At 38.8% G+C, this 72,089-nt stretch overlaps 3 protein-coding genes across 3 annotated transcripts in view; 1 reads left to right on the plus strand and 2 right to left on the minus strand.

Moving 5' to 3' along the window:
- The first annotated feature begins 3,266 nt into the window (after positions 1-3,266).
- Positions 3,267-14,444, plus strand: JCHAIN (joining chain of multimeric IgA and IgM). Its single transcript, XM_056111443.1, has 4 exons — positions 3,267-3,352; positions 9,144-9,270; positions 12,578-12,658; positions 13,799-14,444. The coding sequence occupies exons 1-4, from the start codon at positions 3,289-3,291 to the stop codon at positions 14,007-14,009; spliced, it is 483 nt and encodes a 160-aa protein (XP_055967418.1). The 5' UTR covers positions 3,267-3,288; the 3' UTR covers positions 14,010-14,444.
- Positions 14,445-30,086: 15,642 nt separating this feature from the next.
- On the minus strand, positions 30,087-46,494 carry ENAM (enamelin). Its single transcript, XM_056111495.1, has 8 exons — positions 46,441-46,494; positions 43,700-43,768; positions 43,517-43,561; positions 42,795-42,833; positions 40,322-40,576; positions 39,359-39,409; positions 37,031-37,081; positions 30,087-32,909 (listed from the first exon to the last, which is right to left on the minus strand). The coding sequence occupies exons 1-8, from the start codon at positions 46,492-46,494 to the stop codon at positions 30,087-30,089; spliced, it is 3,387 nt and encodes a 1,128-aa protein (XP_055967470.1).
- A 25,299-nt stretch (positions 46,495-71,793) lies between these two features.
- Positions 71,794-72,089, minus strand: part of AMBN (ameloblastin) — a 14,163-nt gene continuing 13,867 nt past the window's right edge. The window contains exon 11 of the mRNA XM_056111452.1: positions 71,794-72,089. This exon is cut by the window's right edge and continues 504 nt beyond it. Coding sequence (XP_055967427.1) covers positions 72,033-72,089 — 57 coding nt within the window. The 3' untranslated portion in view covers positions 71,794-72,032.

The raw sequence follows: 72,089 nt of genomic DNA on the forward strand, positions 1-72,089 counted from the left end.
TGAGCAATAATGCTATTCAAACCCAAAAACCATAATCACAATATAGAAAGAATATTAGGGAGAGATATCTCCAGACTCCATGCCAGGCTGAGTCTTATCTGGGACACCCCGGAGCAGGATGGGTGAGCCCACTGCCCAGCCAAACAGTGCCCCTGCAGTTCAAAACCTCCAGAACCCTATTACCGCCATGCTCATGACTGATCTCCACAGGCTCGGAATGAGTCTCATTCATGAGTGAATCTGCTGAAAAACTCAGGTAGGTATGTGGGTTTTGTGGTTGAAATCTCCAGGCTCTCACAAAGTTGGAAATGGGCGACCTCCCCCCATTTCCCTGTTCTTCCAGCAGCCTGACAGTCATACCCGTGAAACTGCCTCTGGCGCCAGATCAGCTCATTAACAGCCATGATCCAGAGACTCACAAATAAATCTCAGAAGAGAGCAACAAGCTGCAGAGATGCCTCTGGACCCCAAAGTCATCATCCAGTTAAAAATTTAACTCCAGCTGTATCACCCTAGTTAAAATTGTAGAATTCCTGAAGCACAGGGCCATGAATGTGACATTTCATACTCTACAACACTGATGTACCAGGAGTAGCAAACCACCTTGAATGGGATGTAACGTAGAAGGTAACCCATCTTAATAAAAAATATATTATCACACTAGGCTCAACCTGTAATAACATATTAGTAATCTCTTCTATAACAGCTTAATGGCTACAGGGTGAGGTGTAACAATCTTCACACACTTTCTTCTAAGGAAACTTTTTTGGATCATTTTTAGTGGATTATTTATATTAAGCAGTACAAAATAAATAATTTAGGATTGCTATTAGGGCAGCCTTGGATGGTGGTTGAGAAAATTCAAAATAATGGTGGTGAGAAGGCGGAATGGTGGTGGGATTGGTGTTGGAATATTGAATGTAACAAATTATTGTGAACAGCTTTATGAAAATAAAATTAAAAAGAAAAGAGTATTAGGTAGGTGACTAGGTAAGTGAAGGAGGAATGGAAGTTCATTTCAGGTAATAGCCGTGTGTGTTTGTGGGGGGGAGGGGGAATCTGAATCAGGGACAGGAAGCATAAATGAGTGACCAGGATTACAAATGGGTATTGATGAGTTAAGAGAAAGGTAGAAGATGAAGCCTGACAAATAGGAAAGCTGGATCACAAGATACAATGTTAGTGACGAGAATGAACTTAATCCTGAGAACTTTCCAAATAGTAGTGGAGTTAGACAAGGAAAGTGCTATTAAAACATAAATATTTTTTGTTTTGCTTTGTCTTATTTTGGGGCCACACACTGCGCTGCTCAAGGCTGACTGCTGGCTCTACACTCAGGGATCAAACCTGAGGGGCTGAGGAACCATATATGGTGTTAGGGATTAAACTAGAATTGGCTACATGCAAGTCAAGTGCCCCCCCCCCCCCCCACACACAATAAGATGAATCCCAACCCCACTTGACAAAACATTGTTCTTTGATACTAAATTGTAGGTATTGACTCTTTATTTGGTAACAAATGTGCCCCTTGGATCTCCACACCTTATTTTTATTAGAATAACTTATTTTAGTTGCCTTATGCAAATGCTCTAGGTAAATGCAAAATGGTTAACTGAAATTATAGAAACTCCAATTATAAAGCTTTTGTTTAGTTTAATAATTATGAATCAGATCATTCTGCTTTTATTAGAAATTAGCTTTTCTAACTTTAATTTAAATTTTAATTTTTTCCCCAAGGACTTATCCAACTTACTTTCAAGGAGACAATCTAGCCTTGAGTTTATTTTCAAGGAAATTATGACTAAAATAAAAAGTATCCAACAGCTAGCTTCTGATTATTTTTTTTCAGAGTGATAATTTGAATTGATTATTTAGAAACCATGAGGTACTAGGTTCTTTTAAAGTAGTAGTTAGTTGTTTTGACCTCCTGACCACACACTAAAATACCCTGCTTTCGGTTGTTTTCTGCTTTCCAATAGATATAAATGTTCAGGTGAATCCAGTACATTTTTCTGAACAGAAGTCATTTCTAAGACCTATGACACAGATTAAAATGAGAGGAAAGTTTGATTAGTATAGTAACATTTGTTCTAATACCTGGTACTTTGCTCCTGCTAGACAATCAATATGTATTGATTAAAGGAGTACACATTAGCTGTTAGCTTGTTCATTCTTTTTTCCCCTGCTGTTAGCTATAAAATCAGCTGCTTATTTTTTAAGTAAACATCACTGTTTACTTATGGTTCTGAGATATTTTTCTTCTCAAAATTCCAGGAGACTAAAATTGAGAATGGAGAACCAAAGTACCATAGATTTGATGTTGTTGCATATAAACACAACCAACATGTTGTTATAACTAATTCTGTCTACTTAGAAAGAAAATTCTATCATGTTGGGTATTTTTTTGCTTTTTTAAAAACTGTGACCCTCATTAATGAAAAAAATTACAAGAAATTCCGCAGCGATTTATTCTTCTATTGAAACATTTTAAAAGGAAATCATTTTATTGGCTTTAATTCTGAAAGATGTTACTAACTGAAAAAATAGTCTGCCTTATTGTTGTGACAAAAGATACATCTAATATCTACTTGCCTCTAATTCTAATTAAATATTTGAGTATATGGCATATGTGGAAGCCTGATTATAAATAATCAGATTATGTATAATTGCATATGTCATATGTAGTACATATATTTAAATCTGATAATAGTGATTAAATATAGAAGAAAAATTTGCAGAAGGGAATTCTGCCTAGGAAACATCCTCTCATGATTTGAGAAGCTTCTTCCCTTTTCCCTTCTATTCTCTTAAATAAAATCCTTTACTGGATAATAAAAATAATAAAGAGGAAAATTACATAAAGTATAATCAGGCTGTAAGATCTTTAATTTGTCCTTTCCCTTCTCCTTTCTTCATTTACTGTTCCAGGCACAATACATGTGATATAATTAACTTTATAACTGATAATGAATCTACTCAGGTAATAAAGTTGAGAGCACCTATTTACACTGGATTAATTGTATAGCGGAAACGTAAACAAAAAAGACAATGTCACAAAGCTGTGCTCCTGTGGAATGCTTGGGATAAAAACGCAGAAATGCTACACTTCTTTTCAGTGTAGCATTTAAATTTCAGACCTCAACCGCAGTCTGATCGTTTCTTAGTTTGTTAGCCGCCTGACGTGTTATTTTAAGAAAGCAGAAGCACCGTCATTTGCACACCCCTTATAGACCACTCACCTTAACCCTGACTTCTTAGCTTGAGTTTTTCAAGAGAAGCGAAGTCAAGATGAAGAGCTATTTGCTTTTCTGGGGTGTGTTGGCCATTTTTGCTAAGGCTGTTCTTGTGACAGGTATGTGGTATTTTGAAAATGAATTTAGATAAAAGAAAAAAAATCTAATAGATCTGTGTTTCAGATTTAAACATCTGTTTGTGCTTTACTGGGCCAGTTATCTGGATACTTTTTCTGTCCTTTATATGGGCAATGATATTTATACAGAATAAGATTTAATACAATTATTTTTTCCCTCTTTCTTTTATTTGCCTATTGCAAATAAAAGAATAAGAAAAAGAGAATAAGAAAGTAGATACAATTGGATGAATATAGACAGCTATACGTATAAGTAATCTTCTTGAGGCTCTTAAATTAATTTTCCAAGTAAGTGAGACAATATTTACTATAATTGCAATGTAGAAATATTGTGATTTTATTATTATTATTATTTGATTTTTGGATCCACCTGACGATGCTCAGGGGTTACTCCTGGCTCTGCTCTCAGGAATCACCTCTGGCAGTGCTTGGGGGACTATATGGGATGTTGGGGATGGACTCTGGGTTGGCCGCGTGGCAGGCAAATGCCCTACCTGCTGTACTAGTGCTCTAGTTCCAAAATTGTGCTTTTATTCTCCAGAGTGATTGCTGCTAGGATGTTTCATTTTTTTGAAAGTTTTTTTTTTTTTTTTTGGTGTGGGGGCACACTTGGTGGTGCTTTGGGCTTATTCCTGTGCTCAGAGATCAGTCCTGGTAGGGCCTAGGGGCATCAGGGATATGGGGAATCAGGGATCGAATTTGGGTTGACTGACTGCAAGGCAAGAGCCCTATTCACTGAACTATCACTCTGATCTCTGGTATTAATTTTAAAATCTTCTAGAATACATGGCACCTGAATTATGACGATTTTTATTTTTGGATCACAACCAGCAGTGCTCAGGGCTTACTTCTGGCTCTGTGCTCAGGGATCACTTCTGGCAGACTCGGGGGACCATATGGGGTGCTTGGGATTGAACTTGGGTTGGCCATGAACAAGGCAAATAGACTACCCACTGTGCTATATTTCCAGCCCCATTTTACGACTCTTAGACAATGTTTAATGTTTTTGGTATTGCTTATAACTTGCTTGAACTTTGGTTATCTTGGCTATTGGCCTTTCAATTAACTACATGAAAAGACATGCATTATACATACAGTAGTGCAGTACTAATAATTTTCATCTAGATAGGAGGGAATATGAGTTAAAGGCATGGTGCACTCCAATCCAGAATTGCCAACTTGGGGTTATGTTTTACTTTATGGGACACTCTTTCTCTCCCTCTCTCTTTTGTTTCCTAAATAAGACTATTTACTTCATTGAAAAGAGGTATAATATGGATAGATTGCTTTTAACACAGGACTTACTGTTTTTATTTCAAGACAAAATAAGATATGTAATTCAGAATAATGTAATTAAGAAGCCATTCAACATATTTTGTACTCATTTAGATTAGGGATAATGAATTTGTAATACTATTTAGGATATAATATTAAACATTAACTGTATATTAATATATAGATAAATATGCTTACTAACATATTTACATACCAATAAACATATAAAACATCTATATATCTAGAAATAGATTAAAGTTATAACTTACTTAGCACATTTTATGTGTGTTCTAGGCATTATGCTAAGTACTTTACATACATTATTGTACTTAATTCTTACAATAATCACTTGAAGATAAGTACTGTTATTATTTCTAACATATTGTTGGTCCCATTTAGATTTAGAGAGTTGTTAGAACTTACCTAAAGTCACATGCAAGAGTATGGAAAGGATAACTAGGTAATCTAATCCATACTTACTATTCCAAATGACCATCTTATTCTAATTGTATGTTATCTAATTCTAATTACTTTTTAGTAAATTTATTATGTTACTTTATAGAATAAAGTAAAGCACTTAATCCAGTATGCAGTTATTCCTTCTCTCTCTCCCTTCCTTCTTCCTTCTCTCCTTGTCCTCCTTCCCTTCCTTTCTGCTTTCCCTTTCTTGCTTATGGACCACACCCAATTGTGGTCAGAGCTTACTCCTGGTTCTGTGCTCAGGGATTACTCTTGGCCTTGGCCTTGTTTAGGTGATCATATGTAATGTCATGGTTCAAATCTGGATCTGCTGTGTCCAAAGGCAAGTGACCTACCGGTTGTACTATCTTTTCATCCCTACTTTTCTTATCGTTTGAATGGAATTAAATGAAAGTTTAACAAATACTCATAGTACACCTACTATCTCTCAGGTGCTTTTGGAATAAAGTAAAGCACAATTTTCTGTAATAGATAAATTAGGAAAAAATACTGCCTGGCAGTCAGAGGGAATATCAGGATTCTACTTAAGTCTTGATAAATGTATCTGTACATTTCTGGTAAGTATATTAGGCTATCTAATGTTTTAAAACAATAATACCAGTGCTATTTTTGTCCTTTAGTTGCTAGTATGGAAATAAATTATATGCCATACTGAAATCTGGACATTTTGTATTTAAAACTTAGTAGTCAACTCCTGTCCTCAATTCAATCTGTATTTTTAGTCAAACGTTACAAGTCTATCTGTATTTTTATTTTTGGTGAAAAACATTAAAAAGTCATGAATTCAGCAGTAGGATAGAGAACACCATTTAAGCCATCTTATTCTTTTCAAAACATTAAAAAAGGAAATCATTTTCTTGAACTGACTTCATAATGTTTCATCTCCAATTACATAGACTTTTATCAGAAGTTATTAAGTAGTTACAGAAAATGGGACAATAATGCATTATACAGTACTCCAAACAATTATAAGTACAATAATAATGAGCGTAAAATGGTTTTGTAATTGCTGTTACCATTAGGATGGAAATACTGCAATTAGGTCCTGTCTGCTCTGGGATCATCTCTGGAATAATTAGACACCCAGTTACAATGATGTCTATCCTGATTATTTAACCGTTAGGACTTGAAATCATGTGCTCAATCTTTGTTGTTGCTGTTTTTTTTCCTGTTTGGACTTTGAGGTAATTTATTTAAAACATTTTAATATCACAAAATTATAGAAATAAATATACCTGACATCATTATTTTAATTAGAACAAGTAAAATCATTATTAATTAAATGTTTATTAACTGACCTAAAATTAGATAATAATAAATAGTCTTTGTGTGTTCTTTAAAATACTTGCTAACCCTTTGTTCAATTTCATATTAGAGAGTTGAAGCTTTTTAAAAAGAAGGTGAAAATGGTCTTTGTTTTCTAAATAGCATAATGGCATTTTATCATATGTGACATATTTCCACTATCTCTAAAACTATATTGTACAAGTCTTGGGTGATGAATTTTTTAAAAAAATTTTTTATTAGTGAAACACCATGAGGTACAAGTGGTATTACATGGAAAGTATCATGTTAAGTGAAATGAGTCAGAAAGAGAGGGATAGACATAGAAAGATTGCATTCATCTGGGGAACATAAAGTAGCAAAATAGGAGACTAACACCCAAGAGTAGCTGAGATTAGTACAAGGAGTTTTGCTCCATGGCTTAGAGGCCAGTCACACATTCTAAGGTGATGAATTTTTAAGAGCGTTAATAAAGTTAAGTTTTCACCACAATCAATCACTATCATCCTGTTGTTCATCGATTGCCTCGAGCAGGCACCAGTAACGTCTCCTTCACCCTAGCCCTGAGATATTTTTTTATTTATTTAATTTATTTTTTAATTTTTTTCTAGGTGTTTTTTTTTGCCTTTTTTTTTGTGGGGGGGTCACACCAGCGATGGACAGGGGTTACTCCTGGCTCTGCACTCAGGAATCTCCCCTGGCGGTACTCAGGGGACCATATGGGATGCTGGGAATTGAACCCGAGTATGCCACTTGCAAGGCAAAAGCCCTACCAGCTGTACTATTGCTCCAGCCCCTAGCTCTGAGATTTTAAAAAGTGCCATATTCAAGGCTCTTTCAAGGTTAGGAGAATGAGATCCATCATTGTTACTGGTATTGGGCATATTGGGTACACCACGGGGAGTTTGCCAGACTCTGCTGTGTGGGCAGGTTACATTCGGTAGTCATTATATTTATTGTATAGTTTATTATTTTCCTCCATAGACAGACATATTAAATAATGCTTGTACCTCACAGTATTTTCAAAGTGGTATTGAAAGTTTGTAGCCGTGGGGCTGGAGCAATAGCACAGCGGGTAGGGCATTTGCCTTGCACGTGGCTGATGGGTTCGATTCCCAGCATCCCATATAGTCCCCTGAGCACTGCCAGGAATAATTCCTGAGTGCAGGGCCAGGAGTAACCCTTGTGCATCACCAGGTGTGACCCAAAAAGCAAAAAAAAAAATTTTTTTTGTAGCCCTTTATATCTGTATATGTCCTATTAAAAAGAGAATTCTTTTGGGGGAATTTAGGGCTCCCCCGAAGTGCTTCAGGGGCCCCAATGCCACTTCCAGCCACACTTGCCAAATAGCTGTGTGGTTCAATGTTGGGGAATCACCACGGAGACACCTGGAGGTGCTTGGGGAGGGGTGGGGTGTGTAAAAATAACATATTTTGTTTGCTTTGGGTCACACCCAGCAGTTCTTGGAGGCTACTCCCTGTTCTGTCCCCAGGAGTCTCTGCTGGCAGTATGGGGATGATGCAATGGCAGGGATCAAACCCAGGGTTCCTGCATGCGGAGCATGCGCTGCTCAGTCCTTTGAGCTGTCTTTCAAGTCTATAAGAAAACCTTTTTTCCTATGGGGAGGGGACTTTCAATAGGGCTCAGGAGTCCAGGGGCCTCATGTGAACCTCACCAGATTTTTGGCCCACTATGCTGGTGGTTCAGTATGAGCCTGCGGATGCAGTGCTTCTCTGGCCTTGTAGTACCAATGATGCTCAGGCCACCCGGTGGGACTGGAGGCTTCTAGGCTGCGCCCAGTGACACTTGGGGCCCATGTGGTGCCCGGATCGATTTAATATTCTGACTGGATTGAATCCTGGCCAACTTCTTAAAGGAAATAATAACAAGTGGCTTGGGATATGGCTCAATGGTTGAGGAAGCACCTTGTACGCATAAGGTCCTGGGTTAAACTCTTTAAAGAAAAAAAAAAAAGGAAGCAGGGGCTGGAGCGATAGCACAGCGGGTAGGGCGTTTGCCTTGCACATGGTGGACCAGGGTTCGATTTCTCCATCCCTCTTGGAGAGCCCAGCAAGCTACCTAGAGTATCCTGCCCGCCCTCAGGGCAGAGCCTGGCAAGCTCCCCTGGGAGTACTGGATATGCCAAACACAGTAATAAGTCTCACAATGGAGACGTTACTGGTGCCCGCTGGAGCAAATCAATGAACAGCAGGAGGATTGTGCTACAACAGTGCATTAGTGAAGAGCTGTTCCTTGATTGAAAACACTTGATGAAAAGCAGGATTCTGTTAGCTCAGGATCAATCTGAAGAAAAACAAACAAAAATTTTATTTCATAGCTCATTTGTATTTTTTTTCATTATTATGTGAGTGTCTACTTAACTACTTTAAGTAGAAAAAATAATAGAATTATTTTTAAGTGGAAAAAATAATAGAGAAGGCTGAAACAGATCAGTCATGAGACTTAATTTTTCTGCAAGGGAAGAAGTAACTCCAGGGGCTGGAGCAATAGCACAGCGAGCAGGGCATTTGCCTTGCACGCAGCCAATCTGGGTTCGATTTCCAGCATCCCATATGGTCCCACGAGCACCTCAAGCAGTCATTCCTGAGTGCATGAGCCAGGAGAAACCCCTGTACATCGCAGGGTGTGATCCCCCCCCGAAAAAAAAAGTAACTCCAGGTAAAATGTATAAGTATATATGTTTTCTTTTGTTCTTAATGTTCTATTTTTCAAGCCCAAGATGAAGATGAAAGTGTTGTTCTTGCGGACAACAAATGTCAGTGTACTCGGATAACTTCCAGGATCATCCCAAATCCTCATAATCCTAGTGAAGAGATTGTGGAGAGAAGCATCAGAATTATGTATGTGGCCTTTTATATTTCCTTTGTGTCATATTAAAAGTGAAGTCAGTTTCTGGTAGTAGCCATTGTTTGAATGTTGTGCTTGTTTTTTTATTCTTCTTTTTAATAAGTAGTACCTGACATGAAGTTCAGTCTGGTTAATGGTAGGAGCTAATTATGTAGAAACTAGGACTAGGAGCAAAGATTTCCAAGCGATCTAAAACCAGTCAGAGATATCAAATCATGACACAAGATTTTTATCGAGTCATCAATGTTCTTTGTGTACATGAAGGTTGTTGTTCTTTCACTTTGAATCAGAACATTCAGTTGTCTTTGATAGTTCAAAATCAAACTTGAAGTGAACATTGAAAGTCTTATTTTGAACCAAATATGATGTATAGAATGTTTGATTATTCAAATTTATGCATAAATGTAAGGTATACAGTTCTAACTGGGTAATTTGATTTAACCTCACTTGTAGGTTGGACTTCAAATGTTCATTTTATTTGATAGTTTAGTAGTAATTTAGAGTTATAAACTATGAAATTCTTAAGATTTAAATTGTCAATACTTAAGAATGAAATTCCTTTTGGATCTATAATCAATAATAAGTCTTCTTTATAAACTACTCTAACCTTTAGTAGTGTTCTTAAATCAAGTACCTCTTACTGAAAGGGAATATAGCACCGATTACTATTTTATCAGACTGTTTCAGGTTTGCCTTATTTAAGAACTGTGTTTTGGTATGCAAATTACTTCTTCATTCAGTTTTTTCATCTTTAAATAAGGGGAAAATAGGATGGATCTCTGAGGGTTATTATAAGCTGAAATTGAGAAGATCTATTACTATTAGAAACTGAATATTCCTTTCATAGACTGTGCTAAGCACATTTTCAAAAAACATTGGGGGTATTTAGGGGCTTGAGAGATATTACCGTGAATCCGACTGAGTCCATGTGGTCCTTAAGCAAAGTCGGAAATAGCCCCTGGCCACTGCTCATTGTGGTCTGCAACACTCCCGAAACAAGCAAAAGCACTCTGAAACAACCTCCCTCAACCCTCACCCCCATATTTGCTGTTATTGATTCATTCACCTAATCATATTTATCTTGTGCAAATTATTACTGTGTCCCACTTTTTCTTCACATTGTTTTCATAGGGGGCAGAGCGATAGTACAGGGGGTAGGGCATTTGCCTTGCACTCCACTGACTGGGTTCAATCCTGGTCATTCCATATGGTCTCCCAAGCACTACCAGGAGTAATTTCTGAGTGCAGAGCCAGGAGTAACCCCTGAGCGTTGCTGGATGTGATGCAAAAAACAAAAACAAAAACAAAACTAAACTAAACAAAAACAACATCAGCAAAAACCAAAACAACAAAAAATAAACCCACATTGTTTTAACGTCCTTCTAAACTTCTTTGTTAAAACAATCCTTTTAACATTGTTTTGGAGCTAAATTACAAACACTTCAGCTTAATGCAGAATAATCAGCATGCGTTTAAGCTCTTCCAGTGCTACTCCTTTTTTTCACCTCATTTTTTTTTTAAACTTCATGTTGAAAAATCCAACCACATTATGGTACCTTTACTTTCTCATATTCGCAATTTTTTTTGTTCTTTTGTTTGTGCATATGTTAGTTGTGCCTGAAAAACTCTTTTTTTTTTTTGCCTCTCTCCACCCACTTAACTCCTCTGCAGCGTGCATATCTTAGCTTCCACAGCATTTCCACTAGCAGGTTTTCCTTGACCACTCAGTCTTCACACCGTATAGTCCCTATTAGAAATAGATCATTGGATAATTGGATAATTGGATAATTATAACCTGAAGGGATGGCATTTATGGCATTGGCACCTAACTCACATTGAAAAGGAGTTGAAAATTTTATCATTTCGTTTTATTTATTATAATTTAGGTAGATACAATAGGGTTGAAGTTTATGGTTTCTGTATACAAAATTACTACACCCCGTCCTCCACAAAGTGCCCACGCACAACCTCCACCTGGTGTGTCTTTCTTTTTTTTTAAAACTTACTTATTTTTACACTTGATGCTTATTTTTTGCTTTTGGGGGTGAGACCTGCCAATGCTCAGGGGTTACTCCTGACTCTGCACTCAGAAATTACTCCTGGTGAAGCTCCGGAGATCATATGGGATGCCATGGATGGAACCTGGGTTGGCCGCATGCAAGGCAAATGCCCTACACACTGCACTAACACTCCGGCCTCCACTTGATTTTTTTTTTCTTTTTGAGTCACACCTGGCGATGCACAGGGATTACTCCTGGTTCATGCATTCAGGTATTACTCCTGGAGCTGCTTGGGTACCATATGGGTTGCTGAGAATTGAACCTGGGTTGACCTCGTGCAAGGCAAATGCCTTACCCACTGTGCTATCATTCCAGCCCTTTGATGTGATTTTTTAAGGGGAAGGGGTGCACCTGGTGGGACTTAGGGTCTACTCCTGGCTCTGTGCTTTGGGGTCACTCCTGGTCTTGCTTGGTTGTCTATGCTGTACTAGGATTGAATTCAGAACTCCTGCATGAAGGGCATTCTTTCCAGACTTCTGTGTCATCTCTCAAGCTAAGAAATGCCTATCTTTACATAACATGCTTTTTTTTTCCCCCCTCAGGAGACTACTTTTACTATTACTGTTATTTTTTGTCTACCTAGTGATGCTCAGGGTTTACACCATGCTCTGAGCCCAGGGATCTCTCCTGGTGAGGGTCAGGGACATATGGTATGCTGGGGGTTGAACTAGGTTGGCCTACAAGGCAAGTACCCTATGTGCTAAACTATTTCTCTAATCTGGGCATGTTTTTATTTTTAAATGTATTTTAAAATTTATTTTCAATGCATGTGATGAAACCCAGGGCTTTTCTATATATATATACACACACAAAGTTTGCATATTATTGTACTTGCAATGGTATTTCACCACCTCCACAACCAGTGTATCAATAACTGGGAGGCCCATTTTGAGTAGAAATGTGTGAAATTTATTGAGGGCTGGAGATACTGCACAGTGAATAAGGTGCCTTCCCTTGAAAGCAGCCAACAGGGATTCAATTCCCAGCATCACATATGATCCCCCCAGTTCCTTGCAGGAGAAATCCTTGAGCAAAGAGCCAGGTAAACTTTAAGCAACATCACTTTGGTCCCCAAACCAAAACAAAATTTTATTACTGTGAAATATGAGTCAAATATTATTATATCTTGCTAAATTTAAAAGTCCAAGTTAAATGGTAGATACTGTCCTATAATATATCTGTTAGCACTAATATTAAAATGTTTGCTGGTTTCATTATTTTGCTTTACTTTCTTTTTCAGTGTTCCTGTGGGGAACAGGGAGAATATTACAGATCCTTCCTCTCCAATGAGAACCGAATTTGTGTACCATTTGGCCGACCTGTAAGAGATATTTCTTGTTACTAAAACAAATCTAACAGGAGTTGTTGAGAGTAATTGATAATAAGTAAACTTATTTGTAAGAATGTTTTTCTCAATAGGTTGACACATAAATGTTTACCAATGTATCTGACTTTGACTAACCAATTATTATATTTGCAGATAAAATTTTCCTGTAAGTTTATTCTAGGTGCCAGAAAGATAGTACAGCAAGTAGGGTGCTTACCTTGCATGTGACCAATCCGGGTTTTATTTCTGGTACTTTCATATAGTCCCCCCGAGTCTAGCCAGAAGTAATCCCTGAGCACAGAGCCAGGAGTAGGTCCGTTGTGGCCCCAAGCCAAATTAAAAAATTTTATTCTAGAGAAGAAATCATTGTCATCAAATACAAAAAGTACTAATTTGTCCAAATAGTCCAATAATTGGATTTCAGACTTATTAATATGCAGATAATTCTTTGGAAACTCCAAAACCCTGTACCAAACTACAAAAGGTAACACTATAAGTAACTTCTTTAATTCTGATATACAGTTGGGAATAAACATCACTTAATCACTTAATCACTTAACTTCCCGTTAGTCGTCGATTTGCTCGAGCGGGCGCCAGTAACGTCTCCATTTGTCCCTGTCGCGTGCTAGTGTAGCCCAATGGCATCTCTTCACTCCGGGAACATGGAGGGCCTCAAACCGATCGTTCATGACCTTGACAAAGAAGTCTGACCATCTGGTAGGTGGGCGGCCACGCGGTCTCTTGACATCCCGTGGAATCCAATCAGTAACAGCTCTAGTCCAACGGTCGTCTTTAAATCTCATTACGTGACCAGCCCATCTGATTTTCGACACCTTGGCAAATGAGAATAAACATAAGAATAAAAATTATATGATATAGTCCAAATGATGATAGTAAGGAGCTATAATTCTATAGCCACATATATAATTCTACAGCCATTCTTTCAATAATTTACATTGAGTTCTTCACTACTGTATTTGTATTAGGTTCTTCACTACTAATTTACATTAGGTTCTTCACTACTGTAGAGCAATTGAAGTTAGCTCAGAGTTGCAAGAAATGATTGATTTTGCATGGAAATGTGTAGTTATTCAGATTTTGAGACATGTTTTGATGGATCTCTTTGCTTTTCAGGTGTAAAAAATGTGATCCTATCGAAGTGGAGCTGGATAACAAAGTAGTTACTTCCTCCCAGAGCAATCTGTGTGAAGATAATGAAACTTGCTACACTTATGACAGAAACAAGTGCTACACCAATAGGGTCCCAATTACCTTTGGTGATAAGAGCACTGTGGTGGAAGTAGCATTGACCCCAGATTCCTGCTATCCTGATTATTATTATTAAGTCATTGCTAACTGCACATTTATTTTGAAAGGCCCTCCATTTAGATCTCATGCATTTGTTACTAATCCATTTGAAACCGTGATTTTTTTTTGACAATTAAAAAACTATCCCAGCCCATAACTGAAAGAGTGACATTTTATTTTAACTAGATAATTACTTCTCAATTGTAAGCTCATGTTATAAATATTGAAATCTCTGTTATCATCCTTACCTAAGTGTCTGTCCTGAAGAAAAAAATTTCTAGCAGTAAAATGAAAAAGGAATAATTAAAAAAATAGACAAAATAAAAGTCAGAGTAAAACAGGAAGTTTGGTTAAGTCATCCCTCTCTTTTTGACTTTGCCTTGGAGAACCAAAGCTTTTGCACATTTTATTTCATTTTTAAAAAGCATCACTGTGTAGAGAAAATTTATAAATGTAAACATGTCAATTATAATCATCAAGAAATAATAATTGAAACTTTTGAAAATATTTGTAAAAATTACTTACAATGTGATATCAAATATGTATGAAACCATTTAGTTGAAAGTGATATAATTCAATGCATACTTGAAAAATGTTTTAAAATATAAATTTGATAGCAAATGCTACATACTTTTCTTTCTTAGATAAATTTTTTTTTTTTGATAAACAGGAGATGTAAGAAATACCCATTGGAAATAATCTGTTGTAAGCCAAATATAATGAAATGTGTATGCGTACTCCAAAATATGTATTCTCTAGCACAGCTTGAATAATTAAATAGATTCATAAGCATTCATACCTGTGTGAAATAATTTATTGGAAACATTTGTGTTAACTTCGTTGTTTGAAAATGCAATTTTCAATTGATGAACAGTTTATAAGTATGTTGTAAATATATATTAATAAGTGGATTCAAGTACATATTTGATCTAGTTTTGTCATTTAAATCTAAAATGAGAAAAATAATTTTTATCATGGTATGTAAAACTTAATGGCAAAAGGTGAAGGCCAACAGTCCTTAGTAACTAAGGGTCCTGTAGAAGGTTAATGCTGACTCTGGAATTTAAATAACTGGAGGTCAAACAGTAAAATCAATTTGTTGAAGAGATATTGTTCTGTTTTCTATTTTTAATGATAATTGTAATTATTAATAGCCTCCACTGTGTTCATCCCTATTATTTATACATTTTTAGGGATAAGACTAGGAAATTCTAATACTCAGCTGGAAACATGATGTACCTAAAATATATTACTCTTGATTAATACTTAATTTACTTGGGCTTCAGCTGAGTCTTTGAATTTTATTTAATCAGGAAAATTTTAAATAAAATTAAATTTTATTTAATCAGGAAACATCTGCTGAGTGTTTACCCATGCAACGAACCATGCTAGAGTTTTTCGGTCATTAACTTGTAATAAGTGCCCTCTGCGGGTAGGGTGTTTGTCTTGCACGCCGCTGACCTGGGTTCGATTCTTCTGCCCCTCTTGGAGAGCCCTGCAAGTATCTCGCCTGCATGGCAAAGCCTGGCAAGCTACCCGTGACGTATTTGATATGCCAAAAACAGTAACAAAAAATCTCACAATTTGTTGTGAGACGTTACTGGTGCGCTCTCAAGCAAATCGATAAACAACTGGAGGACAGTGCTACAGTGCTACAAGTGCCCTCTGATAGCTTCCTTTTGGCACTCCTCCCTAAGCATTCTGTTGAGTAGTCGACTTCTCCACCCTGACCATTTTTTTTTTTAAAATAGGAACCATAACTAGTGTGATAGGGAACCTGGAGCCACTCTTGGATGGGCTTGACCTGGAGGTGTGGCCCTGATACTTCTGTGTTTCTATGCTCTGCTTGTTTTGATGCTTATTGATGTCTCGATAGTGATAGGTCTGTTCAGGTATTCCAAATCTTCTTCATTAAGTCTTGGGCTTGGGAGATTATAAGAATCTCTTATTTCATGGCATAAAGTTTCTCAAAGTAATCTCTAATGATCCGTTAAATTTTATAGTCTCTGTTGTGATGTCCCCCACCCCCCTTTCATTTCTGATTCCATTTATTACAGTTCTCTCCCTCTCTTTCTTTGTGAATCTTGCTACTGGTTTATCTATCTTGTTTATTTTCTCAAACAACCAGCTCTTGGGTCCATTGATCTTTTGGATTTTTAAAAAAATTTTAGCTCATTAATTTCTGCTCTAAGTTTTATTATTTCCATCCTCCTGCCTGATTTGGGCTCCTTTTTTGATTACTTTCCAAGATATCAAGCTGTGACGTTATTTATGTGGGCCCTTTCTTCTTGATGATTTTTTGTAGAACTATAAACTTTCCTCTTAATGCTGCTTTTGCTGTGTCCCACAAGATCTGGTGACTTGTGCCCTCATTCTTGTTTGTTTCCAGGGGTCTTGTGATCGATTTCCTCTTTTAGTCACTGGTTGTTCAGTAGTGAGCTGTTTAATTTTCAAGTGTTTGATTTGATTCTCTGTTTCTGTGCCTGATTAACTATTTTATTGATGCGTATCATAGAGCGAGCAGGTCCATTGATGCTTGAGAGCCACTATGGTCATGCCCAATGGTGATCAGGGGCCACGATCGAACTCAAAGCCTCGCAAATCCTAGGTATGTGCTCTGTCACTGGAGCTGTCTCCCTAGTCATCACCCTGAGCATATTCTAAAAAATGCTATCTCTATCCGCTCATCTTGGTTTTTTTTTGTCCCCTTGAACTTATTACTCCCTAGCAGATCATCTATTTACTTATTTACTATGAGTGTGGCCTGACTTCTACTCGTGTGCATGATTCACATGATCAGGCATTTCAATCTTTCCTAGTGATGAACAATATGAGGACAAAAGTTGAGTCAGTTGCATGACTTATTGGAAAATTAAGATATGGATAGCTTACCATAAACAATGCCTGGCACATATAAGTGCTCAGTTAAAAAGAATGCTTGCTGAATAAATAAATGCAGTATAGCTTAATTGAAGAAAGAAGACTTATGCCTAAGTAATTACAGTAATTTGGCAGAATCCCATGGATGCAAACAGATTCCAAAATATTACAAGAATTTGTGAGAGATGTTCTCTCTCTAACTTCAGGTTTATTGTAAAATAATGGAAATAATCACAATACAGATTAAGGCAAAGAAAATGAAATTTGATTAAATATATATTAATATGTTGTTGGCTGATTACAATAAATCATTCAGTTAATATCCATTTTTTCCTAAAGATAGAATTAAAAGGAAGGGAGAAGAAGGAAAAGCTCTTTATGGTAAGATCTTTTAAGATTTTTTCTTTTTACTTTGTTGTACATCATACAGGATTGGTAGCTATAGTCATCATGCATCCCTTAGACCTTATAACTAGACATTGATGAATTTTGACCCTTTCTTCAGTTTCTCTCTCATCATGCCATCTGGTTTTGGTAACAAGTTTATCTCTTTTTATGTTTTTATTTGTGTTTAGAGTTCACAACTAGCGAGATCATATAGTATTATTCTTTCTTTGTTTTACTTAACTCAGCTAATGCCTTTGAAGTCCATCCATATGATAGGGAAAAACTACCTGAAGGGACTTTTCAATTCTCTTCCCATCTATGCCATAGTTTCTTTGCATGATCACGGTGATCACAGTCCTCCCGTTGTTCATCGATTTGCTCGAGCGGGCCCAGTAACGTGTCAATCGTGAGACTTGTTGTTACTGTGTCTGGCATATCGAATACGTCACGGGGAGCTTGCCAGGCTCTGCCGTGTGGGCGAGATACTCTCGGTAGCTTGCCGGGCTCTCCGAGAGGGGTGGAGCAATCGAACTCGGGTTGGCCATATTGGCTGCATGCAAGGCAAACGCCCTACCACTGTGCTTGCATACCAACAGCAAAAGGTTTGACCACACTGCTGATTCATTTAGAAAAGACCCTCTAACCCAGCATCAATACCTCAATATCTAGCTGAAACTTAGCTATAAATTTAGAGTTCTGGCAGTCTTTAATCCATTTTCTTGTATTTACTAAGACACAATTTATCATGGATACACTAAAAAATCTTGGTAGAGGAGGCCACTGTGAAAGAAGCTTTTTGGTTCCTTGCAGGAGTGTAATTGGCCCGTGGCTCTTGTGTCCTTCACTGGGTTTGTGTTTGTGTGTAGTGTGCTCAGTCAGTTATGACTGATAATGGCCAGGACATTAAAAGAGGCAACCCTGGAGGACACAGATTCTTCTAATCGCCTAGGACTTGCCATTGCTTCGCTGAACTTTTCTTATCATCATCAGATAGTGGCTACCTAACTTCCTTCTCTACTCTGTTTCCTCTTCATGGGCTAGACCTGCATTAGAGTTCCATGCTTCTTCCTGCCTTCTTCTTTCCCTATTTTTCCATCCAGGACTTTCCCCTAATTAAAGAAAAATTTTTAGCTTCTTATCCCTATTAGAGTCTGTTTTTGCATGATATGAATATGCATGTGTGATGTGATGATACTTATGATATTGAGCAGTGTTTAGATGGTTGGTGATTCACCCATAGGGAATTTCATGTAAGTCACACAGAATCTCTTTGGTACAGATTCATTATAGATGAGAAAACTGAGTCAGTGGCTAATTCACATGCTCATTAATACATTCATCTTCTAATTGTCAATAAAAACTCAAATACACTTTGCTATAGCCTTGACAGATAACCCATCTGGTTTCTTTTTTTTTTTTCTTTTTTTTGGGTCACACCCGGCGATGCTCAGGGGTTACTCCTGGCTCATGCACTCAGGAATTACTCCTGGCGGTGCTTGGGGGACCATATGGGATGCTGGGAATCGAACCTGGGTCGGCCATGTTGGCTGCGTGCAAGGCAAACGCCCTACCCGCTGCGCTATGGCTCCAGCCCCCCATCTGATTTTTTGACAATCATTTTTTTTATGTGGGAATACTGCAATTTATTCAGCGACTGATTAGCTGATTGAATTGGGCATGAACTCCACCTTACTTTTTTTTTCATTTTTTTGTAATTTTATTTATTGAATCACCATGAAGGCAGTTACAAAGCTTCCGGGTCTAAGTCTTGGTCATACAATGAAACACCCGTACCTTCACCAGTGCCCATTTTCCACCCCCAACAATCTCAGTATACCCTCATCCCAATCCTCCCCCTACCTGTGGGGCATATGATTTCCACATTACTTTCTCTCTACTTTGATCATATTCAATATTTTGACACCAGACCCACCATTTTTTAAAATTAATTTTTATTAGTGAAACACCATGAGGTACAGTTGTAGACTTACAAATTTTTGTGCTTGGGTTTCAATTATACAATGATTAAATACCCATCCCTCCAACAGTGCCCATTTTCCACCACCATGGATCCCAGTATTCCTCCCACTCCCATTCCCCCATCCCACCCTGCCTCTGTGGCAGGGTATTCCCTTTTGTTCTCTCTCTCCTTTTGGGTGTTGTGGTCTGCAAAAGAGGCATTGAGTGGCAATCATGTTCAGTCCAGAGTCTACTTTCAACATGCATTTCCCATCCTGGGAGGATCCTCCAAACACCCTTTATTTGGTGCTCCTTTCTCTATCTGAGCTGCCCTTTCCCCTAGAATGCCCGGCTGGCCTCTAAGCCATGGAGTAATTCTCCTGGTACTGATCTCAGCTATTCTTGGGTATTAATTTCTTATTTTGTTACTTTATGTCCCTCAGATGAATGCAATCTTTCTATGTCTATCCCTCTCTTTCTGACTAATTTCGCTTAACATGATACTTTCCATGTAGTACCACTTGTATGTAAATTTCATGACTTCATCTTTTCTAACAGTTACATAGTACTCCATTGTGTAGATGTACCAAAGTTTCTTTAACCAGTCATCTGTTCTTGGACACTCAGGTTTTTTCCAGATTCTGGCTATTGTAAAGAGTGCTGCAATGAGCAAACAAGTGCAGATGTCACTTCGACTATACATTTTTGCCTCTCTGGGATATATTCCCAGGAGTGGTATTGCTGGGTCAAATGGGAGCTCAATTTCCAATTTTTTGAGAATCGTCCATACTGTTTTCCAAAAGGGCTGAACCAGTTGGCATTCCCACCAACAGTGAAGGAGTGTCCCTTTCTCGCCACATCTGCACCAGCATCGGTTGCTTTTGTTCTTTTGGATGTGGGCCAGTCTTTGAGGTGTGAGATGGTATCTCATTGTTGTTTTGATCTGCATCTCCCTGATGATTAATGATATAGAACATTTTCTCATGTGCTTTTTTGCCATTCGGATTTCTTCTTTGAGAAAGTTTCTGTTCATTTCATTGCCCCATTTTTTGATGGGGTTGGATGTTTTCTTCTTGTGGAGTTCAACCAGTACTTTATATATCTTTGATATCAACCCCTCGTCAGATGTGTATTCGGCGAATATCCTTTCCCATTCTGTAGAGTGTCTTTGTATTTTGGTCACTGTTTCTTTTAAGGTGCAGAAGCTTCTTAGTTTAAGATAGTCCCATTTATCTATCTCTGTTTTCACTTGCTCGGCCAGTGGCATGACATCTTTGAAGATACCATTAGCTTCAATGTCATGGAGGGTTTTGCCAACTTTAGACCCACCATTATTATTTGAGACTTTACCCCAACACTCAGATCTGCTGAAAAGGCAACAGTAGACAATTTGTTTTCTATTGCTGGTTATTAATAACATATGATGTCGCATGGCTGCAGTAGTGGCTGTGCGATTTTGAAATTCCGAAATTCCGAAATTTTAACACTTAAATCTGGAGGGATTTCTGCCAAAACCTGCTGGGTTCTGAGATTTGCTCCTGAGTCTCTGGGATCATGGCTGTTAAGCAGCTTGAGCAGAAGCCAGAAAGGCCGTTCATTCATTGGGACGGGGAGGAAAAGGCTGGCTCCACCCCCATCCCCTGAGTCCCTGTGTGTCTCGTCACTGAGGGCCCAAACCTGACTGTCCAGTGGCCTCTGGCGGATGGAGGCTACCGAGGCACCTAGGAGGAGCAGGCAGAGGGACAACACCCTTTCCCCCCTGGGGTGGCCCGGCGACAGTAACCTACTGCGTGGTCCAGATGCATTTCTGCCAAAAGCCACTGGGTTTCGAGATTTGTTTCTGAGTCTCTGGGATCATGGCCATTAAGCAACTTGATCAGAGAGAGGTCGTTCGTGGGAGATGACTTGGGGTCTTGTTGGGTTGACAATAATTTGTGCTCACTGTAAAATTTTCACAGCCCATGTTTTATTTATTTTGAGGTGCATATGATGAATTCATTGATCCAACATAAGTTCAATTATTTTTGTATTCCTGTTTGATTAGAATTATGTGGGTTTTATATTAGTTTCTTCATTTGTTTTTGAGCCATATTTAGCTTTGTGCTCAGGGGTCACTCTTGGTGGTACTCAAGAGACCATATATGGTGTCAATGATCAAACAGGTGTGCCTTGTGAAAAATAAATTTCTTAACCCCTATATTATCTCCCTGGCCTCAATTTGGGTACTTTAATTTTTTAATTAACAATTTAATCAATTGAACTCCAAGCCATGGAGCAAAATTCCTGGTATACATGCTAGGGGAAAAGGGAGCTCAGATAGAGAAGGGAGTACCAAATAAAGGGTGTTGGGAGGATCCTCCCAGGGTGGGAGAAGCATGCTGAAAGTAGACTATAGACCAAACATGATTGCCACTCAATGCCTCTTTTGCAAACCACAACACCCAAAAGGAGAGAGAGAAGAGAGGGGAATGCCTGGCTACAGAGGCAGTGTGGGATGGGCGGGAAGGGGGGTGGGAGGGATACTGGGATCCGTGGTGGTGGGAAATGGGCACTGGTGGAGGGATGGGTATCTGATCATTGTATAATTGAAACCCAAGCACAAAATTTGTAAGTCTACAACTGTACCTCATGGTGTCTTACTCATAAAAGTAAAAAAAAAACTTAATCAATTGAAACAATTTATGCACCATGATTTACAATAATGATATGGTTTCACGGATACAAGGTTCTAATGTCACACCCTACACCAGAGTGTTCTACTCCATAATCTTCCACCCTATCCCCACCCTTCATGCTTCCTCATGATAAGCTCAGTTCTGTAGACCAGTTCTCAGGTTCTGTTGCCTTTGGTCGTTTATTATTCCCTTATTATGTTTCTTCATATCCCACATATAAAAGAGAGAGAGAGAGATCATTCTGTATCCGTTCCTCTCCTGAGTAACTTTACTCAACACGATACTCTCCAGATCCATCCACATAGTGGCAAATTGCAGAATTTCATCTTTTCTTGTCATTGTATCACTGTCATCCCGTTGTTCATCGATTTCCTTGAGCAGGCACCAGTAACGTCTCTATTCGTCCTAGCCCTGAGATTTTTAGCAAGTGCCACATTGGAGGCTCCTTCAGGGTCAGGGGGATGAGACCCATCATTGTTACTGGGTTTTGGCATATCGAATATGCCATGGGGAGTTTGCCAGACTCTGCCATGCGGGAAAGATACTCTCGGTAACCTGCCGGGTTCTCCAAGAGTAAGAACTAGATATTGGTGTTTTATTAGTGAGACACCATGAGGTACAGTTGTAGACTTACAAATTTTTGTGCTTGGGTTTCAATTATACAATGATCAAATATCCATCCCTCCACCAGTGCCTATTTCCCACCACCACGGATCCCAGTATCCCTCCCACCCCCATCCCTCCCATCCCATCCTTGCCTCTGTGGCAGGTGCCCAGTCATACTTGAACACATGGGTCCTTTCAAGGTTTTTGTTATTGTGGATAGTGTTGCAATGAACATAGGAGCACATGTGTCTATCTTAGGGTAAATGCCAATAAGCAGAATTGCTGAGTCTTATGAGAGTTTATTTCTAGTTTTTTTTTGTGAAGTGTCCATATTGTTTTCCAAAAGATAGAATGAGCATTGTGGGTATTTTATAAGACAAGTATGTACTATTGGCGAGATTATTCACCTCTGTATAGCTTTAAAAATTAGCATTTTGCTTAAGGACCAAGCAGGAAATACTATGTTAATGAGCAATAAGGAAAATGTTTCTTTGTGCCAGAGCCTAAGAAATCACTAAACCCAAGTCAAAAATTCAGCTTTCATTTAAACACTATTGTCATTTTTAATGGTTGCATATAACTTGATACTTAGCCATGATTACACTTTTGCAATAATAAATTGTAGGTATACAGGTTTGGAAACAAGAGAAACAGAATCCCAAATCCCTCCCGTGGGAGCAGCAGAACAGTAAAAGTGTGAGAACTTTCCAGGATTTGGTTTGGGAGTGGTAGGGCAGCTGAGCCGATAAATTCAAGTTAGACTATAGTATTTTTACTTATTGACTAAAGGATATTCGACAAATTCACTTATAATCCAAGATTGTTCCTTTTGTAAACACAATGATCTGTTTATTTTTTTAAAAAGCAAATAAAGATAAACGCTGAAGTCTACTGCATATTATTTAGTGCAGCTGTAGGATTTCATAACCTTCTATAAATTGCTGGAGTCATAGCACTGCTGGTAGGGCGTTTGCCTTGCACAAGGTCAACCCAGGTTTGATTCCTTTGTCCCTCTCGGAGAGCCCGGCAAGCTAAGGAGAGTATCCCGCCTGCACAGCAGAGCCTGGCAAGCTCCCCGTGGCATATTCGATATGCCAAAAACAGTAACAAGTCTCACAATGGAGATGTTACTGGTGCCGGTTCGAGCAAATTGACGAACAATGGGAGGACAGTGCAGTGCAGTGCTACAGTGCTATAAACTGCAGTTGTTTTTATGTGTTCAGTGTCTTGGCTTTTTTCTCTGCCAGGGCAACAAATTAGAGAAAAATGTAAACATTGGTATTCTTAATAATTTTAAGTTTGAAATGCCCCTAGAGAACTTGTTAATAACCTGTGAACCCCAGGGACAGAAATGTTGATTAAAAAGTTTGGAGATGCAGCTGGAGAAATCACATATCTCGAAAAACATTACCGGGTGTTTTTTTGGGAATTGGGTGAGAACCCCTGATTTGGAACAAGTCAGGAGGAAAAGCCTCTACCTCCACCCAGTGGTTAAATTGTGAAATAAACATACATAAATTTTTAACATTGTTTCATTTAATCCTTAACTGCCTATCTTCCTCCTACAAATGATGAAATGGAGCCCCAAAGAGATGAGGTAATCATCTAGGGACTTTAAATTAGTACATGAGGAACTGATAATCAACTCCAAGACTGTGAAGACCAAAAACTAATACTGTCATTCAAATATATCTTATCTAAAATATGTGGTCAGAGAATTTCGCATAGTAGTTACACTTCTGAGGAAACAGTAAGAAATAGGACAAAGAGGCCTAAAATTTTATCATCGTTTCCTTTATGACCACGAAAATTCAGAAGAAAGTTTAACATCAAGGGAATGATCATATCAGCATATTTCAGAATATTTTACAATGAAAAAGGGTTTGAATTTTATTAAAATTGCTTGTAAATGGTGATGGGAAATAATTATATTTCGCAAAATAATTAAGACTCTCCATCCCACCCTCCCAAATAAGAGACAATAAGATGAAATATTAACATCACATGCCGGTATTCTGTGTTAATTTTTATCATTTAACAAGTTTTCAAATTATTTTATAATGATAGTACTTAAACATTTTATTTAAATCTATTATTATTATTATTATTATTATTATTATTATTAGTAGTAGTAGTAGTAGTAGTAGTAGCCTGCCAAGCTACCCATGGTGTATTCGATATGCTAAAAACAGTAACAATAATGGGTCTCATTCCCCTGACCCTGAAAGAGCCTCCAATACGGCAGCGTTGGGAAAGACGAGTGGGGAGAGGCTGCTAAAATCTCAGGGCTGGGATGAATGGAGATGTTCCTGGCACCCGCTCAGGTAAATTGATGAACAATGGGATAACAGTGATACAGTGATTATTATTATTATTTTTGGGGGCCTCGCTAGTGGTGCTCAGGAGGACCTGGGGTAATTCTAGGCCAATCCACCTTCACCTCAGTGTAAGGGTCTGAGGATGTGGTGTTCAAACACTGAATTTCTGAAACACTATCATTACCGATATCATATATCATGGTACTTCAAGTGAAAAAGTGAAAACAAATAACTCCCCCTGTCTAACGCAACTGCTATGTATTCTGTTGTGAAAAGGCAATCATCTATGTTCTCTCTAGTGCAGTTTTCTTCTGGAGTTTCATTGGGCATTTGGCAAACCATTGGGATTTTGAGTCACAGGTAAACCATTGGGGTTTTGTGGAGGAGACACAGAACCATTGATTTTAATTCCAACATTTCTGGTTCCCCTTTTGGTTTTTAGAAACAAAGTCGGGTTTCCTGAGTCTGAGATGATTCTTCTTCAAGGTCATGGCTGAAGGAGAGGGGAGAGCCTGAGGGGAAAACCAAACTGGGCCTAGAGATGTCAAATAAGTAATGAAGGAAACTCGGAGCAATGTCTTGTGTTCTCTTTGGAGAGTCATGTGGGGGTGGGGTGGGGGTAATGACTGCTTAATGACTTTCCTTTTGGGGGAGCAAAAAGCCAGAGGAAGAATCTCTATGAGAATGGCTACGAGGCTGTTTTCAGAGGCAACCAGGACTGGTTTTTATCATGTTCTGCTTGCTTCTTGCTTAAAGTGAAAAAGTGCAAAATTACCTCCAGCCAACTCAGTCAGTGCTAAACTACCTGAGAGAAATCTATTTTTGTGAGATGGGAAAGCTTACAAAGTAGTTAAGTTTTAGCCTTTCTGGGTTATCACCTGTCCTTGTCATTCTCAGGCATTATTTTCTCCTCTACTTAATCAATGCAAGAGAAATATTTTTACATAACTGCCTTTTAAAATGTTTCCTTCGGGCCAAAGCAATAGCATAGTGGGTAAGGCGTTTGCCTTGCATGCGGCTGACCCAGGTTCAATCTCTGGCATCCCATATGGTCCCCCGAGCACCGCCAGGAGTAATTCCTGAGTGCAGAGCCAGGAGCAACCCCTGAGCATCGCTGGTGTGACCCAAAAAAGCAAAAAAAAAAAAAGTTTTCCTCCCCAGACATTTGAGAATTTATAGGTGACTGCTCACTAAACAGGAACTCACTAGGGGATGGGGGTGGTTGGGGGTTCCAGAGACAGAAATGGCTATTTTCAGAGCTCCGTCATCACCATGGGACCTTCACCTGAAGAGCCGAAAACTTCTCAATAATTAGCATACAGAATAATTTCTTTCCTGCAAGGGACTCTTGATCTGATATCTAGGTTTGTGGAAGAATTACTGTCCGGATGAAATGAAGATTCATTTTTCACAGGGCCATATTCATATATTCATTTCCACTTTGAGAAGAATGGTCTTCCCAAATGCAATAGATATTTCTGTCTCGTTGAGCCTTTTACGGATTACTTGACAGTGATCTTTGATGATAATTTAAGCCAGGATGCTTCATCGATGTAGGCCTATCAACATAGCTGCCAAAACTAAGATAAGAGCCACACACTGGGAAGAAATCTTGGACTGAATGAGATGCCTACAATGAAAGTCTCAACTGTCGAGTCAAAGAACAATTGGGAAAAATAGTGAAGCAGAACAATGTAGGTTTATTTGGGTGAGGATAATCCTTTATTGCCCCCCTGCTGAGGACTCCAGCCTAGGGGGACCAGGATCATGTTGGTGCATGTTTGGTATGGGAGGCTTTACAGAGTGCCTCTGCGTGTACTGCAGTATGGAGGCCCTTCCTGAGAAGGAAGCCTTTCAGGGGAAGGATTGTTCGGATCAGTTTAGTGCAGGAGGCAGCATAGGGGTTTGAACTAGGGATTGCCAACCAAGCAGGTTAAGCCATCAGTCCCCTTCTGGGTCAGATAATTTTTTTTGTCTGTTTTTTGGGCAACACCTGGCATTGTTCGGGGCTTCCTCCTGGCTCTGTGCAGGTATCACTCAAGGGGAGCTACAAGGACCGGATGTGGTGCTGGGGATTGAATTTAGGTCAGCAAGGTGCAAGGCGCTTACCTGCATTACTGTCTCTCTGGCCCCATGGTTCGACAGTTCTTATGAAAAACTCTGAGGGCCTGTATGTGACCCTGTGGGAGTGCATGCGTCACAGATGTGGCCCTGCATTAGAAACCTGGCCCATTCCTCCCCAACAACAACAACAACAACAACAACAACAATGGACCTTAAAAAGTAGCAAAGTGTTTTATACAGAATTTGTGAATGGTTTTTCACTGTGATTAAAATATAGAATGGTTGTGGGGAATGTCTGTAGGTAGTGGCAGGCCTGGATTACTGTTTCTCAACCTTTTCCTGACCATTGTGGCCTTCTGAACTCGTTTCTTTTCTGTGGGCCTCCCCTAACCCCGTCCCCCTACCGGCTCACCAATTGTTCTTCTGGTCTCCAGCCATGGGCCCCTATTTACATAATTTTCATCTGTAACACCCTTGGAAAATCCTGGCCATATGTTTTCAAATTGAGAAATGTTGGCCTAGATGATCTATTTTGAAAAGGCCTCCTTAGCCTGAGCATCTATGATAAAAGTATATATACATTTGTATATATAAATATACAAAAATATATGCATACTTGACAGAGGGCAGTGCTCTGGTTCCTTTAGTCTCCCAGATTTTCTGTAGGAAAAACACATTGTAGTTTTTTCAGCAGAACTTTGAAAGTTATTTTTTAAGTCAAATAATTTTATTTTGAGAAATATGAGGCAGTTGTGAGAGCATTTAAGGAAGAACACCAGCTTCTCCAGAGTGTGGAAAGCCAAAGGTAAGTTCTGCCATAAGGTGTAAAAGAAAAGAATTACACATCTCAGGTTGAGATGTGAGTGAATCCCAGGATGGGATTTTAAACATTAAACATTTTAAAAGCCTTTTAAACAACAGTCTGTTGATAAATATTTATTGGCTATCTACTATATACAAAAGATCGTGTTAGGAACTTTAAAAGACTTAGAGCATAAGATAACTGTTCTTGGGAGATTTCCAACACTATATTTTCCTAATTTGTGAGGTCTTCTTATCTATCCCAGGAAATTTTCTCCTAAAAATACTCCTTAGAGTTAGAAGATAACTTTCTGGATCATTCCAAGAATTCTTCTTCTGAGAAACAATATACAGATAGGATGAAATGCCACTTAAAAAACACACACATAGATATATTTAAGCGAAGCAAAATAGTAATATCTACTTTACAAAATAATTTACACAGTTTAATCAAGATATGAAGGTATGATGCATCTATAAATAATTCTACTAGGACATTAAGAATAAGTCTTTAGAGTTGGTATGTATTGGTAGAATCACTTATAGAAAACTAACCATTGACTATCTTTCTTATTTTGTTGGGAAGTTTAGGAACTTTCAGATCCTGTATATTATCAGGTAGACGTGAGATGCTGTAAGTACTTCCTGTTTTGTTACTGTTTTAGGCAGTGTGGGGATCGAACCCAGGGCCTTACACATACAAGACAAGAGGTCTAACTCTGAGCTGTACTCATCCCTACCCAATACTTCTATTTCCTTTACCAGGATGCTCAGTCCCATAGTGACAGCTTTTTCTTTCCCACCTCTCAAACTTTGTCCCCAGGTTTTGAACTCTAGAAAACGAGGTTGGGCACCCTCTACTTCTTGATTATGTTACTCTAACTGAGCTGTCTATTTGGCAAAGACTCTAAAAAAACAAAAGTTTGTACTGTGGTTACTATTTATAAAAATGTGTATTTCAGTAATTAACCAGGTTAAGGAATTTAGGATTAGGGCTAGAGAGATAGTGCAGCTGGTAGGGCACTTTGCCTTGCATATGGCCAACTCAGGGTTGATCCCTGGCATCCCATACAGTTCCCTGAGCACAGCCAGGTGTAATTCCTGATCTCAGAGCCAAGAGTAACCCCCTGAGCACTAACCTACCTGAGTAGGATTCCAGGTGTGGTCCAAAAACAAAACAAAACAAAAAAGTTAGTGTAGAATTTAGAGAGGAGATTAACAATAGAGAGAGATATGTAGTTATTTTTTTGGTTGTGTATGTATGGGGTCCCAGAGGTCACCAAGACAACCCTGTAATGCTCAGGGGCCTCCATGGCCACACCTGGTGCTCCAGAGCCTCCATTCCTTCACCAAGTGCTGTGGGGGGCATCTGGTGCTAGGCATCAAACTGGGTTTTGGCTCACCTTACCCCTGTGTTAACCTTAACCCTTGTGCAACTCTCCTGCCCTAAGATATACAGTCTTAAGATATACAAATGGTGCACTAGGAAAAAGAAATAGTAGGCAAGAAAGGAGCTCTGAGCAGAAAAAAGACTGACTGATAAATGATATATAAGGAACATCAAGATGGGAAGAAAAAAATAGTGGAGAAGGTAAAGACTAGTGAGTGATAGTAAATGATACCATGCCATTTATCTAATGAAGTCAATGAGAAAGAAGACAGAGAAAGATGGGAAAGAAAAAAGACAATGTAAAAAAATGATGACTGAGAAATTGAAGGGAGAAGAAAGGCAAGAAAGGAAATAATACGAGCTGGAGAAATAGCTCAAAGGCATGCAGGGGGCTAGGTTTCATCTCCAGCACCGCACGGTTCTCTGGGCACTTCCAGGGAGTAATCCATGAAAACCAAGCTGGGAGCAGCACTAGAACATCAAAAGGGTGATTCAACTCTCCTCTCCAAAAGAAAAGAAACAATAAGGTCAAGAAAGAGGCAGTGGAAGAAAAAAAAAGACAAACAAAAAGAATATCAATAGGAATAAAAACTAACAAAAATTAACACAAGAAAAAAATGTACAATGCATCAGGATTATACTGATGTACATATCTCCGTTCATGAAATGCTATTTATTTGCTTTTTTGTCTTGTAAGACCAGTTGATTTCTGCAAGTATGAATCTTTGAGAAAAAAAGGAAGAACTGCAAGCAGAGGGAAATTAGTCTAGGTGAGTGATTTCTATGTTCAAGGTGGTGTTGGTCTTAGCCATCCTGCCTTTATAAAGGTATATGCATATTAGGACCTCTGAGGCCCAGCCTCATCATTGTCACCAGGGCCGCTACTCTTATTGCTGGAAAGGGAAAAGTCACAAGGATCAGGAAGAAGGTAGTAAAAGTCTTGCGTCTGGGTCAGGGGAGTGGAGGGGTGTCTGGGACCCCCAGAAGATTATCAGCTATTTTCCTTTCCTAAAGGTTCTTCGTTGAAATTATCCCTAAGCCTGAAGTAGTAAGCAGTCTTGTACCTGATCCTGTAGGTTGGTGCCGGTTTGAAGGGCATCAAATGGAATATGTTCACCTGTGTTAAGTGGATCTACATTTATATTCTGAAACTGTGTCCCAATAGCTAGCCCATCCAGTGAATTAGGAATTTCAGCAGGCATATTTGGATTCTCATCAAACGGGCCTTGGTTTCCAATGCTAGATGGACGTCCAGTGCTGGAGGAGTGATACTTTGGTAATATGGAGCCAAAGCATGGTAGCGGTAGGATACTAGATGGTCTTTGTTTTTGTCTTTCGTCCTCATTTCCTGGCACTTCACTCAGGATGCCTTCTGGTTTGGGACCTTCATCAACTGTATTGATAACAAGCTGTTCAGGAGTCAGGTCAACATTTTTTTCACTGAACTCTTTGTCTTCAAATACTTGTTCCAAAACATTATTCTCATCTCCTCCAACATCATTTTTGAAACAGGGTGTGTTCTTTGATTGAAGGGAACTGACTTCAGGAGAGGGCACACCTCCTTCAGGGCCTAGCTGATTTTTTAGGGAACACGGTGTATCCCTCCTCATAGTGGACACATCATCTCCAAAGTGACTCAGGTGTTCACTTTCTCCAAGAAGTCCATTTTCGGAACTATTTCTTTGGCTCGGTATGATGCCAGTGGGAGAAATGGTATGTCTTGGATGTTTAGTATGGCTATCTTCTGAGTACAGAAGGCTAATATCTTGGTTCTCCCCTGGTACAACATCAAAAGATGGAGTATAGTCTTGAAGAGCAAGTGGATTGTCCTTTTGTCCCATGGAACCACCCACACAGCAAGAACCTCTATGGTTTGGGTGAAATGCGTGTGGTTCATTTTGACCTGTGGGGTGACTTTGAGAAATTAAGCTTGGGAAAGATGGATGATCACCCTCTGGTGAATTTAACCTAGTAATCTGCATGCCATAATTCACATTCTCGCCTTCTTGCCATAGTGGATTTTTCTGAAGTCCAGCTGGGGAGTTACCGGAATAGGGCTGGTTCTCTTTCTGGTGTGGTGGGCTAGTTGGGGATTTGTGTAAGTTTGTTGATTGATCCCAGAAATTTCCATTAAAATATGAACCTCTTTCTTTCTCTCCTTGGCCTTGAGTTTTGTGGTCCCAGGAGCTCCAAGAAGGAAACAGACTGTTTTCTTCTTGTCCAATAGCATTATTAGTATAATAGCCTCTCTTTTCCACAGGTGGTAGGGCAGAAGGAACTGTAGTATATGATGGAAAATTCTCCTCTGGGTTCCAGGGATAAAATTCATAAGGAAAATCTTCTCTGGGTTTTAAAGGATTATCAAAGGAATAAGGAAGGTACTCTTTTGGTTGATTTGAGGTATACTGCTCACCTTCGTATTGCTTAACGGATGGGCCTCCTTTAAACCTTGTGTCTTCCATGCCCCATCGACTTTGTCCTGTGAAGGTTTCATCCCCATCAGTTGGGTCCTCTTCATTGTAAGGAGCTGTCTCTTTGGGATCTGGGGTATTCATGGGGAACAGTGGACTTTCAGGTTGTCCCATAGTATTGGGAGGACTATAACCCTCATTCCATATATTGTTTCTCTGGTATGGTGAGTTTTCCCTGGGGTCATAGGGGTTATAGTCAGGATAGTAAATAGTTCCTCTGGCGCCATGAGAGGGAAGGGGTAAGCGTTCTTCCTGCCTCCCAAGCTCTCCCTTAAAAGATGGAGAGATTTCTTGATGATTCCAGCTGTTTCTTCCAGCAGGAAAATGTTCTCTTGCTGAAGAAGGGATTTCTGCAGGATATGGAGGCTGATATGTATTGGCCTTTATTTCTGGGCCATTAGTTTCTGGTTCATATGGGATCCTTTTTGGCTCTAAAGCAATCCCTTTGGGCAAATTCTGGCTTTGGGTTTGTCCATCAGAATTTGGAGCTCTTCTGGTATCTCCTCTTGGGTAATAAGAATTTTCACGCTGACCAACAGAATTAAAATTTGGGATTAATCTGTTGCCCGTAGGGTGAGGATTAGGGGGTTTATAGTTTGATTTATTAGCTCCAAGATCTTGAGAATTTCTCCAGGGACCATTTGGATCCCTGGTAGGGGTTACTATTCTTTCTTTTTGACCCACTGGTTTCTCTTTTGGATTCTGAGTTTTTTCATTGTGACCAGCAATATCATTTTTAGGACCCAGAGGAACATTTTGGGCACCATTGGCTCCCAGAGGTTGTTTATTTGGATTTTGAGGCTTTCTTTTGAAATTTGCTGGATTTCCTGCTTGATTGGGAGAATTGCCTCTTGCAGTGGAAGCATAAGCTTTGCGATAAAATGGAATTCCAGGACGAATACCCTGTTTGTTTTCAAGAGTAAAGGAATTCCACCGTGGACCTCTTTGATATAGTTGATTTCGGTAAAAAGGCACATTCTGTCTTTGCCATGTGACAGTACCAGTGGGACGCCATTGTCTTTCTGCTGGAAAATTTCTGACATTAGGATTTGGATAATTTTCATAAAAATTGTGACGTGGTCCCAATGGGATTTGATTTCTTGATACTCCCTGGCCTGAAATATTAACTGTAGGGGATGGGATGATCCCATTTTGAGGGTTGTTTGCAGGGTTTCCAGTTGTGATGGTGTCATTTCTGGGACTGGCTGCATTTGGTTGGGTAGAATTAGACTCAGGAACAGTTGAATTAGAGGTGGGTTCTGCGGCTGGACTCTCTGCTTTAGGAGGATCTTTTTCTTTGGGTTTTTCATAATCTTCAAACATCTCTTCTGAATAATAAGGACGACCCCCAAATCCATGAAATCCAAAAAATCCAAAGTAAGGATTCTGTTGGAAAGAATGAAATCAATAATTACGGGCTCCCACCATGGTTTTGCTTTTTAAACATGTTGTAGGGAATTGTGAATACTCATGCTTCCTTTACTCTCCTTGGCTATGTTTTCTTGAAATTTAATTTCTCCTTAGTTTTCATGTTCTTCTTCCTTTTAGTTGTTTATTTTGGTACTATTACTTTGTGACCGTTAAAAATTTAGAACAGAAAAAATTTCATTTTTCTAGACCTGGGTACTAAATCTAAGCTTTAAAATTTTTCATTTCTTAAAGTTTTATTTTAAATCCTCCTCATTTTTTTGTTTATGTTTTAAAGAACCATCTTGAGCAAACTATTGCAGGCCAATTCTTTCAGTACAATTACAGTTCAATAGTTTCCAAAGCCATTACTCTTGGGCTGGTCAATGTATTCTTAGGTTGAGACAATACTACATCACTGACGATCTCATGAGTACCTCTAACTGGATGGGTCTAACCTTCCCCCCAACTTTCTTTTCCAATATTCTTTATCTAAGCAACATATACTACCATTTACCTGGTCTTTTGAATTTCTGCCATCTTCTTTATTTCCTTAAGATGACTAATGACTGAGAACTACCAAATCTAAATTCACTATCCTAGTTACTTCTTCCTTTATCCCCAATACACTGAGCTTTAGAAATTGCTTTCTTACAGGTTATTGTGGATAATTTCTTGCAGGTCACATTCTTTGAATTATGCTTCTCCATTGCCATCACAGTAATAGAAAATGGGTGTGGGACATGTGAAAAAGTTTGGTCACTTTCTTCTTTAAATGTTATTTCAAGTTACTCTTGCATTATAGGATAAACTCTAACCCCCACAATATAAAATATAAAGCAGTACATCATGCTGTGAAGGAAGGGGCTCTAGGTAGACAAGAGTCAAAGTCCCTGTTCTATCCAATATTGCTAGTATGACCTTGGACTAAACTCAGTTCATGTATTTCAAATTTAAGATGAAATATTTTCTACAATTTATCTTTTGTCTATCATATTCATCCTCATTTTATTCTTTGCTTTCTGGAATAAAAGAAATATTTTCTATAATTATCTTTTGTCTATTACATTCATCTTCATTTTATTCTTTCCTTTTTGGGCCACACCTGGCTGTGCTCAGGGCTTACTTCTTCCTCTGTGATCAGGGGTTACTTCTGAACATGCTCAGAATTGAAGTGGATTGGCAGCATGCAAGGCAAACTGCCTCTAGTCTATCTCTCTGGCCCCATTTTATGTATTTTATGCAATTGCAAATCACAACTACTACAAATACCATTTGCTGCATTATATACAATGAATAAGTTCTAGAAACAACCTAGTCTATCAACAGATAAAGGGATACAGAAGTAGCACATACACTTATAATGGAACGGAATTTAGTCTAGAAAACAGAGGTCAACTTTGCAGTAAGCAAAGCTTGATTAAATCCTGAGTACATTGTGGTAACTGAAATAAATCAAACACAGAAAGACAAATATCACACTCATCCATTTATATGAAGTATCTAAGAGAGACTAATTCATGGTATCAAAGAGCAAAACAGTGATTTCTGGGAGTTGGAAAGAGGAGAAAATAGGGAATTAATAATCTAGAGGAACAAAATATTGGTTAAGTGAGGTGAAGAAGCTCTAGAGATCTGCCGTATGTACAGCCTTGTACTTATAGTCAACACCACTCTTCTTCTTGCTTAAGAAACATAGTATGAGAATAATAAATTGTTAAAGACAACAGAACCTGAGAACTGGTTTTAAAGAACTGAGCTTATCAAGGTGGGAAAAAGTGTTTAGGAGGGGATCCGAGACCACCGTGGAGGAGAGCACACACTGCTGTGGAGCGTGGTCTTGGGGTATTACATGCATGAAGCCCTCTTGTGAAAGGATTGTAAATAACAGAATTGCTTCAAAAAATTTTGTTTGTTTGTTTAGAGGGTGAATTGTATATTAAGTGTTTTTTTTTTGTTTTTACCATAACTGAATAAAAATTAAAATTATTTTGAACAACTCCTCCTTATTTTGACTAGTCTCTGTGGTCAGCGCTTTCAGCACCGTTACTTCATACTGAATTTTCTTTGTACCTACACTTCTTGTCAAACGACTCACCCCTCAGGACTTAGCCTGCATACTTTTTTTTCTCTGGCCTGACTGACCCTGGGCAGAATTTGACATTCACTGGTTATGTGTTGACAGCAGTAGAGATATCTGCCATAACAATTAATCTGCTGAACTTCACTGGCCTATTTTCCTGGAATTCTCCTACTTGAATTGCCCACATGAAGGTTTTGAGTGAAAACATTTTTTCTGACCTTGTTTACATAATCCTTAGCACTGTGGATGTGCTTAAGAACTGTTTTGCTCAACAAATGATTTAATCACAGTGAATTTGTTCAGTATATTAGACAGATATTAAAGTTATCTGAATATTAAATATATGAATTAAATTAACATAAGTATAAATATTAATATTATGTATTAATATTAAATCAAGTTATCTGATTTAATATTTTTTATCTCTATCTGTGGATGGAGGTTGTAAGATATATACGAGAGGAGGTATCTTCCAGATAATTTAGGACACTGGGCAGAATCCCCAGGAAGTGGCATACAGACTACTACTACTTTTTTTTTAATGTGGTCCTGGGAATCAAATCCAAGACCTCACACATGTAAGGCAAGTGCTCTTTTGCTGAACCACTTCCTTGGCTGAGAACATAGACATCTTATATGTCTCTGCAATCTGCCTGGGTTATTCTCTCATTTTCTCATGATATATTTGTGGATTTTTTTTTCTTTTTGGGTTACATCCGGCGATGCTCAGGGGTTACTCCTGGCTCTGCAATCAGGAATTACTCCTGGTTGTGCTCAGGGGACCATATGGGATGTTTGGATTAGAACCCTGGTCGGCCGTATGCAAGGCAAACGCCCTACCCACTGTGCTATCGCTCCAGCTCCTAAGATGCCAGTTTTGAGAATGAATAAAATTATTTGAACCATTTAAAAAATTTGGGGCAACTTATTTTGTCTCTTTTTTTGGGGGGGCAACTTATTTTGGGATTTTACAAAAGTTCTTTAACTTTTGTAAAATAGTCTTCTCTTCTTCCTTTTTTTTGTTGTTGTTTTAGTTTTGGGGCTATGCCTGACAGTGCTCAGGAATGACTCCTGTTGATGATGGGGGGACCATACATGGTGACAGTGAAAAGGATCCAACTGCATGCAAGACAAGCACTTTCATGCTTGTACTATTTTTTCAGCCCTTTCCAGAGTGATTTTTCATTGACACTATGTTAACTCCTTTCTTAGCCCTGATTCCTCAGAAATATCAGGATCCTGTATTTAATCTGGACCTATTGCATATTTAGGGAATAAGATGAAGTAAACTCTAGGGTTACAAGTCATTAAAATAACTTGTTGTTGTTGTTGTTGTTTGATTGGGTGGCAGGGCAGAAACTATACCTGACAGCGCTTGGAGGGGGTGGGGGGCTACTCCTGGCATATGTACTAGGGGTTGTATGTCTGTGACGTTTAGGGGATCATGCAGTGCCACGAGATAAAATCTAGGGCTTCTCCCTGCAGAGCAAGCACTCCGGACCTTGGAGCTATCTTGGCAACCCCTAAAATACACTTTTAACATTCTGTGACCTATATTTGTGCCTACCTGTGTGATGTAGTAAATTAAAAAGACATAGAGTTCTCAGAAAATTTTTGTTCTGGTTTATCCATTAATTCAGAGGGTAAATCAGAAGAGTAATTTATCTTCTCTAAGCTCTAACTTGGTTGTACAATATGGGAGCTAAGTAAATAATTACTTAATTTCTTTCTGGGGAGAACAGTTGCTCTCTCCCTCTCTAGAATCTAGAACTAACTTGGAACAAAGTTTGTGAGGTTAATCTTCTGAATTGGGAGGAGAGGAAAGAAAAGAGATTTTATTTCACGTGGACAAGAGATGAAGTAACACGTTTTATTTTAAATTGCTGGTTTGATTTATTTCATCTTTTCTTAACTCATGGGTGTTTAGGTTTTAATTTATTAGAAATAAGAGAGGAAAAAAGCAGGAACTAATGGACTGGAAGTTTTAATGGGAAATTTAGCATTTACTTGTACTTACCCCACCCTCTTCATTGCTACTTGGGGGACGTCCAAAGCCTGGTGGCATCCTCTGAAAGGTGAAAAGCACAATGAGCACAGGAAAACCACTTTCTATGCTGCCATTTTTAAAAAAAATTTTATTAGTGAAACGCCATGAGGTATAGTTGTAGACTTACAAATTTTTGTGCTTGGGTTTCAATTATACAATGATCGAGTACCCATCCCACCACCAGTGCCCATTCTCCACCATCAATGATCCCAGCGTCCCTCCCACCCCCCAGCCCCGTCCCCCCATCCCACCCTGCCTCTGTGGCAGGGCATTCCCTTTTGTTCTCTCTCTCTCCTTTTGGGTGCTGTGGTTTGCAAAAGAGGCATTGCGTGGCAATCATGTTCAGTCTATAGTCTACTTTCAGCATGCATCTCCCATCCTGGGAGGATTCTCCCAACACCCTTTATTTGGTGCTCCCTTCTCTATCTGAGCTGCCTTTTCCCCCAGCATGTGTGGCTAGCCTCCAAGCCATGGAGTGAACCTCCTGGTACTTATCTCGGCTATTCTTAGGTGTTAGTCTCCTATTTTGTTACTTTACATTCCCCAGATGAATGCAATCTTTCTATGTCTGTCCCTCTCTTTGTGACTCATTTTGCTTATATGCTGCCATTTTTAAGGTTCAAAGTGTCTTAAATATTTCAAACTAGTAGTTTATCTTGGTGTATTAGTTTCTGAGTGATCAACTCACTTTATGTAGCTTCTAATAATCATAATTTATCAGTAAATACTAGTAAGCAAATTCTTTATCTGGAGTTTAGATTAGTAAAGTACCATGGCCGAATCTCCTAGCATTACCTAGTCCTGTTTCCCCCGTCATCATGTAAGAGATGGAGGCGGGGGGAGAGATGAATATTATTATAATGAAAATATCTCTATTGTAACATCTAATAATGGAGACTAACATAATTTTTTACTATGTTGATTCACATTTGGATAATCAGGATTACTGTTATGATATTTTCATTTGAGCAGGATTTATTTTTTTAATTAAGTGGAGACTAAGTTGCTGTTCAAGAGAGGTTTTAGAGAAGAAAATTCAGTTCCACAGATCTTGAAAACTTCCTCAGTAGAAAAGTAACAGCTGCTTTAGCAAGAGAATCATGCTCTGGTACTTTTTAAACCTTAATCTGGTATTGCTTAGTTTTCCTTTAGTTCACTCTGTCTCACCAGTGAAAGAATCACTCCTTTGAGGGGACAAAAAAGGTAAGGAATTCTTACTCTGGGAAATGACTGGCTTCTTCATAAGAAACAGGAAGATTTTTGGGGATGGAGGGCAAGGAGAGAGCTCAGAGGGTTGGATTTCATCCTAGGCAAGGCCCATAGGGCATTAAATCCTGGATCTGGGCACTCAAATGTCAGATCCATCCATCCGGGACAAGAATTGCCAGGAGTGGGCCTGGACCTTAAACCCCAATTAAGATCTTACCACCCACTCCCAAGGAAGCATTATCAAATTATAAATAACAAAACCCAATGCCAATGAACGTTAAATAAAGTATTTCTTGCTGCTTTTGTCAGCAACAATGGCTTTTAATAATTCTTTAGTTCCAAGTGCTTAATTTGTATGTCACATTTTTTAGTGCTTCTTATGCAATTGAAATAAATTTCTAATTTATTTCTTCTTTTAATTTGTTTTTCAGTGTTGAGAATAGAATCCAGAGTCTCACACATGCAAAGCATGTGTTCTACTTCTGAGCTTTACCTTCAGTTCCCTATATATTCTTTTAATAATTCAAAACTTTATTGAACAGATAGTTCAATGGTAAAGTCTTGCACATGGCTGACCCAGGTTCAATCCCCAGCACCAAATATGACTCATGGAGCACTGCCAGGAATGATCCCTGAGCACAGAGCTAAGAGTATTTCCTACTACAGCAGGGTATGGCACATAAAACAAACAAAAAAATAATGTCAACTTTAAATTTCCCATGATACTAAGTGAAGATAATTTCTATGTTTTCTAATCTCTTAGGGAAGTGGGAAATAGTAATGAAATAGTATGGTTTTTAACAAAATTAATTGATTAGTTAAGTTATTAGTAACAGAGGATTTAGGTTGTGTTTGTGTCCTTACTTGAATAAAAACTTCCTATAAAAATTGTTTCCGTGCCTCACATGTCTGGACTCCTGAATTCTAGCTCTAGTTCCACAACAAATAAAAATTAATTTTCCTTCATGATTTCTGATGTTTTATGCTTTCTACTCACTAGCATAAGGCATTCTGCTTAGACTATATGAATTCATAATTGAAATAAAATATGCTAATATTTTTCACTTCAAGAATAAAGAAAAAACTTACATGTGGAATTGGCCATGGTGGTGGGAAGGGATACCCAAATGGCGGGTACGCCTGGAGAAAAAGAAATAATTAGAGTGATGTGAAAGTGAGAAGAAAAAAAATGAAATATGCCTATAAATACAATTATGGGAAACTTGGGAGTCTACATTTACATTGAAGTACACTGAAATTTCTTAGGTTATTTGATACTAGTAACAACCATTCTGAGTTTTATTAAACACCTATGTTCTAGGTACTGTGTTGAGCACTTTACAATGGCAAACTCATTTAATTCTCACATTACTAGAAAATCCATGCATTGTTCTGCCCATTTCTGTAAACTCTGAGGTACAGAGAAGGAAAACCGTTTGCTCCAAATGCCGCATAGCTGGCAAAAGATTGAAGCTAAGATTCAAATTCATGACTATCTTTTAACTCATTTTGTCTTCTCCGTATCTAAAAAATAATGTTCTAAATGAGACTTTGAGAAAATATGTATAAATTTATCTTGAAATTAGAATTTTAAGCCATGCTATCCAGAAGTAATAAATAAACCACTTTCATGGAAGTGGTTTAGACAATCACAGCATAGGTGGAACACAGTTAGCGTTATCAGATCATTTTCTCAGCTAGCAACTTACACAAGAGCTGGGGGTAGGGCTGAATCTCTGCTTCCTACCAGTTCTGTTGGGGCTCATATTGCTATCTCACACTGCAACTGAATTTTATTTTATTTTTAAAGGAGCTTCTTTAAGTATTTGTGAAATCATTAATACGAGAAAGGATGAAAGACTCACAGGGAATTTTGGATTGGTGGTAAAGTATAACCTTGAAATAAATGTCTAATGAATGATTCTATTTCATACCTAACAGTACCTCCCTTCAGAAACACTGGAGGAAGTGTGTATGTGAGGGTACCTTTTCTCTTCAACCCCCTGAGACCATTTCATATTCTGGTTTGATGTTTTTTCTCAAAAATCTCACCTGATGTTGTGGCAGTTCCTCTTGGGGCTTAGAAGGAGTCGTTTGTGACTGCTGTGCAGGCGGCTTTGATGTTTTGGTGGGTGGAGACTGGGTGGGTTTAGGAGTCTCTTGAGTTTGATCAGTCTTGGGTGATGGAGGAGTTGGTGATTTTGGTGGAAGCCCCATATGAGGTGGTGGTTGAGGCCACATTGGCATATGATACTGTGGAAAGAGCGGAGGCATTCCACTTCCATACATGGGACCCAGGTGTGACATCTGAAAGGGAAGCAGATGTCAGTCAAACCACACAGGGCTGAGATGCAGAATCCTTTCATCCTTGATTACTCATTATATCAGTAATCATGAAGGAAAATGAACTTTTATTTATTGCAGTACTAGAGCTAGGATCTAGGAGCTCAGACATGTGAGGCATGAAAACAAATTTTATAGGAAGTTTTTACTCAAATAAGAACACAAATACAACCTAAATCCTTGTTACTAATAACCTGAATTAGGTTAAATTTCATCTCTAAAGCTCAGCTAAAGAACTTGACTCAATAGTAGAAGCTCCCAGAGCGTTAGCCAGCATTTTCTTCAAATATCTTAAAAGTAGTGAATTCAGTCTTTTAGAAAAAGAATTAAATAAATCCCAAAGCAGAATTCTGTGTGAAATTTCAGTTGAAAAAAAATTTACAGATGCTTTTTTTTTTCCTTTTTGGGTCACACCCGGCAATGCTCAGGGGTTACTTCTGGCTCATGCACTCAGGAATTGCTCCTGGCGGTGCTCGGGTGACCATATGGGATGCTGGGAATCAAACCTGTGTTGGCCATGTTGGCTGCATGCAAGGCAAACACCCTACCCGCTGTGCTATTGCTCCAGCCCCCTACAGATGCTTTTTTAACTTTGAAGTCTGACTCAGGAAAGAGGTGGACAGTTAAAGTTATAGAGAAGTTGATGACAAAATCAAAATGAATCCGATTGGTTACAAACAGGTTGAACAAGAAGAAAAAAACCCCACAAAAATAAATGAAAGAAATGATGTCATTTAAAAAATGAGAGGCAATAAAAATTTGGTATGTGTAAATACTCATTAATCCCTTTTTTATAAAAAGAATTCTTATCAGCTTTCAAATTCATTATCAGAATTTTTTACAATATTAGGGATTCACATGTTCCCTCCCTGGTTTAATAGTGCCTTCTAGCTCCAATATTCACTGGTCAGCCCTTTTTTTTGTTTACTGGATAAGGTGTACAATACTAGAGAATGTCTATTGATAGTAGGTAAAATTGCAAATCAGGCATCATGCAGGATTTTACTAAAATTAAGTTGGTGAAAATTGTAGATCACAAACAAAACATTGAGAATGAATGCTAGAGAAAGCTAGACCAATCTAGAGTTGAAGAAAAGAAGATAAAAACGATGGCAGATTTAGATGACATGCTTTTTAAGTGCAGAGGGACTTGAAAGAAAAGGGTTGAGAGAAAAATTGATGAGAACCAGAGATGTAGCTTGATGACTGAAGATCCTGCATGGTTTCATGATTAGGGCTTGGTACCACAATACTGCATGGCTTTCTGAGTGCTGCCCGCTAAGGCCTATGAGGGCCCCAAGCATATCTGGATGTGGATCTATGGCCACTAGAACACCAGGAGGTCAGAGCACCACATAAGCATTGAACTTCTGACTAGATTGGCTCAGTATACCTGGAATGGACCCCAGGAATTTTGAGCATTGTTTTAAAATGAGAAAATTGATGAAGACCTTCATTCTCCAGTTCCCAGTGGTTCTTGTAATCACATTACAAAAGTTAAGAGACATAAAATATTATTGTATTATCATACTACTTTCCCCATGGCATATTCAATATGCCAAAAACAGTAACAAGTCTCACAATGGAGATGTTACTGGTGCCTGCTTGAGCAAATCTATGAAAAAATGGGAGGACAGTGCTACAGTGCAGTGCTACATACAACTTTGCCAGAAAACTTATGCCAAAAGATGCAAGCAACACTTGAGTCATTGTTAGTTTTAAGAAACAGCATACGGTGATAAGTATAAGCGAACTTTATTTAAATGAGATACAATTTAATTTAATAATTTAGTGTCATCTTTCAAGATAATTCAAATAAAGTTTACTATTTCCATCTATTTGCCACACTATTTTTTTCTGTTGTAATTTTTGTGAGTATATTTTGCATGACATTTATTCCCACAAGCAATTTCTTTTTTTTCTTCCCCACAAACAATTTCTTCTGAATATAAAAACCTGGGTAGCTAATAATAATTTTGGTTTTCATGAAAGATCAAAAGTTATGAATAAGAGGAAAACTCTTGTAGGTAAAATAATTCACTCACTTGAAAATTTTCTAATTATATTATAATTAAGACATCCATATCGGTGTGTCTCTATTAACTAAGACAAACCTATACTTATACTGTACTTATCTGCATAAAAATACAGAGTCATTAGAAAAAATAGAAATAGAACTTACATGAGGAGAGCTCATAAAGAATTGATTGAACCTCATCATCTGTAACCAAAGAAATTCATTAATTTGGTACCAAGTGAAAAATATTCATTTATCAATTCACAACATTTAAATTTTTGATTTTATGTTACATAGGTTATAATGTCTCTTTCTTATTATGCATGAATTTAAAATAAGCATGGAACGAAAACAACCTCTATGGCACTTTAATTTTTAAGTCAAACTTTTATTTTGAGAAAAAACAATATAGAAACACAGGGAATGAATATTCTTCTCTTTCAGTTTAGGATTTGAGAATGTGCTAACATTTTGAAAAGACGATTCTCCCTTCTGCGGGGTATGAATTTGGTTAATGAACCTGGATATGAGTCCTACAAAAACTATTTATAAGCTCAAGTGTCTACTGTCTAACAACCATTAATAGAAATGGCCTACCCTTGCTAGCTTGAAAATGTGAAAATAGGAAAAGCTAACACTCCCTGTGCTTGAACACAAATTCACATTTACCTTAAAAAGGGATATTTAAATATTTAAGTAGAATAACTCAAGGGAATTTACTAGTTAGACTAGATGAGAATTTGAGTCTTTCCAATTCCCAACCCTCTATAATTTTCCAGTCTTAGAAAGTTTTTTAGTCTTCGAAAGTTTTTCAGTATTCTCTGTTTTAAAACGAACTCTTTTGAAGAACTCTGGAAAAGATCTCCAGAAAGAATAATCATACATACCTCCTCACTTTTACTGCTAAATCCCCGCATTCGGGGCATTTGCATCTGAAAGTGAGAAAATATGGGTGATTAATTCCGAACATCAATTGAGATAAGCCCAATTTCTTCCAAGATACACTATAATAAAACCAAGAGAAGTCTGTAGAAAATGAAAATAAATAAACAAATAAATAAAATACTCACTGGCATAGCAATAGAATAACCGAGCAGGCCTAGAAAGACCAGGAGAATCTTCATATTACCACTTGGTACCTGGAATACAAAACCATATCTTATTTATGTTTGCAGAGGGCAAGCTGATTTCACCCAGGCAATAAATCCATTTGCTTATTAAGAAGAGGTTCAGGGGGCCAGAGTGATAGCACAGTGGGTAGGGGGTTTGCCTTGTACACAGGAGTTCAATCTGATTCCTGGTACCACAGCACCCCATGGTCTGGAGTGATCCCTGAGAAGAGCCAGGCGTGAACCCAGAGTGAGCCCAAAGCCAGGTGTAGCTCCTTAGAAGAGAAGTTCAGTCATAGAAAATAATGGGGCCTTGATGCCATTTTTCTTTTACATAATGAAGGTCTTAGTGGTTGAGTGGTACTGTTCTAAACTGCCAAACGATCTGACTTAAAAAAGGAAAGACGAGAGAAACACAGAGGGGCCGGGGCTGAGGGGGTGTGGGTGAGCAGGCCAGAGGAGGGAGGGAGGGAGAGGAGGGGGAGTGAAGGGACCATAGACAAAGTAGGAAAGAGATGCCTGGGAACGCAGAACAGCAGCACTGTGATGTGGAAATTAGGAAGTTATTAAAAAGATGGCTATTGATGGTTTTGAACTTTTAGTGCTAGTCTAGCTTAGGAAAGGTATGAATAGTTGACTATATTCACTGTTCAGAAAGATCTCAATTTCCACAAGGATACACTCCAAAATTAGTACTTTAGTAAAATGATATAGACAATATTCTATTATATAGAGGCTAAACTATTATATTTTATATAGTTTATTTAAACATAATAGAATATCAGAGAATCCTATCACTTTCTCCTTTCTTCTATTTTTTTCTATTACTATTGCTTTATCTTAAAAAATATTCTTCTCATAAATGGGAGAAATAGACAAAACAGGCCAGTCTATAAATTATCTTTGTTGGATGCTTTGATTAAACTCAAAGAAGAAAGGATTGCAACTGTAGACATATGAAATATGGAGATTGTTTTCACAGATTTAATATATTTCACTTTAGTTAATTACTAAAGCCTCACAAAAGTAATACTTCTATTTACATCTTTGAACAAGGTTCATTCTAAAGTATTTACTTGGGTAATTCGTTAAGAAAATGGATCTATTTGCATATATCTGCTGCACTGCAGCAATGTCCTCCCATTGTTCATCGATTTGGTCAAGCGGGCACCAGTAACGTCTCCATTGTGAGACTCTTTGTTACTGTTTTTGGCATATTGAATATGCCACAGGGAGCTTGCCAGGCTCTGCATTGGTGGCTCAGTGGTAGAATTTGCATATACAATAGAGGAAAATGAAGATTTTATTCAAAATGGTGTATTTTCATGGTACAATAGATACAACACAATTTTTAGCATAGTAACAGAATATAGACATCAGTAATTGCAAATTTCTTTTGTTCGTTCTTACTTTTGGGGGAACATTAAATGCACTTAGTAGTTAAGTAAACCAATTCTCACCTATCTGCTTCCCCAAGGAACAATATAATAAAAGACTATTTCAACATTTTTCTGAATTGTAGGTATAATAGTTCCTTTAAAAATTACTGCTGATATATCAGAAAAATTGGGAAATGTAATTAAACAAAGTAAGAAGTAATATGTAAATCAACTTCTGCTAATTAAGGATTTTCAGATTCACAACATTATAGAGAAGTCAATATAATAGCTGAAAGTAGTGTTTAGCCTATAACAATGTAAGAAAATTCCATAGGGCAATATTGGTGAATGATTTCTTTTCTAAATCAACCTTTTGAGATTATGACCAAAATTTGGGGAAACCTTTGGACATTTTTTGTTATTTAATTAAATAAAAAATATTGCTAATTTTTCATTAAGACTAATTCCTTTTCTTTTTTTTTTTCTTTTTGGGCCACACCCGGCGATGCACAGGAGTTACTCCTGGTTCATGCACTCAGGAATTACTCCTGGCGGTGCTTAGGGGAACCATATAGGATGCTGGGAATTGAACCTAGGTCGGCTGCGTGCAAGGCAAACACCCTACCCGCTGTGCTATTGCTCCAGCCCCAAGACTAATTTCTTATTTAATCTTTAAAGAGTCACTACTGAGAATATTTTTTGATTGTTGTTGTTTTGGTGTTGCAGATTGAACCTATAGGACACACTTTACCAGCAAAACGATATCACTAGACAGATCCTTGATAATAATGTTAAAGGCGGTAGGCTTCTATTTTGCAAATATAACATGGCATTCAATTTCTCTTTTGTAAAATTAATATTTTCTTTCAGGTGACTTTTAAGATTTCTTCCACCTTTAAAATTTTACGATGGGGGCCAGAGCACTAGCATAGCAGGTAGAGCACTTGTCTCGCACACCATGGGCCCATATCTGATCCCCAGAATCACATATCATCCTGGAACCAGCCAGGAGTGATCCCAGAGCCATGAGCCAGAAATAAGCCCTGAGCACCACCTGATGTGTTCCCCCTCTGAAAAACAAAATAATTGTGACTGGATGCAGGTCTATGATTTTTTTTTTTGAAATTTGAAATAGCGTTCATTATGCTAGTATAGCTAGTATAGCTAGTATAGCTGTGTAAATTCCTATGTTTTCCCTCTTATCTGTGAATTTGATTCTTTTTATGACATATTTAAGTAATTTTTGTCCTCTCAAGTGTACTCCTGACAATACTTAGTTTAATAAGCACCTATGTATCTTGGAAAATGGATTGAAATACTCACAAAGTGATCTAGCTTCGGACAAGAGGCTCCATACCTGTACGGAAGCAGCAACATTTTTTCGCCAAAATTTTCATAAGCCTTTAAGAGAAATACACGTTGAGCATTAGAAGAAACTCAAATATAAGACAAAAACAAAATAAAATGAATAAACAATTAATAAACTATCAATTCTAAGGCAGTACATATAATGTTATTAGTTTTTATTTAATCACTCTCTGATTAGAGAATTTTCATAACCAACTAATTAGAGAATTTTCATAACTAAGAATTTTCATAACCAATTATATTTTTTTACTATGAAAGAAAGCCAAATCATGAGAAAGTGACTCAGGCACTGTTTTGAAATAGTTCTAAATGCAATATTGATAGAAAAATAGTTTTTTTAGGAATTGTAAACAGGCATAATATTATAAAAGGTTGAACTAACTTGGAAGAAAACAAAAAAAAACAAGTACACCAAATAAATCAAGGAGTTTAAATTTTTGTGAGAGTATTAGTGTACAAACAATGAATATACAACATGAAAGAATTCACTGAGGAGATCAACCAACATTTGTGAATTTAATATCTATGAATTCATTTCAGTATTTGGCACTATATTATTTATGTTGACAATCTCTAATACTCACCCAATGCCAGAAGCTCCAATATATTAAAAAAAACTTACTTGAAATTTGTTAGTCTTTTAAATATACCTTTTTAATGGTTCATAATGAAAATGACTACAAATTGTTGAAGTCAAAGAGATCTCAAGGAACAAGACATATTTATTTCTTAATAATAAAGCAAATTTCTTCACAGATATCACGTTCTGTACCAAAAAAGACTTAAAATAAAGTGTTCTTCTTGCCAGAAAGCTTGAGATAGCAAGGTCACATTTAAGCACTTCTGGAGATGTGCACAGCCAATCAGCTTTGAGGAAAATCACTTTGCCATCACAAGAGTTTAAATGAAAAAAACATAGCCAATGTAAAATATATAGTGTATTATTATAGAAGCTATGAAATCAAGTCTCTTATTATGTATAATAACAGTTCAGGAAAATGAGCTTACAGCAGGAAGTTTCAAAAGATGCTTTCCTTAATGTCTTTTAGGGTTTTCAAGTATGAAAACTCTGCTAATGCAAAGACATTTAAGGAATAGAAGTGAATATTAAATATATGTATTGTAATAAATCGTCTGAAAGGTAGATAAACAGATGCATTTAATTGGTATATTTAATATATAATTAAAATTAAGTGGGATGTATATCTATGGACAACTCAAAGACGATTTCATTTGCAATATATGAAAGACCGACTACCTGGATATTCTTTTGGAAATAAAATATAATTCAGCCCTATGGGATCTAGAATTTTAGAAGGCTTGGACAAGTGAATTTTCATCTGTTCATGAAAATACAACTTCATGAAAATGTGAGTTGAGAAAATTGCTGAAGAGCTTACATTGTGGATATTTGTTAAAAACTGACTTCATGAGGAAGATTACTTTTAAATAAACGGGACAATTATACTTCTCATTGGCAAGAGTAAACTTTTCTGCTATTGCTAAACCTAGATTCTTTTGTTCCATTAAAAAAAAACAACAAAAAACAAACATCATAATTTGCTTATTTTGACATCGATATTTGCAATTTAAGAATGTTTGCATTTCATGGCCAAGGCTGGTTTCCCACTTAGTATGGTCCCGCACATGGGTTCATCTACTTTACACAGGGCTCAGGTTTTTACAAGACACGGGAGAGGCCTTGTCCATCCTTCTTGGGCCAAATAACACTGCATTTCTTAGCATATCCATATCCCCAAATTTAGTCCCCAAGTAATAAAATTGAATTAGAACATTAAGTTTTAAATTAAATGTATCCAAGATACATCTCTATGAATCCAACACGTGTAAAATTGTATCTGCTCCAAATTCCTGTGCATCTTAGTTGGATTTTATAGAAAGTGGGTAGCAGTTATAAAATTGTGTGCACTATTCGTACTTTTGAGACGAATTCGGAATTGATTGGATGAGTAGGACCAGGGTATTTATGGATGTGGAAGAGAAATTGTGATGCTGGATGACCTTGGCCTTTGCCCTCATGTAGGGGCTGAAGTTTTCAATTGGGCCTTTGCTTCATAGACTATTGAGAATACCACTAAGAGTCACAATTTTTTTTTTTTGATTAAAGAGCCACGATTCACAAAGTTACTGATGCTGCATTTTAGGCATACAATAATTCAACAACGATCCCTCTGCCTGTGTCAACTTCCCTCCACCAGTGTCCCTAGATTCCCATCCCCATCCCAACCCTGCCTGTCAACTGAACAGGCATATTTCAAAGTTTTAGTGTTTCCCACTTAGGTCTCATGGTTTTAGTTCTGTTGAGTCTGTGTTTTGGGTATATGGCTCTACCCTCACTCATCTCACCAGTATAACTGAAACCCCAAAAACTGTTCACCTATTCTTGTTCATTTCTTCCTCCCTTGATTTCTTTCCTTCTCTGTTGGTCTCCTCTTTAAACACAGGGGTCAACGATGATATAAGCATGCCCCTAAAAGTCACTTTTGATCACTTTATTTAGGCTTGCTTTCTCTGCCAAAATGGTCGCTAAGGGGTTCTTCAGATGGTGCTGGGTGTGTGAAGGTGAAAGGAGACATTTGGTGCCAGACTTATTTCAGCTCATATGTTGCATCCCTGACCCATCACCACCCCTTATACTAGCTGACAAAGCTCATTTCAAGTCGTCTCAGATCATTTCTGAGAGTTTCAATTCTAACCGCATTATATAATTCAGTGAAAAACTAGTTATTTTTCCCCAGTTTTTACCACATTTCACTGCATAATCATTGTGTTCCCCCACCCCTTTTAAGTAACAGTGCCACAAACAAACAAACAAATTCACATAATGGTCTCATGATGAATTCTTGGTAGCGGTGAATTGGATTGCAAAAACAACCAAGTCTACTTTTCTTTAAAAACACTAAAGATGTACTTAGAGGTAATTGGAGTAAGAGGGAAATGGTCACAAGTGACTGGTTTCAAAGTATGTTAGTGATATATTAGTGAATATATTTTATATTATATTATTTTACAGCTTCTTTTTTTTGCACAAGCAACAAGACATTTATTACATAAAGATAAGTCAAAGCTATCTAAGACACGGTACTTATTAAAACAATGATACTTACAAAACCAATGTTTGTTTTAACACTCAAACACCTTGTATTCCAGGGTTTGTGCTTTTCCTCCTCCTCCTTCTTCTTCCTCTTCCTCCTCCACCTCCTCCTCCTCCTCATCTTTTGTTTTTGTTTTGGGGCCACACCCGGGACTCAGGTCTTACTCACAGATCCCTGGCTCTGGGCTCCGGGATCACTCCTGGCGGGTTTGGGGGACCATATGAGATGCTATGATTGAATCTGAGTGGCCCGCATGTAAGGCAAGAGCCCTACCCAATTCTACTATCTCTCCAACCCAAAACCAATTTTTACTTTAAACGGTGGAGTCACTAACCTACAGGTAACTCCTACACTGAAGCAGCGACAGAAAAACCCTTCGGTGTGACCAAAACCTCCAGCCTGAACTGAGGGCGCCTGCCCCGGGCAGACGAGCCTGCATTGCCAGCAACCCTTCATGATACCCGTTTCCCTAGCGCTAGAGACAAGCTCCTCTAAAGCAGCAGTTTCCCAAGTGGGAGAATCATCCGGGAGTCTTAACATTTCTAACACCTGAACCTACCTTGGACTTTCTGTTTTGTTTCCGTTTTGACTTTGGTTTTGGGGACACACCTGGTGGCGCTCAGGGATTGCTCTTGGCTCTTTGCTTAGGGATTGACGCCTGGCGTTGCTCGGGGGCTGCATGTGTTGCGGGGGGATGAGGGGGCTAGAACTCGGGTTGGCTGCAGGAAAAACAGGTGCTTTGACCACTGTGTGACCCAACCGCGGGTGGGTTGAGAACCAACAGGTGCCGTGGATCAAGGTGAGCGGTGCCTGGAGTTAGAAACACTGGCTCTCATCCGTAGCTATATGCGGTATAGATTCCTTTTTCCACAACCGGTTACTCTATTTGTAAACACATTTGTGACATGGGTTTTACCATTGCAACTTATTTTTAAACGGTTAAAAACTATATCTCATTGTTGGCTCATTTGCTTTCTCAAGTTCCCCTCTGTGTCCATCACACAGCATTCCTTTCTATTTAGTGATTTCTTGGTTTATAATTTTTTTCCCTAGTTTTTTTTTTCTGGACTGGAGCGATAGCACAGCGGTAGGGCGTTTGCCTTGCTTGCAGCCAACATGTCTGACCCCAGTTCGATTCCTCCGCCCCTCTCAGAGAGCTGGCAAGCTACCGAGAGTATCTCGCCCTGACGGCAAAGCCTGGCAAGCTACCCTTGACGTATTCAATATGCCAAACACAGTAACAGCAAGTCTCAAAATGGAGACGTTGTTACAGTAACAACAAGTCTTAAAATGGAGACATTACTGGGCCCGCTGAGCAAATCAATCAACAACTGGAGGGAAGACCATGACTGTGAGTTTTTTTCTGGGCCATACTAGCTGGCTGTATTGTGCTACTTATTCCTGGCTCTACGCTCAGGGATCACTCCTGGCAGGGCTCAGGGAACAGTATGGTTTGCAGGGAATCCAACCCAGGTCCATCTTGTGCAAGGCAATCTCCTTACCTGGTGCTGTACTATCTCTCCCGCCTGGGTTTACAATATTATGGAACCTGGGGCTGGAGTGATAGCACAGCGGGTAGGGCATTTGCCTTGCACACGGCCGACCCGGGTTCGATTCCCAGCATCCCATATGGTCCCCTGAGCACTGCCAGGAGTAATTCCCGGGTTCAAAGCTAAGAGTAACAATATTACGGAACTTCGAAGGCAGCTTCATGCCTAGGAGTGTGTATACTTCTCACCACTCCAGTACCAACTCATCACAAGGAAGATTCCACTTCTGGGGCTGGGAGATATTACAGTGGTTCAAGTGCACATTGAGCCTGCACAGACCTCGGTTGGATTCTGAGCGCCACCTGGTACCTTAGCATCGCTGCATCCAACTCTGGAGGCCCGAGTACCACTGAGTCTGGCTGGGGACCCTACCAGCACTTCCTGAGTGCCTGGGTACCCCCAAAGTGCAGGGCCCGAGCTGCATTCCTTTGATGATGAACTGCCCATCAGTTGACTTGAAAGGCTGCTGAGCCCTTTAGCACCTCTTGGGAGGACCACCCCCACACCAGAGATTCTTCATTTCTCATATATCCCATTCCTTTCTTTTGGTATACCTCGTAATTTTCATTTATTTATTTAAAAAAATTTTCTTTGCTTTTTGGGTCACACCCAGCGATGCTCAGGGGTGACTCCTGGCTCTGCACTCAGGAATTACTCCTGGCAGTGCTTAGGGGACCATATGGGATGCTGGGAATTGAACCTGTGTCAGCCGCGTGCAAGACAAACGCCCTACCCGCTGTGCTATTGCTCCAGCCCGAAACCTCTTATTTTTCATTGAATCTAGGATTTGGCTCCCCTTCCCCCCAACCACTGGCCACCCTAGTCCTCAGGATAACTTGTTTTAGTAATATCACTGTGACTGTCACTGTCCTCCCATTGTTCATCGATTTGCTCTAGCGGGCTCAATAACGTCTCCATTGTGAGACTTGTTGTTACTGTTTTTGGCATATCAAACATGCCATGGGGAGCTTGGCATGCGGGCAGGATACTCTCGGTAGTTTGCCGGGCTCTCCAAGAGGGACAGAGGAATCGAACCTGGGTTGGTTGTGTGGAAGGCAAACACCCTACCCGCTGTGCTATTGCTCCAGCCCAGATGAGTTAAACCATGTAATTATCTTCTGTCCTTCCTCACTTCACTTAGCATAATTTCTTCAGTTGCTGTCTATTTTGCCCTCACAGATTCAATTTCATTATTTATTTATATATTTAAATTTGGGGTCACACCCAGTGATGTCAAGTACTTACTCCTGATTTTGTGCTCAGGGATCATGCATGGCAGTGTTCTGGGTGACAATACATGGTTCTGGGGTTCTAAGAGGGGTTGGCTGCATGAAAAACAATTGCCTTAACTCCTATACTAACTCTCTGGCCACGACAATTTCCTATTTTAAAATGGCAGATAGTATTCCTTTGGGCACAGTTACTTTATTCAGTCATCGGTCGATGTGTATTTGGGTCGATTCCACATTTGGGCTATTGTGACTCAATTCACTATGAGCAATAGAGCTGCAGCTATCCTTTAGTGACTTACTTTCCTTTGAATATATGCTTAGCATGTTAGTATTGGATCATATGACATTTCTACCTCAGTTTTAAGGTATCTTTATACAAAAATTTTCTTTTTTTTTAAAAAAAAAGGAAAAATGTTTATTAACTTTGTATTTCTTTGTATTTCTTTCTTTCTTCCTTTTACTATATGTTAGTATTTACCACTATTTACAAGGGCTGGAGCTATAGCACAGCGGTAGGGCATTTGCCTTGTGTGCAGCCGGCCTGGCCGAGCCAGGTTCGATTCCTCCGCCCCTCTCGGAGAGCCTGGCTAGCTACCGAGGGTATCTCGCCTGCAAGCTACTCGTGACGTATTCAATATGCCAAATACAGTAACAACACGTCTCACGATAGAGACGTTACTGGGTCCACTCAAGCAAATTGATGAACAACGGGAGGGCCGTGACTGTGACTATTTACGAAGTTGTTCACAATTCAGTTGTTTCAGGTATTCAATATTCCAATATCAACCCCACCACCAATGTGCCCTTCTCTCCACCAATGTCCCTAGTTTCCCAGCCTGCTCCCTTAGCAGGTACTAATTAATTTGCTTTATATTGCTTATTACTACATACACAATGATGTCGCTAAAGTCAGGGTCTGAGGAGTTGCTGAGCTGTGAGGTGCGAGTTGGGTCTTCTGTATTACTGTTTTCACTCATTGAGCTGAGCGGGCTTCTACTCAACTTTTTTGTTTCTCCTGGGCTGTCAGCTCTGTGAAGTGTGGAGGTGTTGCACAGGACTTGGCCTGGCCCCATCCCTCTAGGGCCCAGAGATATTCGCTCAAGCAGCAAGGTCTTCCTGGAATAACTCTTTTGGCATAATGCTTTTGGCATTTCTCTGAAACTTGTTTTCTTAAACAGTATCTATAAATTCATGAAAATGTGCAGAGGATTATGTGTGTCTTGGGTATTTCTACATGTATGTACATCCCCCCTCTCCTCACCCCCGCCTCAAGGAATATTTACATCTTCTAAGGGCTGTGATCACCCAACTTTCTCTGCTTCCATTTATTAAGATTCTTTCATTCCCCAAGATTTTAAGTTGCGAGGAGCAAAAACATCTTTTGAGTTCTTAATTATGGTGGGGACTGGTCAGACTTCAGAGTTGCCAGACTTCAGCTGACACTTTCAATAAATATTTCTACTGTTCAGTTTCCCTGTTAAGTGAAAGCGAATAATATGTTTCTATTATGGAGCCAAGTAAATAATGCATGTGAAGTGTCTGGTTCCCAGAAGGCCCTGAGTAATCATCACTGCTGACTACTGATCAATCCATGAAGGAAAGTTTATGGTTTCACATGACACCTTATAATGATTGACAAAGGGTTTAAGAGGAATAAAGGCAGTCATAGTTTTCAGAGCACATTCTCTTCCAAGCACAATTATTGGGTGATAAGTTCTGTGGATTATTATTATTATTACTAGAATGCTTCAAAACCTCAGAATTAATAGAATACAGCACTAGAGACAATGTAGTTTTTAAAAATCTGTTATGGGTGTTCAAATAATATCTTAGAATTCACAATCTTGACTTCCCTCTCGAACATCAAGGTGGCATTTATCGGCCTCAAATGTGAGAAATTCTTCTCTCATAAAGGAGACGAGCTGTAGTTTAATATCTCTCAGATTAAATAACTAATCATTAATTACGTTTTTTTCTAACAAGATTTTATTGGTTGTATTGAGCATCAGTACACAGACATTATAATTTGTACATAATTCCTTATGTCCTTTCTTAATGTATATACTGAAGTATATAAATTCTAAATGTAAATACTGAAGATCTAAAAGAACCATGTAATTGTCATTAAACTGTTGTTTTCAGCTTAAAATTTGGAGACAAAGTTTTCTTAACTGGATATTAAGTACCAATATTTTTCAAGCAAATAAACTTAGATAGTAATTCCTACTAATTAACAATTTCGTATTTATACCATATACCATATACTCAAATTTTTAATCTCTCATAGCATTGCAACAAAATTACTAGGAAAACTAGACAGTTGGACCAAAGCTGTTGCACAGAATTTATGAAATGACTGTCAGGGAGAGCCAGGATCAAGGAGTAGTTTATCTCCCTCCCATCCTCCCTCCCTCCCTCCCTCCCTCCCTCCCTCCCTTCCTTCCTTCCTTTCCCTCCCTCCCTTTCTTCCTTTCTCCCTTCCATTCCCTCCCTTCCTCCCATCCTTCCTTCCTTCCTTCCTTCCTTCCTTCCTTCCTTCCTTCCTTCCTTCCTTCCTTCCTTCCTTCCTTGCTTTCTTTCTTGAAATTCTGTAATTTACAATACTGTTAATGACAGTTTCTCATGCAAATAATTCCAACCCCACACCTGTCACTCACAACAATTCCTCAAGGACATCTTTTGTTTTCAACTCCCCACTTGTGTGTGGATAAAATCTCCCATTGTGTTGCCTTTGGTCTTTTGTTGCTACCTTGCTGTGTATCTTTAAGTTTCACACATAAGAAAGGTCATATCTATCCCTTTACTTCTAAAAAGAAATGGTTTTCTTTAGGAAACAATCAAACTAAAACTATTCAGCATGGGAACAAAAGTAATTTTAAATGATCAAGATATATTAAATGCACTACAGTGACTCCAAATTACAATTTAGTGTGCATAGTATACACAAGATATAAAGATTACCCATCCCACCAATCTATGGAACGGTTAGCTGATACCCTAGACACTGAAGAACTCCCATATCTACTATTTTATTATTTTCTGGTTGTACCAAAAATAAAAACAAAGACAAAAGTCAAAAATCATTATAATCTCCAACTATAAATAGCATTTGCACTTAAAAAATTGGATGAAGTAGGATTCCCTGATCTTTTGGTTTGATATATATACCTTACCCTCTGCATGCTCTCTCCATCACCTGATTTATTTTCGGGCCACAACTTTCTGTGCTTTTGGCTTACTACTGACTCTGTCATTAGGGATCTCTCTTATTTTGTGTGAGCAATTTTGTTTGTGTTTCAACTTAATGGGAAGGCTTTCAATTTTCTTCCACTCTGTATAATGTTGTGGGTTGGTAGTGAATAGTGAGAAAAATTCCGTTTATCCCCATTTTTTGTTGAGAATTTTTGTCATGAATTACGTTTTGTCAAATTCTTTGTCTGCTTTTGTGGATATGACCATGTTATTTTTATTTTTTCTTATACTGAGTTACATCAGTTGACTTGCCTAACCCCAAACCTACTCTCCATGGGTACAGAAGGGGCCAGTGAGTTTGAAGAGAATCTATTAAGTTCCTTTAAGCTTATACTTACCTTTTCATTTCATTAACCTATTACTATTTTTTTTTGCTTTGAACTGTATGCTTTAAAGAAGTTTTTTTTTTTGCTTTGAACTGTATGCTTTAAAGAAGTTATAGATGTACAAATTTAAGTAATAAACTATATAATGATAGTAAACCCAGGTAAATTACCATTACCTTATGTAACAACGGACTGGAGCAATAGCACAGTGGATAGGTCATTTGCCTTGCACGTGACCGACCCGGGTTCGATTCCTCTGTCCCTCTCAGAGAGCCAGGCAAGCTACCGAGAGTATCCTGCCCCCATGACAGAGCCTGGCAAGCTCCCTGTGGCATATTCGATGTGCCAAAAACAGTAACAACAAGTCTCACAATGGAGATGTTACTAGTGCCGGCTCAAGCAAATGAATGAACAACTGAGGACAGTGGTACAGTGCTATGTAACAATGCCTTGAAATGTGTAACAATAACTCCATTTACTGTGTTCAAGCATTGAGGTGTTTTAGATGATCTATTTAACATGAATAAAAATCTTTTAATATGATTTATCCCGACTTGTGCAATAAAAGGAAAACAGAATCTTAATGAGGTTAATTAACTTTTCAAAGGATGAGTGGAAAAAGAGGTTTTCTTGAATCCAGGTTTACCTGGACTTCACCATTTTATTTTAAACAGTATAGACATGGACAGTATACACATTTTTGCACATGATGCTGTGCTAGGATAACAGGGGCAAATTATACAAGACTTTACTGTAAAAATAAAATGGATATGAATTTAAAGGCAATGGATTTGTGAAATTAATTCCTAATATCAGTATAAATTATAAGTCTTATTTTTTTCAAAGTTCCACTATTTGGGAAGTAATAAGTAAAGTCTTGCTTCTCTTGAAAACAAGAAACCTTCTCTTGGTACTGAAAGTGTGCATGAGGGCAAGATGAATCAACTTTTAAATGAACACTTAGAGCAGACTGGATAATTGAGTAAGTTAAAGCTTGTTGAGTCTATCATGTCATTTTTTACCAGACATCACATAATCACATTTTCTCATAGAAATGCTAGCATCTACATTGACGCATCTACTTTGAGGCTAAATACCCGTTTCAAGCTCCACATTCTCAATAGGTTTGTATACTCAGGGGTCACCCCTCTGTCTGTGACTTTTGTGTTGAGTAGTTTCCCTTGCCCATCTATGACAATTCAAATTTCTTTATTCACAGAGAATCAATCTCTAAAGCCCACTCTCAGTGTCTTAGATGGTGCCTTTTAATTCTTCCAATTCTAAGGTGCTTCAACCTGTCTGTTTAGCATGTGACCTAGGAAAAGAGTTGTTCATCAGATATGTTGTCTTTTCCTCAAAATTTATGAACAGTAAATACTTAGCACTTGTGGAAACTGAGATGAAGTGTGATTGAGTAAAAAATGTGGGTTGAGGCTATTTAGATTGAGAACCTGTGCTGTCTATTGACTTCCTCTTTTCACTTGCTATCGCACTTTCATGGCAAGGTTAGGCAAACACTTATACAAGGAGTGCAGTTTGATTGGGTCACCAGAATTACTAAGTCAAAGTGTCACCACAGATAATTTATCTTTGTTTCTAACCTTAAACACATCTTGGTTCTTCTCTTTTTCTCTTATGAGAAGTTAATTCTGGACCCATTAGCAATTGAATATTTGCCTTAACCACTGGAACGTAAGAATCCAGCATACTTTTTTTTTCTAATTTTTTTTAGTGAAATAAGATATTTTATTATTAAATGAAACTTAAAAAGATGGGAGGATGGGGGGATAAGGAAAGGAATCTTTCAGTCTCAAGAGAGAACAGGAGGGGCTGGAGCAATAGCACAGCAGGTAGGGCGTTTACCTTGCACGAGGCCGACCCAAGTTTGATTCTCAGCATCCCATATGGTCCCCTGAGCATCGCCAGGAGTAATTCCTGAGTGTAGAGACAGGAGTAACCCCTGTGCATAGCTGGGTGTGTTTTCCACACCCTCCCCACCCCCGCAAAAAAAGAAAAAAAGAAAAAAAAGAGAGACCAGGAGCTTAAAAGAGCAAGCAAGCAAGGAAAGAAACATAGAGACAAGTAAGATATGTGTTCAAGGGAGAACATGGGTTTGAATAGCAAGCCAGATACTTCATACTTCAGTAGAAAGATAATTAACTAGAGAAGATTTTTTAAACAAATGGAAATATTTGTTTTTTTTCTTTAAAAGCACTTGCCATGGATTTTTCTTTTATTGTAAAGCTTCCTAAAGAGAGAAAAAAGCTGAAAAGCTATTACATATGTATGTTTCTATACATACATATGTACATATATATTTCAGACTTTTAAAGTACTACTTTCTATGTGAATGTAAAATTCCACCATAAAAAGAGAAAAAGCTTCTCCAAATTATAGAGTTTCGAGTCTGCAGAGAATGTGAGTCATCTAAATCCTTGGGGTCATAACTGGATCACCTATTTGGGGAAATTCAGCTCTACTTTTCAAATAGATTAGGTTGAAATCAGATCACGATGTACCATCTCCAGCCACTTTGTTCTTTTTTGTCCTCCTCCTTAATGTTGTCTCTGCTTCTTGCTCCTCTTCTCAAATCAGCAGCCAGAGTGATACATTAAATATGAGTCAGAGCAGAACCTTTCAATATTGTTTTCTCATCTCAGCTTACATTAAAGAAAGTCCTTAGATGGCCACAGTATAGGATGTTTGCCTTGCACATGAACTACTTGGGCTTACACCCTATATATTCCCCTGAGAAGCACACTTAAGTGATCTCTGAGTGCCAGGTGTGATCCTTGTGTGCAGTGCAAGAAGTAAACAATGAACATTTCTGGATCTGTTCCACAAAACAAAACAAACTATCAAAAATATATTAATGGTTAGCAATGTAGTAAATGTATGCACACATTAATTTATAATGTTGCATGCCTAAAATCTATCTAATGTTATAATGTAATGTAATTTCAATTAAAAGAAGTCCTCTCCACTCCTTCACTGGAAATGCCGACTGGTTCAGCCTTTTTGAAAAACAATACGGGTATTCCTTCAAAAACTAGAAATTGAACTTCCATATGACTGCTCAATACCACTTCTAGGATAATATCCCGAGGGTGCAAAAAAAGCACAGTAGAAATGATACCTGCACCTATACGTTTATTGCAGCACTGTTCACAATAACCAGAATCTCGAAACAGCCTGAGTGCCCGAGAAAAGACGACTGGTTAAAGAAACTTTGGTACATCTACACAATGGAATACTATGCAGCTGTTAGGAAAGATGAAGTCATAAAATTTGCTTATAAGTCATAGAGATGGTCATGGAGAGTATCATGCTAAGTGAAGTGAGTGAGAAAGAGAAGGACAGATATAGAATGACTGCACTCATTTGTAAAATATAAAATAACATAATATGAAACTGATACTCAAGGACAGTAGATGCAAGGGCCAGGAATATTATTCCATAGTTGGAAGCCTGTCTCATGAGCTGGGGGAGAAGACAGCTGGAATAGAGAGAGGATCACTAGGTCAATGATGGTTGAATGAATCGTGCAGAATGAGAGATGTGTGCTGAAAGTAGATAAAGGACCAAATGTGATAGCCTCTCATTATCTATATTGAAAATCATATTGCCCAAAAGTAGAGAGAGAGTATGGGGAAAATTGTTCTGCCATAGAGGCAGGGGGAGGATTGGAAAGGGGGGTGTGTATACTCAGGACATTGGTGTTGGAGAATGTGCACTGGTGGAGGGATGGGTGCTCGATCACTGTATGACTGAAACTCAAACATGAAAGCTTTGTAACTGCATCTCACGGTGATTCAATAAAATAAATAAAATAAAGCTATTTTTGGTAAGGAAAAAAAGTCCTCTCCTCCACAAAATATTTTCTTTTCTCCAGCACATACAGTCCTTCTGCTCTTTTAATTCTTATCTTAGTATTACACTTTACCGTTGAGTTACTTATGCATCTTGGTACCATTGAGTTTCTAAGTACCACAGTACCAAGCACTTGCCAAGTATAAACGTTGAAAATCTGTTAGCTGGACAAAATTTCAGAATAAATTTACTGAGAATGTTTCTTTTTATATTTTAATTTTTGTTGAACTAGCATTGGGCTGGAGCGATAGCACAGTGGGTAGGGCATTTGCCTTGCAAGTGGCCAACATGGCCGACCTGAGTTCTATTCCTCTGCCCCTCTCAGAGAGCCTGGCAAGCTACCGAGAGTATCTCGCTCGCATGGCAAAGCCTGGCAAGCTACCCGTGACATATTCGATATGCCAAATACAGTAACAAGTCTCACAATGTTACTGGGCCCGCTCAAGCAAATTGATGAACAACGGGAGGACAGTGACAGTGACAGAACTAGCATTATACAGATGTCAGAAGTATGGCATTATAGTCTGAAACCTCTGTCTTCTACATTATGATCCCAATAAAAAGTGTATTTACTTCATACCACCATACAATGGATCACATATATCCACGGTATCCATGCCAAATCCCTTCTCTTCAGGAAATGCTTTTTGTTGTTGCTTGCTCATTAATCTTGTTTCTTTATCTCCCATATATGAATGAACTGATATGGCATTTTGCTTATGATATGATATATTAAATGGGCATGAAAGAAATTCTTAGTGCAGGGGTCATGGTTCAAAGTACAAGAGTGCATCCTTGCTTGCCCAGGACTGTCGCTCCGTTCTGGCATTGTAAGATTCCTGCTCCTCTCCTTCTATCCACATGCGTTGCTGGGTGCTTCTGTGTTTTGCGTCATAGAGAATGGCACCAGGTCATTGGCATTACTGGGGAGGCTCTTCTGAAAAAGGAAGTCTTAGACAGTCAAGACAGATTGCTCCTATAAGGCTTTCCTCCTTTGTCTCTGATTTTTTCAAAGGTTGCTACCTGTAGAAATGATATGGTTTCAGTCATCTGGGATTTAGTCCTGGTTGCTTCATGGAGGTAATTTAACCCTAGACAGTCACGTTAAAATGATGTGCAAACTCCTCTAGACACATAAATTTAGGGTTGATATTTTTAATGGCAGTTTCCCAAACACATCTTTAAACAAGACCCACCCATTTTAGTTCGTGAATAAATTAGAATGTGAATCCCTTTCCACTTTGAAAAACCCACAGTCATTTCCTTCACTCTGCTCACGATAGCATATCTTTAAGTCATTATCGAACCAGTTGTTAGATGGGTCTAGAAAGCTGCTGAAAGTTAGGAAAAGATGAAAGTCGGGTGAGAGCTGAAGGCATCAGCAAAAGACATTTTGACAAACAACATTATAATGATCATTTCTCAAGGGTAAGAATTTAGGTTCTAATGTCTGGGTTCTGTGAAATGTGGTTGCTGGTTCTTTTACTATCTGGTCTCTGATGTGTATGGAAGAAAGGACCAGTGTAGACTGCTGGTTTCCTCTCTCTCCCCCTTTGCAAAATGCAGTGTTGTCTGTCTGTTGCTGTTAGTAGGCCGGGAGTCACATATTATGTGAGTCAACCATTTAATGATGGAGCAGTTTTAGAACATTAGGAATTTAAAGTTCTCATCTGTTTTCACTTTTTAAAATTTAAAAAAAAATTTTAATTTCATAAGGTTGTTCACATTAATTGATTCCATTCAATATTTCAACATCAATCCCACCACCATTACACCTTCCCAGCACCATTATTTCCAAGTTTCCCACTACCATTCAAGCCTGCCTGCCAGGTGGCAGATGCTAGATAAGAGCGATAGTACAGCGGTAGGGTGTTTGCCTTGCGCACAGCCAGCCTGGCCGAGCCAGGTTCGATTCCTCCGCCCCTCTTGGAGAGCCTGGCAAGCTACCGAGAGTATTCAATATGCCAAACACAGTAACAAGAAGTCTCACAATGGAGACGTTACTGGGCTCGCTCGAGCAAATTGATGAACAACGGGAGGACAATGTTTGTTTTGTTTGCTTATTATGAATATCATGAGAGGTGGCATGGTCGCTTTTGCTTCTGGAATTCTAAAATTGTAAGTGGTTGGGGTCCAGAGACATCTCTGTTGGGGAGCTAATCCATTTTGAGATTCATTTGGGAGTCCCTAGATCAAGATTGTTGATGCGCTGAGATGAAACCCAGAGGCAGATCCTTGGCATGACAGCTAGGATCCCAAGACGGCAAGGAGATTAGAAGGAATGGCTCCTTTCTGCTGCCGCCGTGTGGACTGGAGTTTTAGCCCCTGAAGCTGTGTACCTGGGATTTTCTTTTGGAAGCTCATGGCCACTGGGGTTTCATCTGGAGTGGGTGAAGAGGGCACACCCACTCCATCAGAGGTGCCCTGGTGGAACTGGCTCAGTACAGGGTCCAGAGAGATCTCCAGCGACCTGCTGTCTTCCAGGATTCACTGCTGTGTCTCTGGATCAAGGCCTTTGATACACTCAGTTCTCATCTGTTTGAGACTTATTTTCCCAAGGGGATTATTTGCAGGCTCTAAAATATAAATTCAGACTGAGTCTGGTTCTGAGTCAATCTGAATATTTACTTCAATTTATATAATACCATAAACTGGGAGGTATTTGAATTGTTAGACTTCAGGTCACTTGAGTGGTCTCTAAACTGCAGACAGCATTTTATTCATTGTATTAATTTTTTTAAGGAAAAGATTAATCGTGACTTAAACTGGATTTTCAGATGAATGCTTGGTGGATGAAGAGACACTGTGGTGAGAGTGAAGAGTGGGAAATATAAAAGTGGGGTTCTTTAGCCTCCAGTTGTAACGAGAACATTGTTTTTTATATTTTATTTTATATTTTAAGTTTTAAATTTTTAAAATTTTATTTTTATAAAGTTGTTTAAAATAATTTATTACATTCAATATTCCAACACTAATCCCACCATCAAATTATACCTTCCCACCACCATTACTTCCAACTATCCCAATCACCACCCAAGTCTCACCCTATAGTAGCTCCTAAATAAATTATTTTGTATTGCTTGATATGAATAATCTGCTAAAAATGATCAAAAAATTTCTTTAGAAGAAAGTGTGTGAACATTGTTGTATCTCACTCTGGAACCATTAAACTCTTGTATGAGGGAAAACGAACACATTGTGTAATGAGAACTTTGAAAAATACATTACTCTCCTGGTCAATAGTTTTTGTACCCATAACTGAAAAGATTGCATTAAATCAAAGTTTCCACACACTTTATTTATGTACATAGTCATTTGTATGCTGCCTTCGTAATTGCTTGTCATATATTTACTTAAAATTTTTAACACAAAAATAAAATCCACTTCAAAATTTAAACAGTATTTGCTTCTGTTAATAGTAAACTAAAATAAATTTTTTGGGGGGACTTTGGGCTATTGGCAGTGCTGGAGAGGCTCCTCCTAGTTCTATGCTAAGGGATCACTCCTGGTGGGCTGGGGGAAACATATGGGGTGCTTGGGAATGGGTTTGGGTCAGCTGTATGCATGACAAGCACCTTACCCACTGTATTCTCTCTCCAGCCCTGTAAAACAGCATGATTTGATATCAATGGAATAAGATTATTCAAGCATTACATAAAAGTTATGTATACCAATAACTGGCATACCATCTGAACCATGTTGGTATAGTGGATATCACATTTATTTGATTATGCTCAAAATACAATTCTCTTTCCACCTTTCCCACTATGAAGGACCCAGAAAATGCTTCCTTCACTAAAGCTTTAGGAAGAGTTTTATGAATCTATCCATTGGAGGGAAAATATGATGATGGGCTATACTGCTTTGTGATCTCAACATGAAAAATAGATTTCTGAAAAAGCTGAAGCCAAGTGGTGGTTCTTAATCCACAAAGACAAGGAATGTACAATATTCATAATTGGCCACAGGACAGAATGGTAACCAGGAGACTTTGATCAATAGGAATCTATGGTGATGACTAGTAGATAATGGATCTCTAGGAAAATAACAGATGGATATCTTATTAAGATGCTGCTTGATATACAAAGATGAAAAGATATAAATTTGTTTAGCCTAATTAAAATCACTACTAATATTGCTGTAGCACTGTAGCACTGTCCTCTCGTTCATCAATTTGCTTGAGCGGGCCCATTAACATCTCCATTGTGAGACCTGTTGTTACTGTTTTTGGCATATGAATACGTCACGTGTAGCTTGCCAGGCTTTGGTGTGCTGGCGAGATACTCTCGGTAGCTTGTGGTAACAGTCGTAAGGATTCTTGATCATCTTTCTAGCCCGTAGAAGTACTTCTGAACCAGAAAAATCTTAGTAGGGTACCAAAAGAAGCTTATAGATAGTAGGTGAAAGATGAAATCTTGGCCCACAGTCACCTAACTGCGGACTGATTTGCATCTATCTTGTAATTATTGCCCCAGTTCCAGATCACTTAGTGAGAACAGATACTTAAGAAGAGGCAGATTTCTGCATCAATCACTATATCAGTGGAATGAAAACTATTGAGTTAGGAAGGACCCAGTTGAAGAAAGTTTCTGGAATTATATTTCTCTTACTACTGATCTTGACCTCAATAGTATGGACCATTGTAGAAATATGGGATACTTTAGAGGTATTGTAGACATTAGTGTTACCCTGGAAGATGGATGTGAATGATACAGACAAGTGTCCTACTACATGACCATTCAATTCACTTGCTTGATGCACAAGCTATGTAGTGAGAATCACAGTGAGCGATTGCAAGCTCAATAAACTGGTAAATCTGGTTTTAACTCTAGTTTCAGAAGTGATAACTTTTTTGGAGAGAATCTGTATAGTCCACAAACCCCAATGTTTTAATTTTAAGCTGGCTTTATTTTTTTCTGTTCCAATGAGTCAGGCCCCAAACACAACTTCTTCTGATCGGTTGGTTTTCAAAAGACAGGGTCAATGCAAACTTAATCTATCCTACCCAGAGATGATGTTACCTCTCCTAAAAAGTGTGAAAAAAACAGTCGTAAGGATTCTTAATCATCTTTCTAGCCCATAGGATACCATACCTATTCACCACATCAAAGCCATGGAATGACAGGTTTTAATTAGCATAAATCAGAAAACCAGAGGGTGGAAGATAAGTACTGCCAAAATTACACAATTGACAGTTTTAGAGGTCTGGTTGTCTGGGGCATACCAGGTTAGCTAAAGTAAGTACATAAGCTACGGCCTGCAAGAGTAGAAAAGAATACTATTTTAAGGCCTTTTTTTGGGTGCTTGAATGTAATATAAGTTACATGATTTATAACTAGAAAGGTGATTCGTTTTGATTGGAGTTTCAATTTTAGAATAGCCACCTGTCTACCCCTTCTTATTCACTGTTAGTGGGAATATGGTCTGGTTCAGACCACTTATGCAATTTTCACATAAAAATAGTATAGAGGCTTCTTAAGAAAGTATGAACAGAACTTTCATATGACCCAGTGATTCCATTTCTTATTATCAACTTCAAGAATGTAAAAACATTGACGTGCAAAGCTGTATCTATGTTCATTGCAGCCTGTACAATACTAGACAGGATATGGAAACAACCCAGGAATCCAATGACAGATAAATGAACAGAGAAGTTGTGGCACCATAGAGTCCTACTTGGTGATGAGAAAAGATGAAATCTTAGATTTTGCTGAAATTTGGAGGTATATGGAAGGTGCAGGGACTTTGGACATCAAATCGTAAACATTAGCACAGAGGTTAAGGAGCATGTGTTGCTTGTGGTGAACCCTGATTTGATCCCAGGCACTGTATGCCACCCCGCACCTTCCAGTGGCTCTGGATTCCCCTGGCACTGCTGGCCTTGTTGTCCCTGACACAGCACAGCGTGAGTAGCACCACATCTTTGGGCCCCACATTGAACCCTGCCAGGATGGTCAAGAATTGAGAAAAGTGGTCCTCAGGTCCTCAGGTCTCCTGAGCACCATTGAGAGTCCTCCCCTCCAGAAAACTACCAGGAAGAACAATACATTTACAGAAAAAAATGTATTTTTTTTACTGAATCAACCAATAACGGAAGTTTAATATTCTTTGTATAAGCATGGCGAAAGTTTATATATTACAAGATATATATATGTATATATATATAGTTTTGGGTCACACTCGGCGATGCACAGGGGTTACTCCTGGCTCTGCAGTCAGGAATTACTCCTGGTGGTGCTCGGGAACCATATGGGATGCTGGGAATCGAACTAGGGTTGGCCGCGTGCAAGGCAAACACCCAACCTGCTGTACTATCAGAGATAGCACAGCGGTAGGGTGTTTGCCTTGCACGCGGCCAACATGGCCGACCCGAGTTCAATTCCTCCGCCCCTCTCGGAGAGCCCGGCAAGCTACCGAGAGTATCTCGCCCGCACGGCAGAGCCTGGCAAGCTCCTCCGTATTTGAAATGCCAGATACAGTAACAACAAAGTCTCCAATGGAGACGTTACTGGGCCTGCTCGAGCAAATCGATGATCAATGGGAGGGCCTTTACTTTACTTACTTTACATGAGAAATACAGGAGGATTCATTGCTTTATAGTCAGTGATTTTGCCCAATTTAGAATTCATAAGTTGAACACATCATTAAATAAAATTTACGTGAGATGGAAAACTTTAAGTTGTTTTTGTTGAGCTCAGCATGAGTATTCATTCTCTCTAAATTTAAATAAAGCTGCCATCTGTTCCTTTCTTTGGATGTCTCTGATTAAGTCTTCACTCAAAATACAGATAAACACAAATACAGGAATGTAAGTTATATAGATGCCATTAAAGGGTCACCTCGCTTGAATGTGATTTCAAGGTTAAAGCTCATTATTGAATACCTTCTTTTCCATAAAAAGGATAAACCTGTATATTCTTAGAGCAGACGTTCTGTGAGTCTTCAGTTCTATACGGTTCCAATCAGTACTGTATTTTTTGAAAAGCAGAAGCAATCCATGTCTCAGAGGATCTCTGCAGCTCAAACCTGCATTGCGTAAGAGTCGACTATATGACCACAGGCTGCAGCAGATCCAGATGACTGAAGTACATTGTTCAGCAAGAGGTTCCTACTTTTGTCATGATCCTCCCGTTGTTCGATTTGCTCAAATGGGCCCAGTAATGTCTCCATTGTGAGACTTTTTACTGTGTTTGGCATATTGAATACATCACGGGTAGCTTGCCAGGCTTTGCTATGTGGGCGAGATACTCTTGGTAGCTTGCAGGGCTCTCCCAGAGGGGCGAAGGAATCCAACCTGGCTGGGCCAGGCAGGCTGCATGCAAGGCAAACGCCCTACCACTGTGCTATCGCTCCAGCCCTTTACTTTATTTTTTCTTTGCCTTGCTTTTCTTTTTTCTTTTGGTGGTGGGGGGGAGGGTTACCAGCTGGCTGTGCTCAAGGTTCACTGCTGGCTCTGTGTTCAGAGATTGCTCTCGGCAGTGCTCTTGGAACCATATGTGGTGCCAGGGATAGAACCCAAGTAGTTGGCCTTGTGAAAAGTAAGTGCCCGGCCTTGTATATTAGATCTTCTGCTCTGTATTTTCTTTCTGATATTTTTAGACTGTACCTCCATCCACACATTTGAGATGCTTAAAGTTGGGGAGAAATGAAGACCATCTATGTGATTAACCAGATGTTCAAATTTACCTTGTCTACCATTCATTCATCACAACTTTTCATTGCTCCTGTTTGAAGAATCAGTGATATAGATATCTTACCTATGTTTAATTCATGGAAAAGAAAGAGTGTGTGACTGGTTCAAGGACTTCTGTATTTTATTCTGGAAACAATCAGAGGTATAGAGTTGATGGAATTCAACACAATTAGGCTGGACAGAACTTAAAAGTTGTGTTCTAGGTGATTGGTTAAAGAAACTTTGGTATATCTACACAATAGAATACTATGCAGCTGTCAGGAGAGATGAAGTCATGAACTTTGCTTCTAAATGGACATGGAGAGTATCATGCTAAGTGAAATGAGTCAGAAAGAGAGGGACAGACATAGAAGGACTGCACTCATTTGTGGAGTATAAAACAACATAACATGAGGGTGACACCAAAGGATAGTAGATACACAGGACAGATAGATTGCTCCATAGCTGGAAGCCTGCCTCATGAGCAAAGGGGAGAAGGCAGCCGGAATAGAGAAGGGATCACTAAGAAAAAGATGGCTGAAGGAATCGGTCGGGATGGGAGATGTGAGCAGAAAGTAGATAAAGGACCAAACATGATAATCTCTCAGGGTCTGTATTGCAAACCATAATTCCCAAAAGTAGAGAGAGATTATGGGGAATCATGTCTGCCATGGAGGCAGGGGGAGGGTTGGAAAGGGGGGTTATACTGGGGATATTGGTGGTGGGGAATGTGTACTGGTGGAGGGATGGGTGTTTGGTCATTGTGTGATTGTAACCAAAGCATGAAAGCTTGTAACTATCTCATGGTGATTCAATCAACTGTCACTATCACTGTCCTCCCGTTTTTCAATAAAATTAAAAAAAAAGTTGTGTTCTGATGCTTATTTTGTGCAGAAAGAGAGATGGTTTGCAATGCAGATCTATACTGATAATAGATGTTCTGGGCCTTGGAAAGCCCCTAATTGAAAGATTAGTAAAAAATGTTTTAGAAGGCAGGTTATTTGGGTATATTTATCAGAACGGGAGATATAGTATGAAGATATTGGTTTCTTATGTAAATGCAGTGGAGAAAATAATTATGATGGCCTCTCTTGTGGGTAACATTAGCCTCTGTCATTGGCTTCTTTGGGATTCGCTACAAGGACTAGTACTTGAAGTGGCTGAGAATAACAGTATCTTCCTTGTAAAGTTGATTTAGTAACATTATCAACTGCCCAGCCTGCCAGTAGCAGAGACCAATTTTTGCCTTTCACAGGACAACATGCATTAGGGAAACCAATCTACATGCTCTCACAAACACACATGCTCTGAATTTAAAGAGGAAGCAGAAGGAAGCTGGAGCAACAGGACAGTGGATAGGGTGCTTGCCTTGCTTTTGGCCAACCGGGCTTTGATCCCCAGCATCTCATATAGTCCCCTGAACCTGCCAGGAGTGATCTGTGAATATAGAGCCAAGAGTAAAGCCTTGGGTACTACTGGGTGTGGCCCAACCCAAACAAATACAAAAACAAAAAATAGGAAGTAGAAGGGCAATGTGTGTGGCATGAATGAAAATAATAATCAGCTAATGGGGACAGCACCACTATTCTGTGTTTCTTTTACTGTTTTGCTAGATTCTCTGTTTCTCTCTTCTCTCTCTCTCTCTCTCCTCTCCAGGGTTGGAGGGGTTCAGGTTGAACTATACTGTGCAATGCTCAGGGGCTTACTTTTGAGTATGATGTTTGGAATCATTCTTGATGGTTCTGGGGATTGAACTAGGATCAGTTGCATACAAGGCAAGTACCCTGTTACTATTTCCCCTGGCCCCTGTTAAGTTATTTTAATGAAAAGGATCATTAGAAAAAAATACACTACTATGATTTAGTAGGGTTTTTTTTTTTTGATTTAGTAGTTTTGTCCTATTGCTTTATCTTGTTTAGTTCTTATAACAATCTAGTGGAATGGGTTGGATAATAGCTCCATTAAAGGGATGAAAAGGTAGGAGGAGAGAGGCAAAGTCTGACATCCAGTGACTCCCAGATGATTACATGTGATGTCAAGACTTGGGTCTAGTTCTTTTACTAAACTGAGATAAGTCCAGAATGGGTTAGTGGGCATCTGTTGGCAACTGTGTGAATGAGTCTCCTAGCTTTCACCTTTGTCAGAGCCACTAGAGGATGTGAATCATTTTAACCTCCTGTACATCTTCAGTTCTCACCTGTGGACTTGAGAATAAGCAGCACTCTGCCAAGACAGAGGGGTACCATGAATGGTGCCTGCATGTCTGCTCCTTCTCATATATCCTAGGTAGGGAGGTATGTCCGGGCTCTTTTCCTGTGCTGCATTCCCAGAATTTTGCTAGAAGATGAAAAGTCGCCTGAGTATCAGAGATTCTAATACATGGAGCAGGTTGGGAAAACTAGAGAGAATGGTAGTAGGAGACTAATTTTCAGGGGGTGACTAGATGAGGTGTTGGAATTTTTTGATTTAGGCAAATATCTCTGACAAACATTTCTAGCTTTGGTGACAAGTAATAATTTTCTGAATATCTTCTCAAAGCATAAATCAGCTGATTCTCACAGGACATTCTCTTGGAGGCCAAGTAATACAGATGCTTTTGATACTGTTCTGAGAAAACTTGTCTGGTACATCTCATCCCCTCCAAAGCCTCCTCATCCTCCTTTCTTTTTTTTAAAACCACATCCGGCTTTGTTTAGGGGTTCTCAGGGATCACTCCTGGTGTCTTGAGGGACCATATAGGGTGCCAGAGATCAAGCCAGGGGCAGCGAGTTGCAAGGCAAATGCCCTACCTGCTGTGCCCTGGTCCCTCCCCCTCCAAAGCCCCTTAAGGAAGGTGGGTGTCTCTCTTTGTCTCGAGGAGCACCCTATGACTTGGTCTTTTTACATGTTTTGTGGGTTGGGGAATATCTATTTTAGCGTGCTTCTTCTGAGATAATCTATGTAAAGTACTCGAGCAGGTCCAGAGTGCCTGATTTTGTAATTATTACGCAGGTTCTTGTCATTGTTCCTGGGTGGGTGGGTGGTCACTGGCCTCCTTCCCTGCTGTTACCTGAGGGTCCCCTTGGTGAGTTCAGGGCTATCACTTTCCCCACCTCCCTCCTCACTGACACAGCCGTTTGAAGGCGTTGGATGAATAAAGGAGGGAACGGGTGTCACCAGGCTGGTTGGTTGGAAATCAGTGGCCGTTTATTCAAGTTTCACAGTATTAGTTATAGAGAAATCATGAAGGGTTGGGGGTAGCAATTACACATAGGTGTGGTTTAACATTATCATGAACAATGAACAGATGTGAAGCCCTCCTTCAGGGGAAGTTCTTACTAAAGGAAAAAATCTCGTCTAAGTGCTCAGCATTCTAGATTTCTGCTAAGAGATCCAAACAAGGGTGAAATTCCGTCTAAGGGTGCATTGCTTTCTCCTTTCCTTAGCCAGTATCTAGTTACTATTTAAAGAACATTGAGAGAGAGAGAGAGAGAGATAGAGAGAGAGAGAAGCAATATTTCACTTACATATACAAAATCCAGAGCCCTCAGAAGAATTTGACTTTACAAGTTACAGGGTCTGTCTGTATTGGGAATATAAGTGCTTAATAGACAGGGAACAAAGGCACAAAGGAGAGGTTAAACAGAGGATTGGGAGTGCATGATGGAATTGGGTGTGCCTTGGGAGCACTGTGGCGGGAGTAACTCAATAAACCTAAGCTCCCTGTGGGGAGGGGGGGAAGGGAAAGGACAAAGTCATGTTCTTTCTTCAAATGTTTAGAACTACAATCCAACAGGTTCTGAATAAAGATAAGGGGTTCTTATTATCTAGCACAGTGACTAGAACATAAATAGATACTCAATAAACATCCCATGAATGAGTGAATGAATTTTATGAAATAGGGTTATAGAGTAACAAAGGAAGGAAATGATTATGCTTTTCTTAGTCCTTTAATATTTGTAAATAACAAGTGTGTCATTATTGATATTTTCAGTGAGAAAAATTCTTTATTTAAAATAGGCTAGATGTTTTTACTAGATTAAATAAAATACTCTACAAATGAGAATTTTCAATCTAGTATACTAAAATCAGTAATACCAGTCAGGGATTGCCCACTAATTTCTGTTTAATAACATTTGAAGAAAATAGCTTATAATTCAGAGCCTATGCGCCTTTGCTTAAAGAAAAATTCCCAAAGTAGTGTCACATTTCCTGGATATAACAATGCCAAGCTAATATAAGAAATTCTATAAAGAATATAAGAACTTCTATTAAGAATAAGAAACCAGCTAAGAAATAGTGATTTTTTTTTCAAAAACAGAGTTCCTTTGATGTCATTAATCGTATTTCTGAATCATAGAAACAGTTACACATTTTATTTCAACAGGAGAAGGAAAGCAAGAAGGGGATTTACACTATTTCTAGCCACTTGTATATATTTAGAATTTTTAATGCCTTCGTTGCAGAAGGACAATAAGTGTTTTAGCAAACGTTTGGGGACAAAGCATGGGGCCTGGTGCATACAGAAAGTAGCTAATATTTCAAGGCTCTCAGGGCTCCCGGAAGCGCCATGCGTCATGGCTAATCTGGGGTTTCTGGGCCTTGTT

The sequence above is a fragment of the Sorex fumeus genome, unplaced genomic scaffold (genome assembly GCF_029834395.1).
Source record: "Sorex fumeus unplaced genomic scaffold, SorFum_2.1 ptg000013l, whole genome shotgun sequence".
Taxonomy (NCBI): Eukaryota; Metazoa; Chordata; class Mammalia; order Eulipotyphla; family Soricidae; genus Sorex; species Sorex fumeus.

Coding starts and splice junctions, on each gene's coding strand:
- JCHAIN (XM_056111443.1), top strand. CDS start 3,289: ATGAAGAGCTATTTGCTTTTCTGGGGTGTGTTGGCCATTTTTGCTAAG. Junction 9,271..12,577: donor GAGAGAAGCATCAGAATTAT/GTATGTGGCCTT, acceptor TTTCTTTTTCAG/TGTTCCTGTGGGGAACAGGG. Junction 12,659..13,798: donor GTGTACCATTTGGCCGACCT/GTAAGAGATATT, acceptor TTTGCTTTTCAG/GTGTAAAAAATGTGATCCTA.
- ENAM (XM_056111495.1), bottom strand. CDS start 46,494: ATGTTGCTGCTTCCGTACAGGTATGGAGCCTCTTGTCCGAAGCTAGAT. Junction 43,562..43,699: donor GTTATTCTATTGCTATGCCA/GTGAGTATTTTA, acceptor TCTCACTTTCAG/ATGCAAATGCCCCGAATGCG. Junction 32,910..37,030: donor GTAGCAATGAAGAGGGTGGG/GTAAGTACAAGT, acceptor TCTTTCCAACAG/AATCCTTACTTTGGATTTTT.